General features: G+C 39.7%; 2 protein-coding genes and 1 long non-coding RNA gene across 3 annotated transcripts; 2 read left to right on the top strand and 1 right to left on the bottom strand.

Annotated features, from left to right (window-relative positions):
• Positions 1-8,754: 8,754 nt before the first annotated feature.
• LOC126989543 (uncharacterized) lies at positions 8,755-24,846 on the bottom strand. The gene is made up of 6 exons (XM_050848113.1): positions 24,554-24,846; positions 23,262-23,400; positions 19,603-19,799; positions 14,822-14,983; positions 14,019-14,214; positions 8,755-9,362 (listed from the first exon to the last, which is right to left on the bottom strand). Exon 6 carries the CDS (start codon positions 9,358-9,360, stop codon positions 8,755-8,757), a length of 606 nt encoding a protein of 201 aa, XP_050704070.1. The 5' UTR covers positions 9,361-9,362; positions 14,019-14,214; positions 14,822-14,983; positions 19,603-19,799; positions 23,262-23,400; positions 24,554-24,846.
• A 16,947-nt stretch (positions 24,847-41,793) lies between these two features.
• Positions 41,794-43,940, top strand: LOC126989542 (uncharacterized). The gene is made up of 3 exons (XR_007743421.1): positions 41,794-42,565; positions 43,169-43,271; positions 43,557-43,940. It is a non-coding gene; the product is annotated as an uncharacterized LOC126989542 (long non-coding RNA).
• Positions 43,941-47,366: 3,426 nt separating this feature from the next.
• Positions 47,367-50,614, top strand: LOC126989544 (transcription initiation factor TFIID subunit 1-like). The gene is made up of 5 exons (XM_050848114.1): positions 47,367-47,854; positions 47,906-48,007; positions 48,059-48,484; positions 49,894-50,304; positions 50,520-50,614. The coding sequence occupies exons 1-5, from the start codon at positions 47,401-47,403 to the stop codon at positions 50,612-50,614; spliced, it is 1,488 nt and encodes a 495-aa protein (XP_050704071.1). The 5' UTR covers positions 47,367-47,400.
• Positions 50,615-72,089: the final 21,475 nt, after the last annotated feature.

Here is a 72,089-nt window from a genome sequence, read left to right as displayed (position 1 = left end):
AAATGTCAAAACCTTGCTTTCTCTAACTCTTCCCGTGACTTCTGGCATCTAGCCAAAAACATCTCCTCCAACTTCACTTCTTCATCTTTCCCTCCACTCCTCAGTCCTGACGGCAACACTGCCGTCTCATCTATCTCTAAGGTTGAACTCTTCTCTCAAACTTTTTCTAAAAACTCCACTCTGGACGATTCTGGGCATATTCCTCCTACTCATCCCCCCTCTGACTCCTTTATGCCTGTTATAAAGATTCTTCAAAATGATGTTTTCTATGCCCTCTCTGGCCTCAATCCTCAGAAGGCTTATGGACCTGATGGAGTGCCTCCTATTGTCCTTAAAAACTGTGCCTCCGTGCTGTCACCCTGCCTGGTCAAACTCTTTCGCCTCTGCCTGTCAACATCTACCTTTCCTTCTTGCTGGAAGTATGCCTTCATACAGCCTGTACCTAAGAAGGGTGACCGCTCCATTCCCTCAAACTACCGTCCTATTGCTTTACTTTCTTGTCTATCTAAAGCTTTTGAATCAATCCTTAACCGGAAGATTCAAAAGCACCTTTCTACTTCTGACCTTCTATCTGATCGCCAGTATGGGTTCCGCAAGGGGCGTTCTACTGGTGATCTCCTAGCCTTCTTAACTGACTCTTGGTCATCCTCTCTTAGCCGTTTCGGTGAAACTTTTGCTATTGCGCTGGACATATCAAAAGCTTTTGATAGGGTCTGGCACAAATCTTTGCTTTCTAAACTACCCTCCTACGGTTTCTATCCTTCTCTCTGTACCTTTATCTCCAGTTTCCTTTCTGACCGTTCTATTTCTGCCGTGGTAGACGGTCACTGTTCTTCCCCTAAATCTATTAACAGTGGTGTCCCACAGGGTTCTGTCCTATCTCCCACTCTTTTTCTGTTGTTCATTGATGATCTTCTTTCCAAAACGAACTGTCCTATCCATTCCTACGCCGATGATTCCACTCTGCATTATTCAACTTCTTTTAATAGAAGACCCACCCTTCAGGAACTTAACGACTCAAGGCTGGAGGCTGCAGAACGCTTAGCCTCAGACCTTACTATTATTTCCGATTGGGGCAAGAAGAACCTGGTGTCCTTCAACGCCTCAAAACACAGTTTCTCCACCTATCCACTCGATACAATCTTCCAAACAACTATCCCTATTCTTTGACAACACCCAGCTATCACCTTCCTCAACACTAAACATCCTCGGTCTATCCTTAACTCAAAATCTCAACTGGAAACTTCATATCTCATCTCTTACTAAATCAGCTTCCTCGAGGCTGGGCGTTCTGTACCGTCTCCGCCAGTTCTTCTCCCCTGCACAGTTGCTGTCCATATACAGGGGCCTTGTCCGCCCTCGTATGGAGTATGCATCTCATGTGTGGGGGGGCTCCACTCACACAGCTCTTCTGGACAGAGTGGAGGCAAAGGCTCTTCGTCTCATCAGCTCTCCTCCTCATACTGATAGTCTTCTACCTCTTAAATTCCGCCGCAATGTTGCCTCTTTCTATCTTCTATCGATATTTCCACGCTGACTGCTCTTCTGAACTTGCTAACTGCATGCCTCCCCCCCTCCCGCGGCCCCGCTGCACTCGACTTTCTACTCATGCTCATCCCTATACTGTCCAAACCCCTTATGCAAGAGTTAACCAGCATCTTCACTCTTTCATCCCTCACGCTGGTAAACTCTGGAACAATCTTCCTTCATCTGTATTTCCTCCTGCCTACGACTTGAACTCTTTCAAGAGGAGGGTATCAGGACACCTCTCCTCCCGAAACTGACCTATCTTTCGGCCACCTCTTTGGATTCTTTTTAGGAGCAGCGAGTAGCAGGCTTTTTTTTATTAATGTTTACTTTTTTGTGCCCTTGAGCTGTCTCCTTTGCTGTAAAAAAAAAAAAAAAAAAAAAATCCTTAATTAAGATTCAAAATCATTTTTCCACAACTGACCTTCTATCTGATTGCCAGTATAGGTTCCGCAAGGGGCGTTCTACTGGCGATCTTCTTGTTCTCTTAACTGACTTAGCCGTTTCGGTGAAACTTTCTCAGTTGTGCGGAACATATCGAAAGCTTTCGATAAAGTTTGGCACAAGCGATTGCTTTCTAAACTGCCCTCTTTCTGATTCTATTCTTCTCTCTGTTCCTTTCTCTCCGGTTTCCTTTCCGGCCGTTCTATCTCTGCTGTGGTAGACGGTCACTGTTCTTCCCCTAAACCTATCAACAGTGGTGTTCCACAGGGCTCTGTCCTATCACCCACTCTCTTTCTGTTATTCATCAATCATATTCTTTCCATATCAAACTGTCCTATCCACTCCTACGCCGACGACTCCACTCTGCATTATTCAACTTTTCAATAAAAGACCATCACAACAGGTAGTACATGACTCCAGACTGGAGGCTGCAGAAAGTTTAACCTCAAACCTTACTATCATTTCCGATTGGGGTAGAAGGAACCTTGTATCCTTCAATACCTCAAAAACTCACTTTCTCCACCAATCAACTCGACACAATCTTCCAAACACCTATCTACAATTCTTCGACAACACTCAGCTATCACCTTCTTCTACACTAAATATCTATCATTAATTAACTCAAAATCTGAGCTGGAAACTTCACATCTCCTCTCTCACTAAAACAGCTTCCTTGAGGTTGGGCGTTCTGTATCGTCCCCGTCAGTTCTTTTCCCCCGCACAGTTGCTATCCATATACAGGGGCCTTGTCCACTCTCGTATGGAGTATGCATCTCACGTGTGGGTGGGATCCACTCACACAGCTCTTCTGGACAGAGTGGAGTCTAAGGGTCGCTTTCACAGTCACGTTTGTTTGTGTTGATCGTTACCAATGAGCGGCGATCGGCGCTACCAACAAGAAATCCGCTTTCACAGTCGTCTTTCGCGGCGCTGTTTGTTTGCATCAGTAGCAGAGATTGGAACCTCTGGTAACGGAGCTCTGGTAGCCGCGGGGGCTCCCCAATGGAGCTTACCAATGACATTAATTAGTAAATAATACAAACTCTTGCTCTCAAATGGTTATATTATTTCCTTAAATAGATGTGAAAAAAATATTAAACAATACAGCAACACGTTGCACGGCTTCAATGGTAATATAAGAAAAAAAAATAGAAGAATTTGAATGACATGAGCTCACTTCACGTGTTGACCAGTAAACGTCCTGCTGATAATTTCAATTTCATTGATTGATGGTTTATTGTTGCAAAATACACAATAAAAGAGAAGGGAGGATAATACTTGTCACCATTATTCACCTGTTATGCCTTCTTTGTCAAACTCGTATTATTCTAGTTACCTAATATGTATGCATAGGGCATATATATATATATATATATATATATATATATATATATATATATATATATATATATATATATATATATATATATATATATATATATATATAACGAAATCAGCCCTATAAAGTAAAGAATAAGTGCGGTCTGATAAATAAGTGTGAATAATGAATAAATGTAACTGATATAGGTGAAGAGTGTCTTGCTGACATCTGCTAAAATAAGAATACTTTAATTAATACTTCTCACCGTAATTTCATCTTTTCCGCCTAGGAAATATAAGGCTATCAGCAGATTTGACCACTCTTTCATCATTCTTTCATCATATCTATTCTTCACAATTACTATTTATATATATTATTCACGTTTACTTTTTGTACGTTTATTTTTTCATATTACTCCTTCATAATCCTCCGCTCAGCTGATGTAATGTTGACATTTCCCGCCGCCCCGGCATACCAACACTGCCGAATCAAGCGCCTTCGTCTTGTCATGATTGTCACCACGCTGGTGGTCGCCGATACCACGAAAACAGCGACTGTGAAAGCGGATCGAGGCGATGGTAATGGTTGTTACCAGGATGGTAGGGCCTTTGGTTAGGGTGCGTACCAGACGACTGTGAAAACGGCCCTTAGGCTCTTCGTCCCATCAGCTTTCCTCTTCTTACGGATAGTCTTCTACCTCTTAAATTCCGTTGCGATGTTGCCTCTCTTTCTATCTTTTATCGATATTCTCACGCTGACTGCTCTTCTGAATTTGCTAATTGCATGCCTTCCCCCCTCCTGCGGCCTCGCCTCACACGACTTTCTGATAAAGCTTATCCCTATACTGTCCAAAACCCTTATGCAAGAATTAACCAGCATCTTCACTCTTTCATCCCTCACGCTGGTAAACTCTGGAACGATCTTCCCTCATCTGTATTTCCTCCTGCCTACGACTTCAAGTCTTCCAAGAGGAGGGTTTCAGGACACCGAAACTGATTTATCTTTTTGGCCACTCTATTCAGGAGCAGTGAGTAGCGGACCTTTTTATTTCATTATTGTTCTCTTTTTTTTTACGCTCATGCACTGTCTCCTCTGCTGTAAAAAAGAAGAAAAAAAACTCCAGACGGCACGAGGACGGCAGAAGCAACGCACACGGGACGGGAGCGAGACACGTCCTCCTTCACCCACGGCCGCCAGCAGACTCGATGATGCTTTCGAGGATCCTTCAGAACAGCAGGGTTTACCGGAGTGCTGAGTTATTTGCAACTTACCATGGGCTTGTTGTTGCAACACTCAAGCTTCATGTCAGGACAAGAAGAATCTCGAAATGCAACTCTACTGTGTTCCATCTCGAGAGATTGGAGGACCTGGCATGTGCACAGTAGTATGCAGTGACAGTCTCAAATCGGTTTGAAGTGCTCGGCACCCTGGAGGACCCTGTAGAACGGTGGGATACCTTCAAACGCGAGACTCTGCAAGCTGCCGAGGAGTGCACTGGAGAGCGCCCGAGATATAGGAGTGGCTTTGCCTCGGTGGAGACGCTAGACTCTAGAGTATATCGAGGGGAATCGCGCTGCCATACTTGCTGGGAACCGGGACCAATACAGGGCTCTGTCACGTAGGACTAGAGCACTCCTGAGGAGTGACAAGGAGAGGTATGCCAGGGGTCTCGCCGAGGAGGTCGAGGGTCATTTAAATGCGAATGACCTCCGACCTGCTTACCGAGCCCTGAAGAAGCTCCGCTCCAAGTCTTCCTCTCAGGTGAGCGCTATCCGAACAGCTGACGGCTGCCTCGTGTCGGACATGGATGGGGAGAGGGCTCGTTGGGCTGAGTACCTTGAGTAGCTGTATATGGCAGACCCTCCACGTGGGCAGTGTCCAGTTGCTGGGTTGCAGGTGGCGGATGTTTACCTACCCATTGACGAAAGCCCGCCCTCTTTGGTTGCGGTCAGAGAGGCTGTGGCTAAGTTGAGGGGTGGGAAGGCACCTGGCGCCTGTAACATCAGCGCAGAGCTGCCCAAAGCTGGAGGTGAGGCCATGATCCACAGGTTGCATGCGGTCTTGACTGCCTTATGGCAGTCCGGTACCATTCCTCCTGACTGGAAGAGGGGGTTGGTAGTCCCTATCTGGAAAGGGAAAGGGGGCCGCCAGGACTGCAGCATCCACCCTGGTATTACACTGCTCAGTGTGCCAGGCAAGGTGCCATTATGTGGTGCTACAGATGAGCCTGTACTTGTATGGAGCTGGGAGGAGATTGATGCCCATATGATTGAATCATCAGAGTCTGATGATGATAACACTCAATATTTAGCCACCAAGCAATTAAAAGAAGAACTGAGTAAATGGGCATCTTTCCATAATGTCACACACAATGCTGTAGATGACCTCCTTAAACTACTGATTAAAACTGGTCATAAGGATTTGCCCAAAACTGCTAGGTCATTGAAAAATACACCTCGAGATATTATCACACATATTAAATCAGGAATGGATTATGTGTACCTTGGGTTGAAGGAAGAATTACTGAACCATCTAAACAGTTACACAGCAGAAAGCAAAATGCATTTAACTGAACTTAGACTTGCTTTCAACATTGATGGACTTCCGATCTTCAAAAGCACGCACAGTTCTTTGTGGCCAATTTTATGTGCTGTTATAAATCTAAAACCACTTTCAGTATTTCCAGTGGCTCTTGCATATGGTACAACAAAGCCAAAAAATTTAGATTTTCTGCAGGATACCATAAGTGACCTGCATGATCTGATTCAGAATGGTTTGGATGTTAATGAGAAACATTACAATGTGCTGTTCAGGTGTTGCATATGTGATGCTCCTGCTAAAGCTATGGTAAAGAATATTAAGCTTTATTCAGGCTATTATGGTTGCGACAAATGCAGTCAGAAAGGTGTTTACCTTGGCCGCATGACATACCCAGAGACTGAAAATTTAAATCTCAGATCATGACCCCCCGAGCACAGCTTGCGTAATTCACGAGTAAAACACGTGAATCCAACACGTGGATACGAAGAGTAAATCTGGTTCATTTTGCAAGATGATTTCACGTGAATGTGACACGTGATTTTCACGTGTTGTAATTCTCGCCTAAAACACGTGTAAGATTCACGAGTATTTAACGTGAATATTGTGTGTCTATTACCCGTGTTAATCTAGATGGGATTTCGTCTTAATTATCCGGGCGGGGATGCAGGAAACAAATTGCACATTAAGGTTGGCAAGATACTGCCACCCGACCTTGCATATTCTATGTTTTAAACACCAAAGAAAGTCTAAAACTCCTCGAAATTTCACCAATAAGTGGACATCCACTTATTGGCGAAATTTCAACGAGTTTTCGACTTGCTTTGGTGTTTAAAACATAGAATATATATGCAAGGTGGGGCGGCCGTATCTTACCAACCTCAATGTGCAATTTGTTTTCTGCATCCCCGCCCAGTATATTAATATTTTGTAGTATGTACTGATACACATAAGTTACAATGCAGTATAAGCAACATATATATGTGCATATATACTGTATTGTACATTATGCATACATAGCTGGACTACTACAGCAAAATATTAACATGTTCTGTAAAGAATGACAATATCAAGAAAATAACAATTTCTGTAAACATCATAATTCTAATGGTCTTTAGGGTAACAACAAACCCACAAAATTACGGAAGGAATTAAAAAAACTATGATAGTGAACTTTATGGCAACTGCCATATACTTGTATAAAACATTACATTCATTAAAACTTATAACACATTTCTGAGGTATGATGAACTAGAGTCAATTATCCTCCTCTTTGTGACAAATAATACATAACTTGGTATCAAGCACATAGTATACAAAAGGCTTTGGATACTGGGAAAAAATTAAATCTTATTTTAATCATAACATACATATATCAAATTACATGGAATGTAAGGAAAGGTATGAAACAATATCAATGGCCTTGCAATTGTTTTAAAATACCTAAAATACATAAGTAGAGTGATTTATGAAAGTAGGAAAAACATTGTCATCTCTTAATAATCTTCTCTGGAGATGCATGATATTGAATAACATGCAATTACTAATCTTCTTTGCAACATATAATGCATAAGCATGGTTAATGAATAAGCTGACTTAAAAAGCATTATTACTGGCTACTCTGTTTGGGTCTGGGGCTGAACTGTGAAGCTGATGTGCTGTCGAAGCAAACAAAAGTATCTACTCAACAGTTTCCTTCATTTTGGGGGCGTTGCGCAGTTTTGTTGCAATTATATGAATTACTTCAGCTGCACTAGAATCCGTGAATTTCTGAAGCACACTGTCTCGAATGAGAGTACACAGCTTTGTGTTTTTAAATGCAATTTTGGCCCTTTGACCCTGCATATTATATTTGCAAAGAAGGCTTTTGCTCATGAAACTACACAGCAACTTTGATACCATATCCTTCTTATTCATACCACCTATGCGAATACACTTACTATACATTTCTTGAAAATAAGTGGCATTTTCCAAATCCCTTTCTACAGTTTGAAGTTCTTCTAAGGTGTTACTCCGCTTGATAGTCAGGTCTATACCACTGTCACTAAATGAGCTAACACGGTCGACAGATTTCACATCTCTCACCTCGTGCTTCACATCTCTCATCTCATCCCTCATATCTAACAGCAGTTGGAGAACACGTTTCTGGAACCCTGTGGAGGAAATAATAACCAAATGAGAAGCAAGGGAGGGGATAAGTTCATTGATTTGAAGGCACATATCATTGTTTCTATTTATCTCTCTCTCTGATGCCTCTAAAAAATCAGAAAATTGTCCAGCACAAAAGTATGAAAAATTTACCTTCTTTGAAGTCTTTTGTACAGTGGTAGGACATATGTGTTGTCACAGTTTCCAAAATGTTTGGGCGCCAGATGTTCGTTCTCAGTGGGAGTGATGCGTGTACGTGTCAATGTATGTTAGTGTGGGTGTGGGCGTGGGGGTGTATCTATATTCTTGAAAATATTTCATCACATTTCGTAAGTAATTGTACGCTTGAACAATGAACAGGTCATGAGTATATTGTTTTACTAAAAATATTCTCAAGTCGGAGCCGGTGAACGAAGCATAGCGGACAGTGTGACAACACTTGGGTACTGCTATTGTATAATATATTCTTATAAGGGGAGGCTGGCATGACTACAGCTGTTTTCTCAAAGAAATGTTATTATCTCCCCCAAAAGTTTTAATTATTTTAAGTGACAAACGTTCATCTATACTACGATTCTCAAGGAGTCGCATTATAGTATCATAATGAGACTTTAACCAATAAAAAGTATTACATGAAAGATATCAAAAGTCTGACAATTACTACTGTTACAGTATCTGAATCATCATGCTTACAATATAAGTTATTTTACATACAGTATACACAATATGTGACTACTTACTAGCTGTATCCATGGGGAAACTAGGATCCTTTGGTTCTAGCTGCATTTGGAGGCGTTCATCTCTGCCAGTGTGATAGGGTGGGCTGCAGGGGTTATGTTGATCACGTCTGGTACGTTGATCCCTGATGTCACGTCGTTCTTGTTGGTCCCAACTGTAATGTGGTTCTTGTCGGTCCCTGATGTGATGTTGTTTTTCTTGGTCCCTACTGTAATGTCGTTCTTGTTGGTCCCTGATTTCATGTAGTTCTTGTTGGTCCCTGGTGTAATGTTCTTGGTCACTACTGTAATGTGGTTCTTGTTGATACCTGATGTCATGTAGTTCATGTCGGTCCCTGATGAGATGTTCTTGGTCCCTACTGTAATGTTCTTGTTGATCCCTGATGTGATGTTGTTCTTGTCGGTCCCTGATGTGATGCTGTTCTTGGTCCCTACTGAAACGGCGTTCTTGTTGGCTCCTGCTGTCATGTAGTTCTTGTTGGTCCCTGATGTCATGTTGTTCTTTTTGGTTCTTACTGTAATGTTGCTGAGGTCGGTCCAGGCTGTTATGGCTGTCATTCTTAAGTTTCTTGGTATGGCCAGGGTTGCAAGACTTGTAATAATCTTGGCTAGATCCAGACATTGGAGAACGTTGTTCATCCACATCCCTGAGAATATAAGGCCAGAGATTACTATATCTAATAATACATTTTTTTTTTATTAAAAAGCATATTTCTTGACATATTAAATTGCACTAAACTAATTCAAAGAATTCAGATGATTTTTCTTCTTTAATAATTCTCATACCAAACATTGTTAAAACAGCAATTACACAGTTTGTCTATATTAATTTCTTCATCTGTCCAGAATGTTCCTTCCTCAATAACCTGAAATTTTGCCCAGTACTAATTACAGATTCACCATTATTCAGATTTTTAAGTGTGATAATTCATTAATTTAAATAGACATACTCATGTTTATATACAGTCCTCATCATAAGCATTGTCGCTGCAACTTCCCTGAGCATCTTAACCCCTTCACTACGGTGACGCTTATATTGGCGTTATGACTTTATAATTTAACGTTGGAATTTGTATATTACAACATAAGAATATAAGGCTTTGTTTTCTCTGTATGTTAGTGTGCATCTCTGAAATCCTGTAAAGAAGGGGTTAAGTGCTTAAGAGTTTACGCTCCTGCTGATCCGTTGCAGTTACATTAAACCATAATTATCAAACATCTGGCAACTCAGAGAGTGTGTGAGGTGACATTTTAGCAGTAAATTGTCACTTACCCGCTCACAACTGACATAAAAGGAGCAATCTTCATGTGTACCTTCTCTCACTACCTACCCCAGACTGGCCTGCAGTCACTCACTGTTTCCACGCATACCTTGACATTGGCTCACTGCATGACCTTGTCAAGGGAGGACATCACAGCCATTACATTCCTTACAAGGCCAGATGAACCATTCGGGCCACCTCTAAGTAAATGGGTGTCAGTGTTCACCAAATTCAGTTGTACGCCATGACACTGGAGACAACAAAACATAAGAAAAACATTCCTGGCAAGCCCCACAAGATATCTAGTAGAACTCTGTGACTGGTGCACCATGAAATGGGGTCCAAGCCAAAAAATAAAAGAAAATAACTTAAGAGTGGTTTGTTCAGTCTTGTAAAGGGAGGTAGTGGTTGTGGTGTCCTCCCTTGACAAGGTCATGCAGTTAGCCATTGTCAAGCTATACACGGAAACAGTAAGTGACTGAAAGCCTGTCTGGGGTAGGTTGTGAGAGGAGGTTTGCATGAAAATTTCTCCCTTGTGTCAGCTGTGAGCGGGTAAATGACAATTTGCCACTAAAATTTCGTCACGCACACTCATTTTTTTTTTTTTTTTTTTACAGCAAAGGAGACAGCTCAAGGGCACAAAAAAGTAAACATTAATAAAAAAAAAAGCCCGCTACTCGCTGCTCCTAAAAAGAATCCAAAGAGGTGGCCGAAAGATAAGTCAGTTTCGGGAGGAGAGGTGTCCTGATACCCTCCTCTTGAAAGAGTTCAAGTCGTAGGCAGGAGGAAATAAAGATGAAGGAAGATTGTTCCAGAGTTTACCAGCGTGAGGGATGAAAGAGTGAAGATGCTGGTTAACTCTTGCATAAGGGGTTTGGACAGTATAGGGATGAGCATGAGTAGAAAGTCGAGTGCAGCGGGGCCGCGGGAGGGGGGGAGGCATGCAGTTAGCAAGTTCAGAAGAGCAGTCAGCGTGGAAATATCGATAGAAGATAGAGAGAGGCAACATTGCGGCGGAATTTAAGAGGTAGAAGACTATCAGTATGAGGAGGAGAGCTGATGAGACGAAGAGCCTTTGCCTCCACTCTGTCCAGAAGAGCTGTGTGAGTGGAGCCCCCCCACACATGAGATGCATACTCCATACGAGGGCGGACAAGGCCCCTGTATATGGACAGCAACTGTGCAGGGGAGAAGAACTGGCGGAGACGGTACAGAACGCCCAGCCTCGAGGAAGCTGATTTAGTAAGAGATGAGATATGAAGTTTCCAGTTGAGATTTTGAGTTAAGGATAGACCGAGGATGTTTAGTGTTGAGGAAGGTGATAGCTGGGTGTTGTCAAAGAATAGGGGATAGTTGTTTGGAAGATTGTGTCGAGTGGATAGGTGGAGAAACTGTGTTTTTGAGGCGTTGAAGGACACCAGGTTCTTCTTGCCCCAATCGTAAATAATAGTAAGGTCTGAGGCTAAGCGTTCTGCAGCCTCCAGCCTTGAGTCGTTAAGTTCCTGAAGGGTGGGTCTTCTATTAAAAGAAGTTGAATAATGCAGAGTGGAATCATCGGCGTAGGAATGGATAGGACAGTTCGTTTTGGGAAGAAGATCATCAATGAACAACAGAAAAAGAGTGGGAGATAGGACAGAACCCTGTGGGACACCACTGTTAATAGATTTAGGGAAGAACAGTGACCGTCTAAAACGGCAGAAATAGAACGGTCAGAAAGGAAACTGGAGATAAAGGTACAGAGAGAAGGATAGAAACCGTAGGAGGGTAGTTTAGAAAGCAAAGATTTGTGCCAGACCCTATCAAAAGCTTTTGATATGTCCAGCGCAATAGCAAAAGTTTCACCGAAACGGCTAAGAGGATGACCAAGAGTCAGTTAAGAAGGCTAGGAGATCACCAGTAGAACGCCCCTTGCGGAACCCATACTGGCGATCAGATAGAAGGTCAGAAGTGGAAAGGTGCTTTTGAATCTTACGGTTAAGGATTGATTCAAAAGCTTTAGATAGACAAGAAAGTAAAGCAATAGGACGGTAGTTTGAGGGATTGGAGCGGTCACCCTTCTTAGGTACAGGCTGTGTGAAGGCATACTTCCAGCAAGAAGGAAAGGTAGATGTTGACAGGCAGAGGCGAAAGAGTTTGACCAGGCAGGGTGACAGCACGGAGGCACAGTTTTTAAGGACAATAGGAGGCACTCCATCAGGTCCATAAGCCTTCTGAGGATTGAGGCCAGAGAGGGCATAGAAAACATCATTTTGAAGAATCTTTATAACAGGCATAAAGGAGTCAGAGGGGGGATGAGTAGGAGGAATATGCCCAGAATCGTCCAGAGTGGAGTTTTTAGAAAAAGTTTGAGAGAAGAGTTCAGCCTTAGAGATAGATGAGACGGCGAAAGAATTTTTGGTTAGTCGGAGAATAGATTTGGCACGATTTCGGGCAGAAATGTAAAGTTCATAATTAGCATTAGTTTGAAGGCTCTGGTATCTTTTGTGAGCTACCTCTCTATCATTGACAGCACGAGAACAAGCGTGATTAAACCAAGGCTTTTTAGCGTGAGGAGTAGAGAAAGAACGAGGAATGTATGCCTCCATTCCAGAGACAATCACCTTTGTGATGCGCTGAGCACACACAGAGGGGTCTCTATCCTGGAAGCAATAATCATTCCACGGGAAATCGGAAAAGTACATCCTCAGGTCGTCCCACCGAGCTGAAGCAAAATGCCAGAAGCATCGCCTCTTCGGTGGGTCCAGAGGATGTACAGGAGCGATAGGACAGGATGCAGAAATAAGATTGTGATCGGAGGAGCCCAACGGAGAGAACAGTTTGACAGAATAAGCAGAAGGGTTTGAGGTAAGGAAGAGGTCTAGAATGTTGGGCCGATCTCCAAGACGGTCAGGAATACGTGTAGGGTGCTGGACCAACTGCTCTAGGTCGTTGAGGATAGCAAAGTTGTAGGCTTGTTCACCAGGATGGTCAGTGAAAGAGGATGAAAGCCAAAGCTGGTGGTGAACATTGAAATCTCCTAGGATGGAGATTTCAGCGAAGGTAGAGTGGGTCAAGATGTGCTCCACTTTAGAATTCAAATAGTCAAAGAATTTTACATAGTTGGTAGAGTTAGGTGAGAGATAAACAGCACAGATGTATTTAGTAATAGAATGACAGTGAAGTCTTAACCAGATGGTGGAAAATTCAGAAGAGTCAAGGTCGTGGGCACGAGAGCAAGTGATGTCGTTGCGCACGTAGGCGCAACATCCAGCTTTGGATTTAAATTTAGGATAGAGATAGTAGGAGGGAACAGAGTAGAGATTGCTGTCAGTAGCCTCAGAAACCTGTGTTTCGGTAAGGAAGAGAAGGTGAGGTTTAGAGGAGGAGAGATGATGTTCCACAGAATGAAAATTAGAGCGAAGACCGCGAATGTTGCAGAAATTGAGAAGAAAGAGGTTCGAGGAGTTATCAAGACACCTCTCGGGTCGGCAGCCAGAAGGGGAGTCCTCCCTGGGGGAATTTGTGGTCCCCCCCCCAGGCGGGGACTCCGAGGCATTGCTTAATTGAGCCATTTTGAATTTTGAATTTTGGAAAAAGGTGTATATGTTATGTGAATGTAGTGTGGTGTGGATAAAGAGAGGATCTGTCTTTAGAGAGCATGCTGAACTACTCTCCGGTGTTGGTGAGACAATAGGGAAACGGTTAGTGAGCACATGGGAAGGGTCTTTGGAGGGCTTCAGCTCCCTTCTCACCTCCCATATATACCTCACCGGGAGTGGCTTGCGCCCGTTCGGTAGGTGTCTTCCTACCTACTCCACAGTTGCCGTATGTGTGATAATTTGGTTTAACGTGACTGCAACAGACCAGTGGGAGCATGAACTCTTTTAAACACTCAAGACGCTCAGGAAAGTCACAGCAACGATGTTTATAACGAGGATTGTATTACTACCTGATATACAGATTGTGTGGTAGGAATTACTTCTAACCAAATTTTTCACATGCATCTCAATTAGTATGAAAACCCTGAAAGGGTTTATTAGGAGAAAATAGAGAATTACTTACCAATCACAATCAGAAGAACTTGACCTTCTTAGAAATGAAGTAGAAGTTACACTTCTGCTTCTGGTAGATGACGTTTGAGACTGAGGTGATGGTGTGGCCCCATTTGGTAGTGAAGGCAGCTTTTGAGGAGGATCTGGAACCTTGTTCAGAGGTGAAATCCCTTTCTTTGTCTTGGCTGGAGTAACTTCCTGCAACACTGAAGGAAAAAAATATCTATTTAGTAAACCAGATTTCACATAATTATAACAATAAGAAAAGCAGCACTTGCTTTGTAACCTGTCTGCTACCGCTGACGCGTCTCACGCGTTCAAAGCTAAACCACTCCTATATACCGCTGACGCGTCAGAAAATTATCGTAATAAATCGCAATAGAAAGAATGCTTTCATGCGCATTTCGGCGTTCACTTGAGTGCAGCACTTCTAGGGGACGGTGAGTGGAATGAACAACTTTTCGTATTGGTTTTGGCTATATTAAGTAATTTTAGCCCCCCAAAAAGAAAAAAAAATTGGCCAATGGGCGGTATAGAGCGCATCTTTTATTTCCCACAGGGCGGTAGCAGATGGGTTAAATTAGTATACTGTTGACCCATGCTAACTCCAGACTAATAGGGGAAAGGTTGGTCTGACAAATGCAAATGTCCGACAGATGAATTTACCCCCCCCCACCCCCCCTCCAAAGGAGAAGAAAAAAAAAAAAGCAGGTACTTACACTTGGACTTTAGTCCCTGGGTCGGTCAGAGTCCAAGTTAGTGAGGAGTCTGAGTTAGCGAGGGTCAACAGTATTTGCATCTTTGCCTACGTACCACGCATATCCTGGCTACTGACAAAGCCATCTGGAAGGATCTTCTTAGGACGTTTTCTCTTGATCCTTGATACACCATTACTATCACCATCAGAGTCAGCACTGCTCAGATTATCCTCAACTGTAGATGTGTGCAGGTAATCTTCACAGTCTTGGTAACTATCTGAAATATGAACAGAAAACAATAAATTATTTTACCATACATGCAGAACTCTACCATACATGTGGGGTGGCACTTGAAAAGCAGAAATGCATGACACGAACTCCAAATGGGGGGCATATAATCGATTTATTTTTTTTATTTTTTTCACATTTTCTGCCAGCTATGGTCAAGATCTTGAAAAAATAGCGATTGTTTATGCCAGGAAAAATCCCTTTAACGGTTAAATCGCTCTTTAAAGGGCCCGCAGTTTGACAGCCAGCTGACGGGACCTTTAAATTTTACGTTTTGGCTCAGAAACTCCCTTTTTTCCCCATATTTTTGGCGATTTTTTTGAGTTTTAAGACTTGGTTTAGTCTCCCATTACAAGCCAACGTTTTCTCTAGTGAAGGGAGGAGTAGGAGAGGAGGAGGCCACCCGTAGCTAACCAAAACACAGCTCGGAGTATAAGCGACCGGCCGACCGTCCTTATCGCTTTTGTTCAGCCGTGCTTTTGTGTTCAGCAGTGTTTTCCACCATGCCTAAGCGGTCTAAGTTATACTCCAAGCGTTCTGCTTCTCTGCAAGCTGCTAGAGAAGCTAAGAAAGCAAGAACGGGTGAAGAAACTGATGACAACACAGCGAGTTCTTCATCTGGTAAGTACCGCTTGTAAGGGAGACTTATGCTCGTGTCTGTGTGTGTGTGTGTGTGTGTGTGTGTGTGTCAGTCATCATATACATACCTACCTACCTAGTAACAGGTGCTAACCTGCATAATATATATTCAGCTTCCTTTACAATAATATTAGTGTGTGTGTGTGTGTGTGTGTGTGTGTGTGTGTGTGTGTGTCACCAAGTCTGCTGTAGCCTCTGTCAGTCATCATATACCTACCTACCTACCTACCTACCTACCTAATAACAGGTGCTAACTTGCATTATATATATTCAGCTTCCCTTGCAATAACATTAGTGTGTGTGTGTGTGTGTGTGTGTGTGTGTGTGTGTGTGTGTGTGTGTGTTTCACCAAGTCTGCTGCAGCTTCTATCAGACATCATAAAAATACCTACCTACCTAATACCAGGTGCGAACTTGCTTTATAGATGTTCAGCTGCCCTTGCTTTTATATTAGTGTGTGTGTGTGTGTGTGTGTGTGTGTGTGTGTGTGTGTGTGTGTGTGTGTGTTTCACCAAGTCTGCTGCAGCTTCTATCAGTCATCATAAACATACCTACCTACCTACCTAATAACAGGTGCTAACTTGCATTATATATATATTCAGCTTCCCTTGCAATAATATTAGTGTGTGTATGTGTGTGTGTGTGTGTGTGTGTGTGTGTGTGTGTGTGTGTGATGTTAGCAGGTACCTAGGTGCTTACCTGCTTACCTGCAGCTATTACTGTGTGTATAATATTTCCTAGCTATGCCCAGAAAAAGACTGTCAGGTTCAGCAAAACTACCAGAAAAAACTTACGTCAATCAGTGTGAGTGGGGTGATATAGTTTATTTATTTATTTATTCTTTTTTTTTTTGTACCCTCTAGCTGATACCACCCCTGCCGTAGCAGTCCCTGAACCAGTCCTGTCACCCAGGGTGAAGCGCATGAAGGCATTGCAGGAAGCATGTCCTTCAACACCAGCGGTCAGCAGGGAGAACATCAACCTCGACAAGAGTGTGCTCCTGCAGATGTTCGAGGCAAGCTCTGGTATTTGTTCGGTCTGTATGGCCAAATTGGAACTGGACATAGAGACCAAGTCTGGATGCTTGGCTTCGAGTGAAGTGCAAGGCCTGTGGGAGCGAGCTGTACTCTTCTGCACCGAAGACTGCGAACGATGGCAAGTTCACAGAAAATAATGTACGTCTGGTCGCAGGTGCCCTTCTTACTGGTGCAGGATATGAAGGGTACAGAAAAACCGCAGCAAACCTACATACCACACCCCTGTCATGCATTGCATTCTACGATGTACAGAAATATGTCGGGGAAAAGATAATGAGCCTCGAAGAAAGGTACCGCCCCATCATCAAAGAAGAAGTTTTCAAGGCTTATGCCAAAAGAGGTATCCTGCCTGATGACAATGGGATATTGGATGTTTGCGGGTCATTCGATGGCTCTTGGATGACCCGTGGACACAGTTCCCATATTGGCCTTGGGTGTTTCATTGACATAGAGACTGGCTATGTTCTAGATTGTGAAATACTCTCCAATTTTTGTATGCAATGCTCACACTTGAGCACAAAATTGAAGGAAAAAACCATCACCAGAGAAGAGCATGACCAACGTTTGCGAAGCCATCAGCCCAATTGCCAGAAAAACTTTGATGGGAAGGCAGGAGCCATGGAGGCAGAAGCTGCGGTACGGATTTGGGGCAGGTCCGTCCAAAAAAACCAGATGAGGTACCTAAAGTTCGTCGGAGATGGTGACTCTTCAGCTTTCCGAGCCGTCACCAACCTTCAGCCTTACGACGATGCCAACGTCGTGAAGGAGGAGTGCATAAATCACATCAGCAAAAGGCTCGGGACTCGGCTCAGGAAACTGAGAGAGGAGACCAGAGAAGAAACCTCATCTGGAAGGAAGCGCACCACCATTGGAGGAAAGAACAAGCTGACCGACAAGGTCATCAACAAACTTTTTATTATGGACAGGCCATCCGGCGAAACATTGGTGGTAGCATCGACGCACTGCAGAAAGACATTCTTGCAAGCTACTACCATTGCACAAGCACGGACAGTAGCCCGCAACATCAATATTGTCTAGCTGGAAGGGACTCATGGTGCTTCTATCGACGAGCCCAAGCTACAGGGAGAACAGCGTCACATTCAGAGATGAAGGTGAAGTTCATCCTTCCACCCAAGGATAAGGCAAAAGTTGCCCGAATATTCAACGAACTCACTGATGATGACCTGCTCTCCCGATGCTTATTGGGAAAAACCCAAAATCCTAATGAGTCCCTCCACAGCAAGATATGGTATTCCATCCAGAAAATAAAGTTCTTTGGCCTGAAAACAACATATAATGCGCACCATACCATCCTGGTGCACAATATAGGCCATCAGAAGGCAGACTTGTCGGAAGAGCTTGGCTTTGGTCCAGTCTGTGAGATCGTTGAAACTTTCAACAAAAGCCAAGACTACACCACCACCCGACGTTCCATTGCCAAAACATCAAAACGAAGACAGCCAAGGCAAGCACCAGGCGAAGGATATGCTGCAGGAGAGTATTAGAGTATGGCTAGGAATATAAGTGGAGTATGGGGAAGAGGCCCACCTCTGGTAAATAAACACCCCTATGCAAGGAAACTTATATTCCGATGATCCCCAGAGGTGAGGTAATTTGTTTACCGCCAAAGGCCAATATGTATGACTCATTCTACCATTACTATAGTAGCCAGAGCAACCATTTTCACAGAAATAGATGATCATAAGGTAAACATTGTGTGTACCAAACTTCATGCAGATCAAGGAAGTACTTCCGGAGATATGATGCATAATGTATTAGTTTTCTTTATCAGCTCATATCTCAAAAAAAAAAAAAAATAACACTGTAAACGACAAGGATTTTTTATTTATCAACCAATACCTACAATACTTCTAAGTATTCTTTTTCAACCTTTTTTCTAAATTTTCGTGTAACGAAAATTTCCAAAATAATTTTTAAAATATTTTTTTTTAATTTTTCAAAAAAAATATTTCAAAGTTTTTTTTGAAAATAAAAAAAAATATATATAAAAAATTATTTTGGAAATTTTCGTTACACGATTTGATAGAGAATACATTGAACTTCAAAACAGCATGAAGCAGAATTACAATATATTAATTTTGAAAAAGTCTAATCACTTTACATTAACATGGGGTCCAATTGGACCATATGCCCCCCTAACTACTTTCACACATACATGCTCCATACAAAAGTTGGTAATATGATTCCTTCAAACATTTGAATTTTTGCCTACACAGCCTTGAATGTTTAAAGGTTGCCAATGAGTGGCAGAGCAAAGGGACAGTGCACAAACAGTGTGAATGCACACTGTAACAACCACTACATATATGGTGGATTGCCCAGGGCCCCTCTTCACCCACTGAGACCCAAGCCAGCCTTGGCTATGGCTGCTGACACTGGGAGGCCATATCGGATGACTCAAAACCCCCCACACCTTGCTCACAGGGGGGTAATCTCTAGTTGTCAGCGATATTTTTTATCGGTCTGAGCAGGACTCGATCATACTACACGCTCGTACCAAAATGGCAGGCACATGCTACCACTGAGCTAGCCAGCGGCTAGGAGCCCTGGACATGGGTCACAACCCCCTATTAATACATGGTACTCACTCACTGCTTGTGGACAGGGGCGTGGGGTATCAGAAAAAATGCACAAATTTTTCCTCTACGCCCGGGGAATCGAAACCGGGCTCTCTCGGTTGTAAGCCAAGTGTGCTATGATTACACCAAATGCCCCTCAGTGCTCCCAAAACAATAGCTCCCAGCCTATGACTTATCTCTACCTCCATACGGTTCCCCCAGGTTCAATGTCCACATCCAAGTACCTAAACTTCTCCACCTGCATTCAGATTAATATATAATAACAGAGTCTATGCACTCTCAGCTGTAGCTATACATGAAAAGCAGAAAAATATAAGAAGATTAACACCTACCTGATGATATTTTCACTTTAACCAAACGGAATTTCCTCCAAGATTTTAAGTCCGGGTGTTGTTGAGACCTCAATGCCTTCTCTGCATTTACACCTTGAGGCCAATATAAGACTTGCTCTTCCTCATCGATCCAGCTACATGGTACAGTATGCTCCTCTTCTCGTTTTCCCTCAAGCCAGACTGCTCGTTTCCACATCCTGACAATTTATACCAGAGTTAGTAATTCAGAACCTATTGTAATAAGATGTTTTTTATTTCATTTGAAGACATAACCTGTATCATTATATATATATATATATATATATATATATATATATATATATATATATATATATATATATATATATATATATATATATATATATATATATATATATATATATATATACCATCACAGAGGTAAAACAACCCTGCAGCATCAAATGGTGGGAGATTAGGTTCAAACAATCTTATGTCAAAAATAGATGTGTAAATAGAAATATGACAATGCTGGCAAACATATTTACCTCAATTCTAAATAAGCTATTATATCTTTAACAAAATCAGTAATTTATAAATGCTACAAAATGAAACTTGTCACACCCTGTCAAAAGTAAATAGTCTCACCATTGATGATTATCTTCTCGTATAAAGACTTCCACTAGGTGTTACAGCCATCTTTAGATGTGAAATGAGAACAGGAGGGAATAAAGATGTGAAATGAGAACAGGAGGGAGTAGATGTAGCACACATGAAAAAAAAATTGAGGCCAGAATATCCAGAATATAAGACTCAAAAGTTCAGTATGAAAAAGGAGACATTAGAGATACTGTATTCATATTATCAAAATAATTTTTTTAAGCAGATGACAAGACAGCAAAGGCAAAAATAATTTAAATATCTTACATACTTTATTCAGTTTTGTCATGCAAAAATGGTATCAATACTACTCCGTCTTTGTAGGGTAATTTCACAACTTTTCTGAACAATTGCTTGGAATGAATAACTTTAATTTTTGTCCTCGAAGTATTTTTCATGAACACAATATTGATGAGTTTTGAATCACAAGGTTCAGTGAAAAAATTTTCAGTAAGGCTTTGGCTTAAAACATCACATGTATAGTATCCATTGTCCTTTACCTCTTTCAGGAAAACAAAGTCCTCACTTTCCAACAGGAAACAATTATCCTTGTACTTTGTGGAAATGCATGTTTCTAGAGAAGTGTCTTTGGTTGCACTGTATCTTTCCTTTTCAGCAAGCCTTTTGAATACTTGTGAGATGGGGTTATTTGTTGACCGCACTAACTTTTTTATTTTATATAAATGATTCTCAAAGGGGAATGCACTTAAAGAATTCAGTGAGCACTGATAGCTTTCCACATCATCAGCTAAATGGATGACATTATGTACATTATATACAACAAAATGAGGACCAAATACATCATGACATTGTTGCACAAAATACTCCAGTAGTTCTCGGGCATATGACAAGTAGCCATTCCTTATATAGTTATTTGAATTCAATAAGATACTAAGAGCTACAGTTAGTGACAGGCTTGTTTTGTAGATTTCAGCTGAAACAATATCTTTCATTGCAATGATACTTGTATACAAGATGAATTGCCTGAATTCAGTAGCCTTCCAGCGATCAATTAAGGCAAGAGATCTTGGCTGCCTTGCAAACTCACTTGGGAGTCTATTTGACATGCCCTTTAAAGTAGCAGACACCAAGCTTAACTGATGCTGGGAGAGTTTACACACTCTCGGACCTCTCATAAGAAAAAGTAACATTCTTCTTGTGACACCAAGGCAAATTAGATGCATGTAATCAAGAGGGAATCCTTTAACACAGGATATTCCATACTGAATGAGAGGACTTATTCCCCGTTGATGAGTTCCTTCATAATGACCTAGATTAAATTTTTCATCAGTTCTTTCTCTACATTTATCTTTGGAGTCTAGTATGACAACACTAGAGTCCCAGGTTCCTTTAATCTCACACCTTTCACAAGCATAATACCCGGTGTGGCCTTTAATGCATTTCAGAAAGGCTCGTGCAGGAGCGTCACATATGAACGAAATAATCTCCACTCCTAATCTTTTCCCATCCACAAATAAACCATCTTTTGAAAGTTTCATGTATTCTCCTAAAAAATCTTCTAGAAAACTTTCTACCGGTTCTGGCTTTGTCTTCCCACAATACAGAGCTACTAATGCTGGCCTGAAATTGCTAAACTTTATCAGTATTGGCCAGAACTGTTCATTACTTGACTTATACAATGGAATTCCATCTACATTTACACTTAATTTAATGAAATCATTGTTTTCTGTGAAATCTTTGTTGCGATTCAATATAATTTGTAAACATGAGGCCATTCCAAAATAAGAATAGCGTCCGCCACATTTTCAACTGTTGTTACGTGCCTTGGCGTTTGCAGTAATGTCCGTGCATCTTTAGGAAGATTAAGCCCTCTTTTGTTAAGTATTTATAAAAGCTGACCAATTGCTTGATGTTTTATATTATTCTCAGAGGCCCACTTAGCTAATTCCTCCAGAACAGAATCATCATTGATGCTATCTTTAAGTTCAGGTTGACTATCACTGTCGGTGCCAGATTCTTCTTCTGAAGAGCATATTATATTGTCATCAATCAATTGTTGATAAGGTAAAGTGTAAGGCATATCAGTATTCTCCTTAGCATCATGAAGTTTACTGACTTTAGAAGAAGTATAGTTTTCTTCATCTTCACTACTAGAAAAGAGCTCTTGCAGTTGACGCTGTAATTTCCGGTACCTTTTATAGTAAGCCATGACTTTACTACAGAGCTTTTATATTGAATTATGAGGGATAGTTAACTAAGAATGAATACAGTATCATATATAAAGACTTTTAAAGTGAAAGAAACTGAAATGGCAGGACAGAATGCTAGAGAGAGAGAGAGAGAGAGAGGATTAGAGAATGCAAGGAGAGAATGAGAGAATTAGAGCATGCAAGGATAGGAATAAGCGGAGACTGCTGATGTGGCCATCCCCTAAGGAGGGGAGGTCTTAGTGACAGGCATCACATATAGGTAGAAAAGGAACTGAAGCAATGTTATCTGAAATTAAGACAAAACAATATTATTAGGTACCAACATTGAGAACACATAACAAGTATGCACACATACAAACATGTAAGCCATCAGCAGATATACAAGGATAGATAGTGGTGAATGATTGGAACAGACATCACAGCCATGTTGTGAGTGCCAATACCATAGAGACATTCAGGAAGAGGTTGGATAAATTCATGGAAAGCGAGGTTAGGTGGGGTCAGGCTTACAGGAGCTGCTTTGTATAGGCCAACTGGCCACTTGTAGACTCCTTACTTTCATATGCAAACAGACCAAGAAAAATATGCATGAGTAAAGTTAAGAAATACCTAGATAGATTATTTTCAAGTTAGGCTAGGTAGGTTTAGCTTGTTCACTTGCACGGGCTATAAATTCATATATAGGCTATTTACTTCACCTAACACAACAAGAAGCTTGTGGTAGGTACAGACTAGATGATTTTATCGTAAATCTAAAAAACGGGACCACACACGTTTAAATGTACTAGTCCAAAACTATACTGTTAAACGAAATTAGGTACCTACTTCTGCAATGATTGTGAAAAAATACTAGATAATTAATTTACTAACCTTGTAATAAGTTGGGCAGGAAGAAGACAAAACAAAGCCTGTGTTGACACTGTATATAGGCTTCAAGAGTTGCAGCCTTTCAGCCCAGTTATCACAAGCTAGTGACGCTCAACTTCATGAGACTTCAAGTTTTCTTCAACTGAAAATAATAAGAATACTGTAATTACCACAACAAAATACACGACAGTATTCATAGCTTTGCAGAGTTTGGGTCAAATATTTCATATTACTTGAATACTATTACATCCATAGCCCTAAGCATTAAAGCAAGCTGGCGTTTTCTAAATGTTTACCCCTAAAGAACCGAAATTAGGTTAAGATTCGTATTATGCACCCTTGCCTAGTAACTGACGTGTCTCTATACATGCAAACTTTAAAATAAATAAGTAAATATGAATCTAACTTTAATCTAACCTTATATCGAATCTATAATAACCAACCTAACGTAACCTAACCTACCTTAATCTAGTCTAACCAACCTGTCTATCTATCCAAACTAACTTAACCAACCCCTTTTCATTTTATATGTAACTTTATGTCTGTGATTATAATGAAAATAGCAGGTTTGCAGGAGCTTGTGAAGTGAGTTAAAGATATAGGCTACACATTAAAGAATTAGTATTTGATGAGACTGGAGACAAGATGTGGAGGGGTGCATAATACGAATCTTAACCCTAAATTAACTTAACCTAATCTAAATCACAAGGGGGTAGGCAAAAAACAATTTTCGAGGCAAAAATGTCCCCACATCCCCTAACCTAACTAAAACTAACCAAACCTAAACAAACCTAGCCTAACGCATCTAACCTAACCTAAAGTATGAGGTGGTGGGGAAAAAATAAAAAATAAATTAATTAATAAATATTTTGATGAAAAAAACTGCCAGGTTTACAATCAGCACACCGAAATCTATCGGGGAAAAAAGTAGTTTCAACCCCAAAATCCATTCTGACCTCTGCAATAATAATACCGAGTTGGACCTGTTTCTGCCGGAGATCACTGACGAGCCCTGTCCTACACTCCCCATGCAACTCTTATAAGGGGAGCAAAAATCGAGGAACTAACTCCATCACGTACATACCAGCTGAGTCACATCAGGGCTCACAGCAGGGAGGCGCTGGACTCCCCGGCGCCCTGGCTGGCACGCTTCTTACCTCTCATTGTACAGATCTTATCATCGTCAACGATTCCTCAAGTGTCCAGCACATCCACAAGCCCTTCTAACACATACAGCACATGCCCTCATCATGAAGAAAACAATATATCAACTCTAAAAGGCCTGGTCTACATACCTTGTTTACGCTGTACTGGAGTTTTGGCGCGCTCTCTGGGGCCCACCCTCAGCTGCAGCGTCTGACAGCACAGCAACACGTAGAAATCCACACTCGAGCCGATATGTATATATAATGAAGACTAAAATTTCTCATCTAGACCTTCTCACCGCAAATATTCATTCTGATAAAAATAACACTTTCCAACCTGCAAGTTCAGCTAACATATACGTGCTGCAGCCGTAATTTTTACAACGATCGACCGGCCATTTCAGATTCAAATTTTCGTCACCATTAATAACCATATTTCGCCAGGCGGTATTTATTTTTAATATTCAGTATCACTGTTGACTAGATAATTAATGCCAGAGAAGAAACATATAGGGCATGTGTACGTACGTTATATGTACCTGATAAAAAATTAAAAATAATGACGTAGATCTGGCAAAAATTGAAAATTACAAAATTTACCAAATTTCACCTTGTCATTTCTTTTCATCAACATATATGTCTGCGGAGGAAGGAGAATTTTTTTTCTGAAAAAAAAAAATATATATATATATATATATATATATATATATATATATATATATATATATATATAGATATAGATATAGATATAGATATAGATATAGATAGATAGATAGATAGATAGATAGATCTTGCACGACTTTTTTTTTTGCAATATCTATTCTTATACATCAAACTACATTAGAATAGGTACCTTTTTATGAAGGGACGCGTCGTAGTTCTCAAGTTAATTGAATTGAAATATAATGTGTGGTGTACGTATAGCTTGTCATAATTAACTCGTGAATTCCACGAGAATTTCTTACCCCAGTTTTATGCACGGCTGTAGACACGTCTATTTCTTAAGAATTACACGTGCATTCATTCACGTGAATTTGTCGGCTAAATACTCACGTGGTAAAGACGTGGATTTCTGGTGAATTCACGTGTTCACGAGTTTTCACCAGATATCCACATCTAAAAGATGTGAAATTCTGCACGTGTGCTGCCTGGGAGACACCTCATTCCGCAACCAGCAAAATCCTGAACATCATCATGGGATAACACCATTTTGTGACACACCTCTCGACATGGTCACAGGATTTCCAGCTGATTACATGCACCAGGTGTGCTTAGGGGTACAGAAGCGTATGTTGCTGGCTTGGATGAGGGGAAGAAAAGAAACTAGGTTATCAGCGCGCCACATGAAAGAAATTAGTGATCGACTTAGAAGCCTGCAGCGATTTATCCCCAAGATATTTGCTCGAAAGCCACGAGGACTAGATGAAATTGATCGGTGGAAGGCTACAGAATACCGCCAGTTCCTCCTGTATACAGGAAAAATTGTTTTGCAGGGCATCATTCCAGAAAATTTGTACAATCATTTTCTTGTTCTAAGCGTAGCCATGTGCATTCTTGTGTCTGAAGACTTGACCAGCCAACACAGTGACTATGCCAGGGCACTGCTTAAATACTTTGTACAAAAGAGCCAGGATCTATATGGCAGAGAATTTCAGGTGTACAATGTGCACAGTCTTATCCACCTGACTGATGATGCAGTTGAATATGGATGCCTTGACACATGTTCAGCATTTCCCTTTGAAAACTATATGCAGAAAATTTTAAAAATGGTGCGATCCCCAAAGAATCCGCTGGTCCAGATTTTTAAGAGGTATAGAGAGTCCCATCCAGTCATCAATGACCTTACCAGCAAAGTGATTTCTTGCAAGGCCAAATAATTATTTTGTCATTAATGACCAGTCATGTTGCGAAGTCAAGTGTCACCCACCAGACAAACAACACTGGGGAACAGATATATATGCCGTGTCTATGGTCATGCACAATCCTTGTTCCAACATCCTTGTGACTCTATGCTGATAGGAGCTATGACTGTCCGGCAACAAGACTACCAAATACAAGAATTACCAGAGAGCCAATTGAACTCTCAGGCTATAATGATAGAAAGGAGCGATGGGAAACTGGTATTCCTGGCAGTTCTCCATGGTTTCTAAGTTTGGTTTTGAGGGTGGTGGATGGGGTTTTACTTCACTTTACTTCTGACTTATCGGAGACAGGCCTGCTTGTGACAGATTGAGTGCTTTGTTCACTAGAATCAAGCTCAAACAAATGCGAATAGCCCTAAACAATCACTTGATGTAGGGATCAGCCAAGGGGATCCCAACAAAACTGCATAATTGGTTATTAAGGTGAGAGGCAGCTATTTCCATCCATCCATCCATATCGACGCCCACTCCCACATGGAAGCTCCTCATGGCTGAGAATAGCAGACGACCACCCCCGAACTATGAGGGCGACTCCACAATCCTGGACCAAGACACAAGAAGGAGGTGGCCGTGGCATATCATACTTGTGGCACATGCCCAGTGACAATGCTGGACATATATGCCATGGCAAGAATTTCTGCTCTGGTAAATGTATTTTGCTGTGTCATGGATGCTATACATGGGTGATATGTAATTAATAACTTAATGTAGACCCATTTTGTTTAAAACCGTAAATTATAATATACATTATTTCTTTGCCTTTCTTGTGAAGCACATAGCGTCATTCCAATTAATGAAATTTGACTATCTATGCAAATACATATAAGAAACTCAACCTCTATCAGAGTATGACCCTAGGACAAGGGTTCCCAAAGTGGTCAGTATTGACATCTGGGGGTTTATTGTGATAGCCAAGGGGTCGACAAGGATTTATTTATTTATTCATTTCTGTATTATACATCATTTCAGATGAGTGCTTGTGCGTATGCAGTGGTGTTGTTTGAAGGAGAAGGCTGTGTGGGAATTGCCTACAAGACCTGGATTGAAAGCCGGGAGGATGTAAGTATTATCAAGAATGTACTGGCTTCAGTAGTACACTGAACAATTGATTTTTTTGTTTATCAGTACTGTAATTACTTTTTGTGGTTTTACCAGCAACTTTGTTGAACAGTATCCTTTAACAATATCCTAAAAGTGTCATTCATTAATTTTTAACATATTTTATACCATTTGATTAATTATGCATATATATATGTATATGGAATACATTTACTTCTTGTATCATGTATGGATTTTTATGTATGTTTCTAGGCTCTCTTTTGCTACTGGCCAAAAGATAGTGTAAGTGCTCTCAAGAGAGCAAAGAGAAAGGAAATGCCAGATAAGGATATGTGGACAAGACACAAAGTCATGGTTGTTTCATATACTGGTGAGAATGATTTTATCATGTAAAATGTTTACATTTTGAGCTATATGATCCTGACAGCTATTGAATGTTTTGATTTTTGTAGTCATACAGAATATGACAGCAAAAGTAAAAACCACACAAAAAACATCCATATGACCTCTTATGATAATTAATTGATTCTATTCAGTTTATTTTCATGAATAAAAGTTAAATTTCTAATGTATCTTAAATTTCTAGATGTGCTATGTATTTTTTTTCCCACAGATGATTTTGATAAAGCACAGCGTCACGCACGAAAGGCCGAGGACACTGACAATGTGGCCACTGAGGACGAAATGGAGGAGGAGGAAAGTGCCCAAGCGATATGAAGCAACAACAGACACTGGTACGTAAAAATATTGGCTGTTATCCTGTTGGCTGATACAAGAAATATGCACTGCAGCGTTCATGCCCATTAGGCTAGATGCCCTCATTAATTCTTTTTAATGCCTCTTTAAAATATTTTATTTATATGTTACTCTCTGTAGGATGATTTTGCTTGTGTTGTAGAGAATACAATAGAATGTTTAATAAATTTTAATTGCATTTCTTTCAGAAGAAAGTGATGATGGTCTCCAAATATCAGCAAGTTATACAACTAAAGACCCTATGCTCCCTGCCCAACCAACAAAATTTAGAAAAAGCACCAACACGGATGAGTCCCTGAATGTTATGCAGTCTACCAGTCCATCAAGTAATAGCAATCAGAGGACACCAACCCCAACAAACACCCAACCATCTGTTTCACAGCCCTGCAGCCAAAGTGCAAGTTTGCTTGAAGCTGCTAATGAGTCAACATCTATTGCATCTAGTGCATTCACTGATGATGGTATGTCTACATTTTGATAATAGCTTATTGTAGAAGGCAAAATGTGTACATATTGACACTTCACAAATCAGAATAACCTACCGTATTTTATTTTATAGATTATGTGGGATAGTATGATTTACTTTTTTTAATTCAAACATATTTAAAAAGATAAATAATCTATAACTATTTATGTGGAAGTATGTGACTCTGTGCAATTTTTCAGACTTTAAAACAGAGATCAGAGAGAAGTTGGACATTGTGCTGCGAAACCAACAAAAAATTATGGACATGTTAAAACAACGGGAAGAAGAGGAGCCACTGGTAGTTGAAGATGTCGTCCCCACACCGATGGAGACAAACCATCAGCTGCTGGAATTCAATGCTAAACTGGATGAAGATCAGAAGCTTAGAAAGAAACTGGTAATTTTATAGCATTATCACGCCTATATTTTTTTTTATCAGTCATAGAAGAAGCTTGATGTACTCAAATATCATATGTAAATACAGTATATGTTGATTCACTATTATGAAAAAGGCTAGCCTTCTTTAATAAAACCTTTATTTTCAGATTACTGTCTTCATGTCTCTGAGTGGTGGCTCCCTGGCAGAATATTTACGTAGAGTCATGTTCAAGATCGCCACCCCTGCTGTATGGTCGACATACAACATGAAGGGACATGGACAAAAACAGGCTTTTGTGGAACTACGCCTCTACAGAATTCTGCTAAGTATGTTTGCTTTCTAACACTCTTAGTGTATACCTAAAATTGTAATTTTTTCACTCTGACAAACCTTAACCATGTTTCAGTTGAATCCGTTGGTAACGGAAACAAGTGCTTGGAAGCCGTAGTTTATTCCTGACTAGTTTCGGCTACTGCCTTCTTCAGAGGAATGATGAAGACAGTAGCTGAAACTAGTCAAGAATATACTTCTGTGTCCATGCAAGCCCTTGTTTTCGTCACCATTGGATTATACATGTCCTAAATGTGTCTCAAGACATGTTTCAGTTTTCAAATCTTACAATGTTTCCATGACATTTTTTTAACACATGAATGTAATACTGTTATATATGGATTAATAGCTTGAATTGGTACAGACACTTCAGTTCCATTCATTGTATCAACTAAACTGCTTGTTGTTATAATTAATTCTGAACCGGAAAAGAATTACACAAATCCAAAACTATCATGTATAAGTTCTGCATTTTAAACTTCGCATAAATAATTGTTGATGCATATTAATTTCATGGCATGCTTGTTTCTAATTGTTAAAGGAACGAGTCGCAAAATTGACCCAAGAATAAGTCAAATAGAATTTGATGAAGTGGTGGGTAAATTGTTGAAACATGCACCTAGTAAACAAGGTGGATATCGATTCAAGGTAAGGGCTCAATTTAAATTGTTTATGGCTTTCTCTATAATATATATATATATATATATATATATATATATATATATATATATATATATATATATATATATATATATATATATATATATATATATATATAATGTCATTAATTTCATTGTTATCATTGTTTGCATTTCTGATTGTGATGTTTATTAATTTTTTATTCCTTAAAGACATCAGAGTTGACGAAATCTCAAGTAATTATTAAAGACACAGAATTATTGTATTTGAGATATTTTGAATAGTGAATAATCTTTCTTTTGCTCACAGGACCGCAGCAAGCCCCTCCGCACAGACTCCAAGGATAGCAGTGTGACCAGCGTGGATTCAGACTGATGAATTGTATATATAAGGTAGGGATTTGAAACTTATTTTGGTAATTTTCTATGTATAGTCTATGGCAGTAATTTGACCTGCAATATAGAGCACATCGGCATATAACAAATTTCCATATGCTTTGAGTCAGACAAGTCTTTCTCTTGTTCTACATCTCTGCTGTTGAAGGTGGCGCTAGGCTGGGGACCTGCCCATTCTCCTCTAACGTTTATAGTCCCACTTGTGGCACAGGCTCAATGATAATGCTGAGCACTGTGCCATGACTACCCCCCCTTATGGTGTCATGGCCCAGAATGGGAAGTGGTCGCCCACACAGTTCGTGTGGTTGTCTGCTACTCTGGGCCATGGCGTGGGGAGCTCCAATTTGGGAACAGATGTCAGGCTATGGATGGATGGATGGAAGGTTTTGTAAGAATGTGAGATCAGTGACACAAAAGTAAAACTTCTAGGCAGTCTCAACTGCAGCCAGTCATTGTTTGAAGGTTGGTTAGCACGCTGTGCCAGCCATTTTATCCTTTTCATGAGTATTAAGTTATGTGTAACAATATTCACCTCATTAAATAGTAAGGAAATGCCTAATTTTCATGTCTTATATTACTCAGCAAAATAGTGACATAACAATACATAAGACATAAATATAGGCCATTTCTTTACTACTATATGATAGGCATGCCCCCAGTAAGGCCTGGATGCAAATAGGTAGGGCCACCTAAGGTTAATTATGAAATCATTAATGCTGGAATTTTGACGACCCCATATGTGGTTGGGACTAATAATAGGTCCACTGTCCCCACAATTATGCCTAAATGATGCTATAACGAGGACCACTTCTGTGGCTCAGTGACTTAATGCAGTATTATCTAGTATGTAATTGCGTGATATTACCCATGTGTATTTTGTATTCAATTTGTTTGAAATAGTGAATAATTTTTTCCCCTCTTTCTTTCCATAGAAATGTCATAGATCCTAGATATGAAGCTGCTCCCACAGGACTCACAACAGTCATTGTAGTGACAGTGTGTGACAAGTTAGTTGTATGATGGTGCAGGGAAACCCAAGATTGGGTAGGAGTAATTTGTTCTTTATATTTTGACTTACAGTCGTCCTCAGAATGAGCAGGTACAAGTTGTTGTTGTTGTTATATTTTGCCTCTGCGGTGGGGGACAGGACTATGGTAGAGCCTGGCACAGGTACGGCTGGTGTGCGCTGGCAATAGTCAAGTGCCCAGATTCACAGATAGCTAAACAAATTAAATGTGGTAGAACAAAACTAACATCACTGATCAACAATGTGACTGGGAGAGAGAGCAGTAAGCAGTTGATAACACATTTGCAGAGCTCTAAGTTCTCTCTTATTGTGGATGAAAGCACAGATAAGGGGTGTATTAAGCATCTATGCATGGTGGCACGGACTTTAGTAGATGATGAGGTAAAGGACTGTTTTCTCGGCTTGATTCAGTTGGAGGATGCAACAGCTATAGCACTGTACAATAATGTGGTTAATTTTTTCAGAGATAATCAAATTGATTATAAGCAAAATATGATTGGATTTGCTGCTGATGGGGCAAATGCAATGCTAGGGGCACACAATTCTCTTTCTTCACGTTTGAAAAATGATGTAGATGGACTGTTTATCATGAAATGTATTTGCCACACTTTTGCATTATGTGCCTCTTATGCCTGTTTGAAATTGCCAAGAAGTATAGAGGACCTAGCACGTGACATTTTCAGTTTTATTCAGTGCAGTCCTAAGAGAATTGGGTCATTGAAAGAGTTTCAGGCTTTTGTAAATGTCAAACCACATAAACTCTTGCATCCAAGCCAGACTCGTTGGTTGTCACTGCATATGGTTGTTTCCAGACTATTAGAGCAATATGATGCACTAACCCTCTACTTCACTGAAGCTGCTTTCACAGAAAGTCTACATGCTTGTCAGAACATTCTTGAGAAACTAAAACATCCATTAACCAAACTGTATTTCCTCTTTTTAGACTTTGTATTGCCCTAATTTAATTCCCTAAATAAGCTCATGCAGTCAGAGTGTACTCAAATTCATGTCATGCATAAGTCAGTATCTCTCTCCTTCAAAACTCTGGCTGAATGCTATTTAGATGAAAAGTACTTGGAGAAGACACCACTGAGCAAGATTGCACTCAGTGACCCCCATAAATTCAAGCCCCTCGCTTCTATCTATTTAGGTGCTAAAGTTAGAATGGCTCTTTCTCAACAGCAGAACATTCCACCTCAGGCAGTTCAGGAGTTTCAAAAATGCTGCCTAGCATTTTACATTGAAGGAACAACACAAATCAGGAAAAGATTTTCTTTCAGTGATGACACCTTTAAGCAATTAGAGGCTTTAGATCCCAAAGTTGTCCAAGCCAAATCTTTGCCATCAATTGCTCCCCTCATGTCATCATTCCCAACACTTGCTAATGAGGGTAATGTTCAGACCATTGATAGTGAATGGCGGCTCCTGAGAAATAGTGAGTTAGTTTCAGGCGAATGTGAATCTCCAATAAAGTTCTGGTTGTCAGTAAAAAATGCAAAGTCAGGAAATGGTGATCCCATGTTTCCTAATCTCTCCATGTTTATGCTAAATTTGTTGTGTCTTCCACACTCCAGTGCAACTGTGGAGAGAGTCTTTTCAGAAATAAACAGAATGAAAACAAAACTTCGAAACAGGTTGTCAACAAAGACCATAACTGGAATTTTACACACCAAAAGACTAACCAAAGACAAAAACTGCTACAACTTTGCACTTCCATCAGGAATGGTAAATTTGATGAATAGTGATATTTACAAAAAGGATAGTGTAGCCAGGGAGGGTGTTGATAGTGATGAGGAAGATCTGTAAGATCACCATAAAATCAGTATTCATTACTGTAGCTTACATTTAATTAAGGTTTTGTACATAATGTCATAAGAGGAAGGATGATAGCCTTTTTTTATTTTTATTTTGTCCAAGCACTATGCAATATGATATGTAATATTTTATACATGTCCAAAGAACTACAAACTGACCTTAATTTACAATATTTTTCTGCCAAAGGTAATTGTACGGAGAACATATTTTGTTACACATAGGGAATGATATCATTATATTTTGGTATTTGCAGCATGGTGTGTGTTTCTGTGTGTGTGTGTGTGTGTGTGTGTGTGTGTGTGTGTGTGTGTGTCAAAACAGGATGTGCTGTGCCTCATATGTAGTGCAATTATTTATATGCTTTCTATTTATATATTTAGCTGTTGCTACTGTGGCAGTTCATATGCTTTGTATTTCTTGAATTTACCTGTCGCTACAGTGCCAGTTCAGAGGCTGTGTTTTTTGGTTATGATGATATTATATGATCTGTATATGTAGTTATATAGCAGTCAATAAGTCTATACACTACCTCATATGTAGTACATATTATTTATATGCTGTCTGTTTCTTATGTTTACCTGTTACTACAGTGCCAGTTCAAAGGCTGTGTCTTATGGTTATGATGATGTTATATGATATGTATATGTAGTTGTATAACAGTCAATAAGTCTATACACTACCTCATATGTAGTACATATTATTTATATGCTGTCTGTTTCTTATGTTTACCTGTTACTACAGTGCCAGTTCAAAGGCTGTGTCTTATAGTTATGATGATATTATATTATCAGTATATGTAGTTGTATAGCAGGCAGTAAGGCTGTACACTACCTCATTATGGAGTACATATTATTTATATGCTGTCTGTTTCTTATATTTACCTGTTGCTACAGTGCCAGTTCAAAGGCTGTGTCTTTTGGTTATGATGATACTATATTATCTGTAGTGTATGTAGTTCTATAGCAGTCAGTAAGGCTGCACACTATTTCATATGTAGTACATAGTATGTATGTGCTATCTCTTTCTTATATTTACCAGTTACTACAGTGCCAGTTCAAAGGCTTTGTCTTTTGGTTATGATGATATTATATGATCTGTATATGTAGTTGTATAGCAGTCAATAAGGCTGTACACTACCTCATAATGTAGTACATATTATTTATATGCTTTCTATTTCTTATATTTACCTGTAGCTACAGTGCCTGTCCAAAGGCTGTCTTTTAGTCAAGATGATATTGTTACATATCTCAGATACCTGTATGCTAGTCCATTGTATGTGACTCAAAAGGTAAATTATATATATATATATATATATATATATATATATATATATATATATATATATATATATATATATATATATATATATATATATATATATATATATATATATACTCACTAGGTGTATGTCAGTCCAATGGCTGTGTCTTATTTGCAGTATTAGTATTTGTTTAATTTCTTAGTTTTATATCTACTATTCTAGTTCAAATTAAGGCTGTGACACAGGGATTGTGTGTCTTTATACTGATTTACAGGCATTGTGTGTGTGTGTGTGTGTGTGTGTGTGTGTGTGTGTGTGTGTGTGTGTGTGTGTGTGTGTGTGTGTAAGTAAATTTATTGCTAATAATAAATCACATGTGTAGCCTATACATATGAATCTATTTTACATATTACTAGCTATAGCCTGCCGAGCAAAAAGCTCCCTGACAGACAGTCAGTGTGTGTGTGTGTGTGTGTGTGTGTGTGTGTGTGTGTGTGTGTGTGTACTTCTTGTATCTCTTCTGTTGTAAAAGCGTACACAAAAATGTAAATACATCGGCAAACAATATAGGTATACAATTGCTTTTAATATCCCAGTAAAAGAGTTGCATACTTGATAAGTATTACACTGCGTAACTTCTAATTAAAAAGATAATATTTAATTCTTGTAATACATACAATGAAAATCTGAATTGTCGCTCAGCCAGCCATGTAACCGATCAAGAAGGTTGGCCGTATACGCCAAACCTAACGTAATTAAGTATTTGCACAACATTTCTTTGGTATTTTGATACTCGTTTTTATCCCAGGAAACAGTAGAGAGGTACAAATAATAAGATTCAGACCCGGGCATAATCTATATATTTACCAAAACGAGTATGGAAAAAACAAAGAAATGTTGTGAAAACAATTAGGTTAGGTTTGGTTAGGTAAGTTAGGTTTGGTTTGGTTATTTTTTATGTGCCGCAGCACATTGTCAGAATTTTTTTGAAATTTCCAGAAATTTTGGCAACAGATCTCCTGAAATTTTACCGGGACCATCTGGCAACACTGTGGAGCCTTTCGTGGCTGTGCTAGCAAATAGCAGGTATGTAGTGATGTATTCAAGTGTGAGGATTACCTGTGGGCAAAGTGTAGGATGTCAGTGGAGTGTACAAGGAAAGGAAGAGCGTGATTGGAGAGAGTGTTGGACAAGAATTTTTAGGCGGCAGTGAATCTAGTCCTAGATCGAGTGTTTCTTCATCTGCTCTAGGGGCTATGTGAGTTGCAGCGGCTGTGCGAGAAAGACGCCTGTCTGCCCTACGGTAGTGATAGGTGTGCTCGTCACCTCTTATCCAGAGATGACCCTACCGGGGTGGAGTGGAGTGGGGTGGGGCCTGAGTGGAGTGGTTCTTACCTGGTTGGGCTCCCGAGGGAACCCCACAATGGCTAGCACGCCAGCCCGGAATTTTTTTAAAAGAACAGAGGACTATAAACTGAAGAAATGGCTGGAAAGTGTGCTATACACCCAAAGTATGTACAAACATTTGTAGTACCAATAAGAACACTCAAACACTGGTGGTCTGAGTTTGTAAAAAATTCTCAATGATTTGGTAAAAAATCTAAGCCCTTTTTTTAAAAAAAAGTTCCCAGGTGGGTAGGTATCAGAGCCGGCGTGTGCCCCAACTCTATGCCTCAAAATGCCTTAACAATTTATAAAATAAAAATTCCGGAGGGGGCTCACAGCGCCCAATTCTCAATCAGCTGGTAAAAAAATTAAGGAGACTTTTTTCAAGGCAAGGAGGGCCCAGTCAGGGAAGGATCAGGGAGCCGTGCATGGGCTTCCTGCGTTCACTTTTGTCCACGCAGGTTCCCCCCCTCCCACACACACACACACACACACACACACACACACACAATTTCAGGCTTCAGTTTTCTGGATCCGTCTCTGGTTTGTAGGGGAGAGCCGGTATGATTCGGACGGTGGGATGGTCCGTACATCACGTTTTCTGTAAAGCGTATGGATCCCAGATGCACGATATTTTGCGTGAACGTGCGAGACTTTGTTTACTCAGACCACGCGGAACCTCCACCCCGTGACCGCTGTGCTCTTAGACGTAGGTAAGAATTTATGTTTTTCTTACCTTCCTATGTATTATTTTCATTGTTTATCGTAAGCTATCACTCTATGAATATGTCAAAAACCGGTAGGGTATATCACTATGGTGGAACAGTGATGCATTACGAAGATATTGCCGTAAAAGTAGCCGGCGTGGTGTTGATGCTAGGAGATGTGTGTGTTGTTTTTGTTGTTTTAAAAATGGAGGATGATTCGGACAGGAGGGGGATGGTTCAGACATGTCCGAACCATCCCTCTCATCATTTATTCAAGCACGTGTTCAATTTACAAAATTAACATGAGTAAATAATTGTTTGAATTTACAGACGATGTTTTCTTTGTTTCAGAGTCATCATGGGAAGGAAATACAAGAAAAAAACGAACAAGGAGAGAGATGAGACTGCTCTAAAAAATGCTTTCTTTGAAGTACAGGAAAAGGGAGCATCCATTCGGAGAGCTGCGGAAAAATATGGGGTTCCAAAAAGTACACTTAATGACTACTTGTCAAGGGACAAGAAAGAAAACAAAGGATTTCAGCTAGGCAATTATGCAGTTAGACAAGTTCTCACACGAGCAATGGAAGAAGAACTGGCTGCTTACCTAAAACAGTGTTCAAACATGTTTTATGGCTTAACACCTAAGATAACAAGGCAGCTAACCTATGAATATGCACTAATGAACAAGGTTAATGTGCCTAATTCATGGAAAAGGGATGAATCAGCAGGGAAAGACTGGTTCACAGGCTTCATGGAGAGGCATGGCGATCTCTCTCTTAGAACCCCTGAAGCCACGAGTCTGGCTAGAATGACTAGTTTTAACAGAACAAATCTTGGTGTCTTTCAGGGGAAGCTAGAGGAGCTGTTAGCACGCTACAGCCTGACAGAGTCTAGCATATACAATCTGGATGAAACTGGATGCACAACCGTTCAGAGACTCCCCAAAATTATTGCACAGAAGGGAGCTCATCAAATTGGCCAGGTGACATCAAGAGAGCGTGGAGAGTTGATTACTTTAGTAGGGATAATATGTGCCAATGGTAATGCCCTGCCCCCATGCCTCATATTTCCTAGAGTAAGGTTTGATGAAGCTCGTATGATGGCAGGTGTTCCATCAGCATGCAAAGGTCTTGTTCATCCTAGTGGCTGGATGACAGCCAATAATTTCCCTTCTGTGCTGCAGCATTTTGTTGCTAATACTAGGTGCACTAAAGACAAAAAGGTCCTTCTGATTTTGGATAATCATGAATCTCATCTATCTTTGGATGCAATCACCTATGCTAAAGAAAATGGAATTGTGATCCTAACCCTGCCTCCTCACACATCCAACAAACTCCAGCCCTAGACAGATGCGTGTTTGGGCCATTTAAGACATTTTTTAATCAAGGATTGAATGCATGGATGCTGCAACACCCTGGGCGTTGTGTGTCAATCTATGACCTTGGCCCTATAATGTGTAGTGCCTGGGACAGAGCAGCAACTCCAGTTAATGTCAAAGCTGGATTTAGAGTCACAGGCATTCATCCATTTGACACCGGGGTATTCAATGAAGACGATTTTGTAGGAGCTTCTGTCTGTGACAGGCTACTACCAGATCCTACAGAACCACCAACCCCATCAGCAACACAACAAGACACCTTCCAGGCAAGTTCTGAACTGCAACCCTGCCCATCAACCTCACAGCAGTCAACCTCACAGCCATATCTAGCACTACAACTTTCCCCAACAACCACACAGCAAGCTACCTCCCATCCAAACCTTGCAGTGCATCTACCTTTAACAACTTCACAGCAGGTAGTCTCTCAAGCAGATCTCATTCCACAACCCTTGACCACAACTCTGCAGTCAGTATCCTCATCTGATCTTTCACTGGAGTCAGAGACACTAGGAATTTCTCCTCAAGGAATATCTTCTGTACCAGGGAAACCTCAACATCTCTCTCCTCAAGACATCAGACCCTTCCCAAAAGCTGCAACAAGAAAAGAAACTGCAAGAGGAAGAAAAAGAGGAAAGTGTATGATAGTGACTGATACCCCTGAAAAACTGGAAATTGAAAAGAGGCATATCAAGAGAAAGTCTACAAAGGTAAAGGAAGTGAAGAGAAATATAATAAATGTAGAACTAAAAGATGGATCAAAGTCACATAAAACAAAGAGGCCTGCTAAGAAGACTAAAGCATATGATGAAGAGAGCAGTGATAATGGAGACATCATAAATACTCAGCTTTTAGATGCAGAACTTAACCATTCTTCTGACATCTCTGAAGAAGACTTCGAAGATTTGGACATCAACTTTTTAGATAAGTCTCCAGAAGAAGGGGACTTTGTCCTTCTTGGAATAGACCCTATAAAGGGTAGGAAAGTACATTATGTTGCAAAACTTCTCAGTGGTTTAGATAATGAAAATGAATTCCAAGTTTCTTTTCTAAGAAAATCAATGAAAGTAAGGGGAAACTGCTTCTGCTTCCCAGATATTGTAGACGAAGCAACCATCCCTAGAGAGTGCCTTATTGGGGTGCTACCAAAACCTACCCCTGAAAGTATCAAAAGAAGGCAGGGGTATTACAACTTTTGTTTCAGTTTTGATGGCTATAATATGCGCTAGCTATAAAAGTTAACCAGTAAAGTTATGTTTTGTTTTGAAAGAGGAAGTTAAGTTTTTAAAGCTTCTTTTCAAGTCAGAAATAAGGTCAAGGAAAGCTAAGAGTGGAGTTATTGTAGGCCTGCATTATGTTACAAACTTCTCAGTGGTTCAGATGAATTCTATGTTTTCTTTTCAAGTCAGAAATAAGGGCAAGGAAAGCTAAGAGTGAAGTTATTGTAGGCCTGCATTATGTTACGTTTATAAGAGCATATCGTAGAAGATATTTTTGTATTTGAAAATAAAAATTACTTAAAAGTGATAGTTACATGTTTATTAGCCAATCCAAACTACGTAATGACAATAAGTGTTGAGTAATGAAAGTAACCGAACCATCCCACCTCTATGACCGAACCATCACCACGGGTAGGGATGGTTCGGACGATTTAGAAACCTGTGTTTCAGCCGCTACTGCTAAATACGGAAAGCAGTTACAGGTGTGCTATATTTATGGTAAAGAAACAAAGGATGAAGGATTATTTTGGCATCAACAGAATTATTTTGCTGCTTACAGTTTTTTTTTCTAAAAATGTTAAAAGAAAAAGTGTCCGAATCATACCGGCTCTCCATTGTGTCAATCATCGAGTGGCTTAAAATTACCTAAATGTCACCATGATACCTAACTAGTTGCACATGAAACAAAAATTCAAAAGATGCCACTATAAAAAAAAAATGGGGCTATGAAAACCCTGCCCGCACCACAAACGGGCAGCTATTTTCATCAGATATTGATGTGCATTTTTTCATAAATTTGGCCATTTTTTCCATCGCAATTATTTTCATTTTCCTCCCTCCTAACCTAACTAAAACGGTAATTTTTTACTTTAGCTACACCAGCAGAATAAACTATTTACGGCTTCATATTATAGTTGAGGGAGGTCTATAAATGTCCCTCAACTATAATATGAACCCGCAGATAGGAAAACGTAGGTATTTTATTTATTTATTTATTTATTTTTTTGTAAAGGTCCAGTATAACTCCGGCGCCTTAATTTTGGTCTATTTTCTTCCAAAACCTCACATAAGCCATGTATTCAAATATAAATAAGCGTTGTTCATTACCCCAAAACCGTGGTAAGACGCCCAGGTAGGCGAGTGATATGTGGCGTTAGGTTATGTGCACCCGACTACCCCTTGAAGTTAGTTTAGCGTTCCTAATGCTCCCCCGACATGCTCTTTTTTAATACTTTAGCTGGCGGCCTTGTGCCTCGCATGTTGGGGGTCAAAGGAACGCTAAACTAACATCAAGGGATAGTCGGGTGCACATAACCTAACGCCACATATCACTCGCCTACCTGGCCGTCTTGCCACGGTTTTGGGGTAATGAACAACGCTTATTTATATTTGAATACATGGCCGAAGCTCTTTGTCATTAAGACACCCATTTATTAAACAGGTCTAACACCTCTACACTCGAGAACCCCGTAAAGTAAGATAAATATTAATTCAATTAATGCAATATCTTACCTTGTAATGGGGATAGAGACCCGGCGGGGACACTTATAGAAACCTTAACCATAATGTAAGACTCCAGTAAGGCAAACAAGGCCGTAGGTAAGGTAATCTTTTGGTGTAGCTAAAGTAAAATATTACCACTAAAACTAATGAATCCTAATCTAAAACAATCTAAAATAACCTATCCTACCTAACTTAACCTAAATTACAGGGCGAAGGCAATTTTTTTTTCATTTCCCCACCTAACCTAACCTAAAATAACCTAACAAAACCAAACCAAACCTAACCCACTAACCTAACCTGATTCGAAGTATTGGGGTGGTGGTGAGGGGCAAGTATTTTTTTTACGAACCAAAAAATTGCCAATTTATAAATAGCACATCGAAATCTATAAAAAGAAAGTAGTTTCAACCCGAAAATCCTAATCTGACCTCTGCTATAATAATTCTGCAAAATATTTTAGGCCAAGTATATACAAAGTTTAGATGATTGCCTTAATTATTGTTCACTAACCAAACCCAAGATTTCCTAAGCTAACCTAACCTAACCTTTCCAGAAATTACCTGCCAAAATGGAAGGAAGGGTTTGCCACCCCCTTCCTTGTTCAAGTAGTCATTATGGGTAAAAGTGTAGAGTCCTTTCTCGGCGTTATTACTGGTTTGTTTTTTTCCTCGTTTTCCCAGCACCAACAAACTTTAAGACGTGGCGGGAAGGCGGAGTTTTAGGGTGGAGGAAGCCACATAGGGCAAATTTGGCAAGACCCAAAAAGTCTACTGTGAAAACTATAACATTTTTAGGGAAATTCCCCAAACAAGGAAAATCCCTATCTAGGGAAAATCCTCGATCATACAATGGTGGCAACGCTATGAGCCTAGAGTACCCCATGAGGGGACTGCGCTCCCAGCGACCCACCCTACCTAACGGAGGGGCTGTGCCCCCCTCGATCCACCCTACCTATTGGGGGGCTGCGCTCCCATCGACCCACCCTACTTTTGTTTTGTAAAGTAAACATGGAATTCAAAACATATCCGGAGCTACGCCCCCTTCCCCCCGAACCCCCTTGCCTATCTGGGGTACTGCGCCCCCTCGACCCCTACCATTTGGTGGCTTCACGCCCTCGTCCCCCTCTACCTAACCGATAGTCGTTTGGCCATGCAACTTAAGGACTTGGGTTTAACTTGACCTAACTGAGTCATTTTGGTGCGTAACCTAGGGACTCTCAAGTTAAACTTAACGTAACATTAACTGATACCTTGCCTTAACCTACCATCACCAAGTACATGTAATGCATGGTAATGTTGTGATATATATAGCTAAAGTAGAATATAACCGTAATTATGAAATAGAGTACTCCAAGATGTTAGAATAGGCAACGTTAAGTAAAAAAAAAGGTAAAGTGGGTGCATTCGCAGTGGCTGCGCGTGGCTGCGGCACTCATCTCCATCCCATTAGCCCTTGGAGCCTGTGGTGGGTAAGAACCCGTTATCTCGGGACACATGGCTGCAGGGAATGACATCCGGGTTTCCACAGTTTACCTTCCCCAGGTTTCCCCAGGTACCCGTTTATCGACCAACCCGAAAGGGATGGATGAACAGCTGGGTGGGCTGTACGCCGACTGCCCAGGCCGGGATCGAACCCGAAAACTGGGCCCGCAGATTTGTAGCCAGGCATGCTGACCACTGCACCACGGAGGCACTACATTATTGGGAAACTTCCATAGATGATGGTTTTCCTTTTGGGGAGCCTTTAAAAAAAAGTTTTTTTTTTATTTACCATAGACTTTTTGAGTCTTGCCAAATTTGCCCTTTTTGGCTTCCCACACCCTAAAACCTCACTTTCCTGCCAGGTCCCCAAGTTTGCTGGTGCTGGCAAAAACAGAATCAATGAAGCATGGCAGACGCAGAAGCGGCACAATAAGGCGAAAGGTATTTCACTTTATGTTAGAGGGTACCTAGGTGGCACTTCTCCCCACTTTCTGTTTCTGTTTTACGGGTGTGTGAAGGCTTGTGCCCGATCGGTTAGAAAAACAAACCAGTAAATACGTCGGGAGAGAACTCGGCACAATTACCATGAGGGTTTTGATCCCTTCACTTCTCACTTGTGTGGTTATTAGTGATCTATGATGCGTTATTAATAATAAAATACAGAAATACACCTTATAGTACTACTAACATGCAATACTGTTATGAATTTAGTGACAACGAAAATGTATATAGCTATGTATTTTTCTTTAACTGGGATGCATTATGCTAAAAATGCAGTGTTTGCAATTTCTTTATGGCATTTCTGCCAGAAACATCACTGGTATTATTTCTACTTCCCCATATGCATACTAAGCCTGTTAATATAGCTGCAGTAGTTTTCATGTGTGTAGTGGTAAAACCACTTTTGTCTGTAAATTATCAGTTACTGAATAGTAACTAGTTTTGAAGAGGTCAGATAGAATGTTTTCAAACTTAGGAAATTAATTTTACTAGGATGTGATGTGAAATTTGCACAGACAGACCATTAGTAACAATTAATTTCAGGAAGAGCGTATCCTGCTACTGTATGGGCTGGATCAACCTCAACTTGTAACTGGTGGTAGCTACTCCATCCATTAATTCTTTCCCTCTGTTGAGACAACTTAAAGTGAGTATGTATATATAATGTCTTATTGAATGTTCTATCTATGCATGATGTACTGCTTCAAATTTACTTTACAGACCTTTAAAGTCTGACTGATCACCTATATCACTGTCATACTGAAACTCTCTTCAGAAGGCAATTTTTTACTTTGTGTTGTGTGTAATCATTGAGCTCGTTTGTGTTGTAGTATGTAATCTTTAAGCTACTCTGTGTTTTGTATAAACTGCAGAACTACTTTAATTTGTTTTGTGTACTCTAAACTAATATATTTCATTTGTTATCTTTCAGAGTACTAAACCACTACTCTAACTCTCCTATTTTTCCCTGACTTTTGATCACAGTCTCTTCTCAATTAATTATGTCTTACCATAAAAGATACAGGCAGATACAACGTGAGCTCAAGGAACTGTTGGTTAGTAGTAGTGAAGAGGAAGCTGACTGGGTTCATCAAAACACCAAAATTCCCAAACTTTACCATAATAACTCTGACCCATCTTTAAGCTTTTCTGACCAGGACAGTTGTGAAAGTACATCCTTATCCCCCTTGATAGTAACTGCACCAGAAGAATTAAGCACAGATGATGAGAGTCACCACCATATATCTGATTTGGCACTTGAAGAAGGATTAGCTTTATGGGCATCAAAAAATAACATTACACGCCAGGCAGCAAATGAATTATTTGAGCTGTTGAGGAATAATGGGCATAATCTACCTAAAGATTCACGCACTTTGGTGGAAACTACAAGGTATGTAGAGGTATTAGAAAAATGTGGAGGACACTATTATTATTTTGGGATTGGTTCATGTTTGCAAAATATATTGAAGACTCATCCAGCATTTGTAAAAGAAAATGATTCGGTTAAACTCAGTGTAAACATAGATGGTATTCCTTTACATAAATCAAGCAATGAACAGTTCTGGCCTATACTGATAAAGTTCAGCTGCTTTAAGCCAGCATTAGTTGCTCTGTATTGTGGAAAGACTAAACCAGATTCTATTGACAGTTTTTTGGAAGATTTTCTTCAAGAATATAAGCAACTTTCTGAAAATGGTTTAGTTTTTGAAGGGAAAAGACTGGCAGTAAGAATAGTTGCATTTATTTGTGATGCACCTGCACGCTCATTTATCAAATGCATAAAAGGGCACAATGGGTATTACTCATGTGAGAGATGTGAAATTAAAGGAACCTGGCAATCACATGTTCTTGTATTAGACTCTGCACAACCCTGTAATGAAAGATCTGATGAGAAATTCAATCAGGAACAGTACAGGGATTCTCATCAGTTAGGAAAAATTCCTTTGATTCAGTATGGAATATCTTGCGTGAAAGGGTTTCCACTGGATTACATGCATATGATTTGCCTTGGTGTTACCAGAAGAATGCTACTTTTCCTCATAAGAGGTTCTAAGAAATGCAAACTCTCTCAGCTTCAAATAAGTTTAATTTCTTCTTCTTTAGAGAGTCTTTCCAACAAACTACCAAGTGAATTTGCTAGACAGCCACGATCACTAGCTGTAATTGATCGCTGGAAGGCCACCGAATTTAGACAGTATATATTATACACAAGTATTGTTGTCCTGAAAGATGTTGTTCCTGATATTATATACAAAAACAGTCTTTTGCTTACTGTGTCCTTATCAGTTTTATTGAATTCCAATGATGAAATACGAAATTCTTACTTACCATATGCAAGAGAATTACTTAAGTGTTTTGTACAACAGTGTCGAGATATATATGGTCAAAGTTTTATTGTATATAATGTTCATAATCTTCTTCACTTGGTAGATGATGTAGAGAATTACCAGTGTTCCCTTAATGACATTTGTGCTTTCCCATACGAGAATGAACTTCACAAAATAAAGCAGTTAGTGAGGTCATCAAACAATCCAGTTTCTCAAGTTTTCAAAAGACTTGCAGAAAAGAAAATGTTTAATGAATCAAAAGTGACAGAAGCTAATCACAGAATATATATATCTACAAAATACAAAAATAATTGTTTCATGTTAAAAAATGAAGATTTTGTGTTCCTTAGGAAACTAAAAAATGATGTCTACTATGAATGTGATGTTCTTCGTCAAAGCCAAACTGAATTTTTTTTTACTGAACCATGCAATTCTAAACTCATTAACATTGTGTTTATGAAAAATAAGATTAATTTAAAAAAGAAAGTAATTCACTTAGAGCAGCTGCATAGAAAGGTGATAAAATTGCCATACAAAGATGGTGTTGTTTTAGTACCAGTTGTACATGACATTTTCAGTTAGGTGGGCAGTTGTACATGGTGTATTCTCATGACTGATATGTGTTTACTAAAGAGAAGTTAAGCAAAACGTTTCAGATCTGCAGGATTTTAGTCTTCATACACAAGTTGTATTTGTTATGTATCTCTCTTATGGCCATTGTTCTTTATCTCAAAACTGTTCATCTGCATCTTCACTCTCCTATTCGTATCCCTTATGCCTTTTGTGCCAGTACAGCCCGGAGTGCTGCTCTTCGGCTTATGAAGAGGATTTTGTCAGGTTGAGACATGGGTAATTGTTTCTATACTACATTTAAAATATAGAAATTAGGTTGTTATTCTTGTCATATACCTATCTGAAGAGGTAAAACTGCCAACATGCCTAGCTTTTAAATATTGTATTATTCGTACTTGAATATCTTACTGCTGATGTTATTAATGAAACAAAATATGCAAAGCATGAACATAGCCCATTGATTAATTATATTTTATATTTAGAATGTGGAAACGAGCAGTTTGGTTGGAGGGTAAGAAAGAAGAAGAGGGTGTGGTGCCATCCAGCTGGGTATTAGAAGAGAACCAAACCTTGTTTTGGCCACAAGGAGTTAATGCTGAGAATGCCCTTCATAATCAGCAAGAACCAGACCCTGCATCATGGAGAAAGTTTATGTTGAAAAAAGTGAAGATCACTTCTGGTTGGTGTTTTACTATTATCTTGCTGTTATTGGATGACGTTCACTTTCATGTTTATTCACCTCAGAAATGCTCATTTTTGTTGCCTTTTAGCTGTACCTGATTGAGATAAATGTCACAAAAATTTAGGGCTGGTAATGAAATGTTTGGCGCCTGAGATGGGCAGTGGTCGAGGTATGCAAAAAAAAAAAATATATATATATATATATATATATATATATATATATATATATATATATATATAGATATATATATATATATATATATCTATATATATATATATATATATATATATGGGTTATGAACAAGATGTACTCAGTACCGTAACTTTATTTTGCTACGTTTCGCCACTCAGACTTGATGGCATCTTCAGGCTAATAGAAGAGGTATTGGTGTGGAATCTTATATTATAATATTTTAAGTATTTTGGTGTAATTGTAAATTTAATATGTATTTTATTCTATTAGACTGAAGATGCCAGCAGTCTGAGTGGCGAAACTTAGTGCAAAATAAAGTTATGGTACTGAGTACGTCTTGTTCATAACCCAAGTATTTCAAGAAACTTCATCAACGCTATATATATATATATATATATATATATATATATATATATATATATATATATATATATATATATATATATATTTATTTATTTATTTATTTATTTATTTTATTATTATTATTTTTTTCCCCTCATAGTTTTCAAGAATGCGATACCTACCATCTGACATCTACGGTGGAGAGTTCTGAGAGCAACAGTGATCCTGATGAAGGTCTACTCATGAGAAAAAGGAGAAAACGTTGTAAGAAAAATCTGCCTGATGACTTTGTCAGCAGTGAAAACTTACATGATAGGCATGCCTGGTCATATTTGAAAACAATTTATGAAAGAAGAAAATCATAACAGTGAATACAACAGCAATACTATTGTTCATTAATAATTAGATTGACAAACTGAGAGAACTGAGAGGTGGGGGATAGCTGGGAAAACACAAAGTGGTTTGGTTAGCAAATTTCTTCAATCTCATTTTTGTCTACAAAGTGTCTGACTGTAAACATTTACAGGTGAAGGGTTTCCCTGGACTATTCACTGTCTCCTTTTATTTGTCTTTGACAGCCCCCAACACCAAGCCCTTTCACATTTTTTTTTTTTCGTGTCTTTGTAATATGTAATGATTTTTCCACAGAAGCTGTCCACATGAAGCCAGCCTCACAGAAGCCACAGGTCACAACCTCTCAAGATAAGGTAGCTTCTGCTCCTTCACAGGTTGTACTTCCAACACCTCCTCCTAAGGTGTCTTTGGATATGCGGTCCACCAGAACCCATGGGATCATGGAGTGCAGTGCAACAAAAGATTCGGTATCCAGCAAGACAGCCAAGTCATCTGACAACAGTGATGGCAGTGGCCAGCATGACAGGAGACATCATGACACGCCTTACCAAAAAAGAAACCATGATCGAGGTGACAATCTTGACCACCATGACAGGAGACACCATGACACACCTCACCGAAGAAGAAGCCATGACCAAGGTGACAGTCCCGACCACCATGACAGGAGACACCATGACACACCTCACCGAAGAGGAAGCCATGACCAAGGTGACAGGAGACACCATGACACACCTCACCGAAGAGGAAGCCATGACCAAGGTGACAGGAGACACCATGACACATCTCACCGAAGAAGAAGCCATGACCAAGGTGACAGGAGACACCATGACACACCTCACCGAAGAGGAAGCCATGACCAAGGTGACAGGAGACACCATGACACACCTCACCGAAGAAGAAGCCATGACCAAGGTGACAGGAGACATCATGACACACCTTACTGAAGAAGAAGCCATGACCAAGGTGACAGTCCCAACCACCTATCTTACTATAGTGACAGTCCCGACCAGCATGACAAGAGGCACCATGACACATCTTACCGAAGAAGAAGCCATGACCAAGGTGACAGTCCCGACCACCTATCTTACTATAGTGACAGTCCCGACCAGCATGACAAGAGGCACCATGACACACTTTACCGAAGAAGAAGCCATGACCAAGGTGACAGGAGACAGCTTGACACACCTGACCGAAGTGATAGCCCTGGCCAGCAGGAGAGGAGATATGAAAAACACTATCAAAATAGAAGTCATGACCACTATGACTGGGACAATAGACGTGATAGACACAACCAGAGAGACAACAAGAGCAGGTGTGACCCTTGTAATGACAATCAAAAGAATCACAAAGGTAGCCAGGAAGATGCTGAATCCAGCTTCCCTCTAACTAGTAAGTTCTAATCCTTATCACTATGAGGAATTGTATGTAGTGATTAGTACCCAAAATGACAAAGTTGAACATAACAATATTAAGTACGTAGACCTAGTTGATATACCCTGGAACATTATTGCACTGTTATATTCATTACGTATTAGGCTCCGTCCACACTAGCGTAAATCCCTCCGGGCACACAGAAGCTTACGTCCACGTGGCAATGCCTGCCTGCCTAGGCCCCTTGAGCCCCAGTCAAGAGACGAGCACCCGTGCAGTCAGGCAGAGGATCTCTTTAATCTGATGAAGACTGCGGTACGACAACATGAGACCACTGATTCTAGCCGGATGGAGGGGTAGACATGACCATCTGGTGTAGCCGTATGTACTTCCCTGGCAAACTGACAGCCATGGATCCAAAGCTCCCATTGTACCTTGTATGTCTGGCAGTGGTGTACTGCCAGGTGCAACGGGCTATGCCCGATGAAATTCCTCATCTTCTGTCACAGGCAGTTTACTCGTCTTTTGCAAATGTGGAGAAAATGTCAGCGGGCAAACAACTCGCTTCTGCCCGCTAGAGTGGATGGAGCCTTATATTGCATGGCATAGTAGGTAGTTTCCCACAACCATTTTCAGTTTCTCAATTTTCTAAATATTTAACCCAACTGTCCTTTATATATATGTTTTTTTTTTTTCACATCTTGGCCACTACGCTTGTTAATGACACTGGCCTATAGTTTAACGGATCCTCTTTACTGCCACCTTTAAAATTGGTTTGATGGTTGCCCTCTTCCAATCCACTGGTATTTTCCCGGCCCTGTGCCAGTGAGACATATCAAGTTACTCAATTTACCCGCTAATTGTTGTATGCACTCTTTTAGCACCCAATTTGATACCCCATTTGGCCCTCCTCACTTTCTTGCATCCAGTTCCTCCAATAGTTTTATAATTTCCTCTGTTAATGTTTGTACCCTTTCCAGTGCCCTTCCAGCCACTGACACTGTATCTATCTCAGCAAACTCCCTCTCCCTTGTGAACACACTTTGGAAACATTTATTTAATACTTCTACTACCTCATTAATATTACCAAACATTTCACCATTCACTTAACTTTCAGAATCTCATCTTTATTTTTCAGTTTCTTATTTAAAAACTCATAATCACTTATCTACAATATTTTTCTCAAACTTCTTTTTTTCCTGCCTTCTTATTTTGACATATTAATCTCTCTTCCTTTTGTACTCATTCCATAAATCTCCACTACTGTTCCTTGTCCATTTATGCTATGCCCACTCCTTAACTTGCATGGCTTCTGCACACTTTGTTATACCACTCTTCTCTTGATGTGTGTGTGTGTGTGTATTTTATTTTTCTTGTAATTGGGAAGTTATTTAGCATCCTCAGTTATGTATTATTTTTTCTTATAGGATTTCAGAAGCGAGTGTTACAACTTCTGCTGGACATCAGGAAAACTGTTTCGGATACGAGCACATGTGGTGGTAAACCAGCTGACACAGCTTGTACTCTTACAATCAAACGGAATAATTCCCTGGAAGAAGTGCAGAATCTAGAGGATGAATTGGTTAATCCCAGTTATTTCATGGAAGTGTGCAACCAGTGCGTCCGCATAGGTGGCTATAATAAGAGAGATATGGTCTCTAATTTGATGTGCAGGTTTATGACCAAAAACCTCATGTGTCAGTATAACATGCTTGGGCAGAGAGGCAAGCTGTCTTTTAGAAAAACAAAGTTATACAATGTGATTCAGGAGAGCGTGCTTAAAAAGTTCTCAGATTCAAATGTGACAGAAATACAAATGATAGTTGCAGCAAAATTGCGTAATGCTCCAAAATAGAAAAATGAAAATTAGCTGATGTAAAATGGTACTTACAATCAGTTAAGATCTGCAAGAATGTTAAAACAAACCAATATTTGTCTCATGCATGACCTTGGTGTAGTAAAGTATTTTCATACCAAGACGAACTGCAATAGCGCAGTGAAAAATCTAGTCATACTCACTGCCACCAGTCTAACGGGTCTCTTGGTGAGCCAGACAGCAAGACCACTACACCACTGTGGTGTAGGGGTCTTGCTGCCTGGCTCTCACTCAAGAGACCCGGGTTCGACTTCTGGTGGCAGTGGGTATGACTAGATAAAGTATTTTCATTTTGTATGTTACTAAAAAAATGCTGGTAAATTTATCTCATGACTGATTGAACACAGATGACCTCATATATTGTAACTATGTGTACATTTCCCTTCCTCCCCCCTCTCTCTCTCTCTTAAAGAAGCTCTTTTTCTATCAGAATGACAAAATTTATTGATGTGTAAACAGTATAAGGGGGGATGTTAGAGAAGCTTAAGAATGAAAGAACCAGGACCGCCGAGAACCGAACCTCAGACAAGCTGTTCCCGCCACCACGCTAACCTGGTCCTGGTTCTTTCAACTTGTCGTTATGGGATTCAAGCTTAAGAATGGTTTTAAGATGTGGAGAGAGACTTACTGCTGTAAAATTTGAACCGATTGGGATATTACCTCATGATATTTATGTGAGATGATATTAATGATCTCAGATTATAAAAGCAAACTAGTATTATTAACAGTGATTTATTTTGTAATTTAGTAATAGATATAACATTTTAATTTATAATTTTGCTTTTGCCTACCACTTAGGTTCCCATGTATTTTTACGTAAATGAAAAGTATGGAGCTACAAGTATCAATTCACAAAATGCTTAATTTCATTGACAACTGTGGTCTGTATTGTTTTAAGCATATTGTGTACTTGTGGCAGGCCTGGTATTCTTTGCATATATTCCCCCTGGGGCTACATAGATGCTAGAATGTAGCCCTCTCCATGTCGGCTGTGTGCCGTAAGAGGCGACTGATTCTGGCCCTGGGTGGGGATCTCTTTTACTAGCCCATAGCAGGTCTTTTTACCGCTTGACATATTTTCCCTTCTCATTTCCCTTTGCTTTCTGTCCATTTTCTTTTACGTTCTCTTACTTTTCCGAGTGGTGGGCTGACTCTTTGTCAGAGTGAGGGTTGGTGTCCTTTACTTCCCATAGCCATTTCTGTCTTTCTCTTGTTCTATATACCTCTACTGTTTAGGGTGACACTAGGCTGGGGATCTGCCCATTCTTCTCTACCTTTTATAGTCCCACTTGTGGCACATGCCCTGGGATAATGCTAGGCACAAGTGCCATGGGAACCCATTTATTGAGTCGTGGCCCGGGATGGCGGATGGTCACCCTCACAGTTCAAGGGTGGTTTCTGCTGTTCTGGACCATGGCATGGGGAGGTAATGCATAGGAGCAGGTGTCAGGCTATGGATGGATTGTGGCTAAACAAAGTTTTAATTTTTTGTATTACTGGGATCATCCATTTATATATTGCAGTTATTCTTCATTCAAGTCAGATATCTTGAAAGCCTTTATATATAAAAATGCAAGCACTAACTTTTTTTTTTCATAAAATATGGAAATTATTTTGGTTTTGATATTTTTACAAGGATGAAGATTATTAAATTTATGAAAAAGTGTAAGACTGAAGAATATATATACACACTTTCTGTATTACTTGTATTTTTTACATGCCTACCTTGTATTCTGAAATTGCACAGTACTATGGTTGCATTCAACAAGTGTGAAGGCTGCATTATCGTGCTCTACCAGCCTGCCTGTCAACAATGTGCGGTCTCGTAAAGGATATGTTTCTGTTTATAATAGCCTATTCGACTATAGCTTACGTAAATGATACAGAAACATATACTGAGAGACTGGATGCACTGATGACATGCAGATTACCAGAGCACGATAATGCAGCCTTCAAACTTGTTGGAATCAACTACAAAAGCTCAGATAATTCACGGATAAATAAACACATGGATTATTCCACCAGATATTACCGTGTATTACACGTGAATTTGTACACGTGTATTCCACGTGTTCATTTTCACGTGAATTCGATTTTGCATTTTCCATCAAATATCCATGAGTAATCCACGTGCAGGATCCACGTGTATTCCACGTGAATTACGTGACATTTGCCCACTGGGAAGGAGCATCCCCTACACAGAATTTTGTACACGGTGCTGTTCTCACTCTTTGCACTGCCCTGATCACTTCTTGCTATACAGTATATGATCTTTAGCCCTGCCAAGTTTAATATTCTCACGCCATTCATGGCAAGGAATTTGGTGATGGGCTCAGTAACCTTGGCACAGGGCACTATTATTTAGCCCTCTGCTTTTCTTTCCTCATTGTGCAATGTGTCTGTACTCCTAGCCCATACCAGTGTCGTCATTAGCCTTGGGCTTCCGGGGCTTGAGCACCGAATGCTTTTACACTAGCCCCGAACCTTTCTTCACCCCCGTGGCATAAAGATTACATTTTGAATCCATATACCAGTAGTCTGAGCAGTTTCTAGTTTACTGTGCAAACTTCAACCCCTGATGTTTTTCTCTTAGCCCCGAATATTTTTGATCCGTAGAATCGCCCCTGGCCCATACAGAATTCCGTGTTGGGGATGCCCCCTTTCGTACTATGGTGAAACTGCATGAGGGATAAGGAGGAGGATTAGCGAGCGCAGAAACGACGTGCAGAACCACAGGACAACCAACTCGGTGGTGGTGCATGCTGAAGAACACAGCCACCTGCCAGAGTGGAACACAGTGGAGATCCTGCGCTTGGGGCTAGAAAAAAGGACAAGGAAGAGGGTGAAAGCTGCATACATTTCCACAGAAAGAAACACTGATCACTGGGAGGGACTGCTGAAGACTAGTCATTGTCACTACGTGTAGGACTCGGGACAGCTGATCAGTGACGGAAGGGACGTGGAGAGGCCAAACATTGTCGTAGACAGTTCATGGGTCGATGGTAATGATGGACTAATGGCAGACCTCAGTTCCCAGGTCACCCGCAAGATGACCCAATGTAGATATAAATAAGCAGCTGCACACTTCTACCTGCTCTGTCTGAGGAAGACTAAGTCAAAACGTAAGAGAAAGTACTTCTGCTCCATCCTGGGTTTCCCTGCACAATCATACCACTAACCAGTCATTGCAGTGCAGCAAGACCACTACACCACATACATGGGAAACAGGCAATTCATGTGCTAGACACAACTGTTGGATGGATATACACATTTGATAATGCGGGATGTGGGGTGGCTGCTATTATTATACCCATGGTACAGGATATAATGGTGAGGTGCAATGGTTCAGTTATCTTTTACCACATTGCATGCAGCACCAAGATTATGCCTAGATTGTGCCTGGAGTCCCTTGTAGTCACAGTTATGTAGTCAGTGTTCAGTTCTTTGGTGGTATGTTGGCCAAATATATGGAAGGCATGGGCTACCCTCACCTCTAGCCATGGCTGCCTAGATGTTTATTAGTCTTTATTTGCTTCTGTATTTTTCAGTTGTTTTTGCCTTATATATTTCTGAAACCTGAATGTTTGTTGCCCAATAGTGAGGATGGATAAAGTAGAGTTTGTGAGGCCTAGTTTTAAGGATGGATAAAGTATATAGAGTTTGTGTGGCCCATTTGTGAGGATGGATTAAGTAGATTTCGTGTGGCCCGATTGTGATAACGGTTTAAGTAGAGTTTGTGTATCCCTGTTGTGGAAATGGATTAAGTAGAGTTTGTGAGGATGGGTTCAGCGGTTTGTTTCTGGCCCAGTCGTGGGAATGGATTAAGTACAGTTTGTCTCTGACCTAGTTTTGAGAATGGATCAAGTAGAGTTTATCTTGTCTAAGCTGTGAGAATGGATGAAGTACTACTGCAATGGTTCCCAACCTGTATACCTTGCGGGTGCCATGGCGCCCTTGGAACTATATTATGCCGCCCCCAAAGGTCAGCCAGAAAACTGTGAAACAGTCTTCATTGTAGCACTTTATATATATATATATATATATATATATATATATATATATATATATATATATATATATATATATATATATATATATATATATATATATATATATATTATATTTATTTATATATATTTTTTTATTCAGACAATAACAATTAAGGAAATATGTAATATTACAATTTTATTTTTATTCAGACACTAACAATCAAGAAAATAAAAATTAATCAATAATAATTCATTACAATAATTAATAATATAAATTTAGGAATCTTACTTGTAAACAAGGAGGCTTGGGTAACAGTAGCCATGTGGTTTGACAGTTAGCTGTGTGATATAAAAACTTACAATGGGTGATATGTATAAAGGCTTAAAGTATTGTTATTAGCTTTACTAGTTCTAATATTCAGTGTGATATTTATCATAAATTTCTTTTGATAGCGCATCATGGTTTAGTGGATTTATCATTATTTTTTTTGTGATAGTTCATGGTTTGGTTGAGTCTGTGAGGCTTAGTTTTGTGGGTTGCCGGTCAACTGAACCAGTGCCACTTGCACCAGTACCACATGCACCAGTGCCAACTGAACCAGTGGTCAACTGAACCAGTGGTCAACTGAACCAGTGGTCAACTGAACCAGTTGTCAAGTGAACCAGTGGTCATTTGAACCAGTGGTCATTTGAACCAGTAACCATCTGAACCAGTGTAAACTGAACCAGTACTACTTGAACCAGTACTATTTCAACCAGTGACCATCTGAACCAGTGGTCATCTGAACCAGTGCTACTTGAACCAGTGCAAACTGAAACAGTACTACTACTTGAACCAGTACTAATTCAACCAGTGACCATCTGAACCAGTGGTCATCTGAACCAGTGCTACTTGAACCAGTGCAAACTGAACCAGTACTACTATTTGAACCAGTACTAATTCAACCAGTGACCATCTGAACCAGTGGTCATCTGAACCAGTGCAACTTGAACCAGTGCAAACTGAACCAGTAGTACTTGAACCAGTACTATTTCAGCCAGTGACCGTGTAATACAATTTAACCCTTTTTCGAAGGCCGATGGTACTGTACTCCGTTGTGTAACCCTTTCATTACAGGTGTAACTCGTTTATGTTAGCATCCTCCCTGCACCAGCTTAAACCACGCATACTGAATTAAAACAACAAATTATCCTAGGCTTTGCATTGAATTAAAACAAGAAATAACCCTAGGCTTTGTACTGAATTAAAGCAAAAAATAATCCTAGGCTTTGTATTGAATTAAAACAAGAAATAAGCCTAGGCTTTGTACTGAATTAAAACAAGAAATAACCCTAGGTTTGTACTTAATTAAAGCAGGAAATAATCCTAGGATTTGTACTGAATTTGTACTATTTCAGCCAGTGACCGTGTAATACAATTTAACCCTTTTTCGAAGGCCGATGGTACTGTGCTCCGTTGTGTAACCCTTTCATTACAGGTGTAACTCGTTTATGTTAGCATCCTCCCTGCACCAGCTTAAACCACGCGCTTATGCAAAGCCATTTTTATTTTGAGCTGGTCCCAGTCCTGCGACACGTGGAGTCGGGATGCTGTCGCGGACCTTTTTTTTTTTTTTAGTTTTATATTATATTTTTATTTATTTATTTATTTATTTTTTTTACTTTTTTCTTTTAGTTTTTTTTTCTTTTCCTAGCTTATAACAGTTTTTATATTTCCTTTTCTTGTTTTATTTATTTTTATTTATTACTTTTTGTGAAATATTTTTCACTTTGTGTTTGTAAATGAAGTGTGACCATTTTAATGTAGGTTTCCGAAAGAAATAAAAATACAGTTGAGTCACAACAAATTCTGCTGAACTCGCACATATTTTATGGAATAAAAAATACTCTGAATTGTAAGTAAGCTAATTATATTCAGATCTTGAAGAAAAATAAAGTTGAAGAAAAATAAAGTTTAAGAAATATAAATAAAATGCAGTACCAGCTTAAACCACGCATACTGAATTAAAACAACAAATTATCCTAGGCTTTGCATTGAATTAAAACAAGAAATAACCCTAGGCTTTGTACTGAATTAAAGCAAAAAATAACCCTAGGCTTTGTACTGAATTAAAGCAAAAAATAATCCTAGGCTTTGTATTGAATTAAAACAAGAAATAAGCCTAGGCTTTGTACTGAATTCAAACAAGAAATAACCCTAGGTTAGTACTTATTTAAAGTAACTTGTCGGCTTCTTCACCATAAGATCTAACTTTAACTGCTAGTCTGTTTGCTAAAAGTACATATGTATTTATTGGCCTCTCAAGATTGACAGCTTGGGCATTTTGCATTGTTAGCCTATGAACTGCAATGTCTTTTCTGATACCATTCATGAAAGACCACATTGTTGGATGAGAGCACATAAAAAGTGACTTGAGCGAATTATGAAACCCTTCCGTGCAATCATACATGACAATGTCTGCATAATCATTAGGTATCTCAAAGTTTCGAGACTGAGGAGGTGGTTGGATGTTCTCCTCTTTTTGGCGTGTTCGTCTAATACGTCGTTCAATGGCAGATTTAACTGGCATTCTTGCCAAGACATCATCGTTTAAGGGACCATCTGAACCTTTTTTTCGGGAAGAGTGTGCCAATTTTTTTAACACACGCGTCTGGCAATCCTGCCTGCGGCCCCAGGGCGCCGCCAGTGGCCCGCCGCGGCGCCGCCCACCAGGCCCAGTAGGGGGTTAGACTTCACTGAGAGTGGGTGCTTTCTCACGTTGCACCTACTCAGTTAACCGTACTTTTTTTTGTAGTTATAATACTGTATATCTTCAAATAATTTTATGTGAAATGGCTCTAGATATTTCACAGTCCTTGAGAGGTGGAGAATTGCTAGTGCATCATGGTTTTGAGTATATTCTTCGGACAAAAGAGCCTTGGATGGATGCTGAAAAAAAGTATTGGAGGTGCAGGAAATATAAGACTTTCAAATGTAAATCATCAATAATAACGAAGGGCTCAAATATTATAAAAGAACCCTCTGACCACACCCATTCTGGAGACTCTATTCAAACTGACGTTCATGTTGCCCTTGCAAAAATGAAACAAGATGCAAAAAACACTCGTGCCACCACAAGGACAATTCTCGCCGACCATCTCGTTCCCTTAAACGATGATGTCTTGGCAAGAATGCCAGTTAAATCTGCCATTGAACGACGTATTAGACGAACACGCCAAAAAGAGAACATCCAACCACCTCCTCAGTCTCGAAACTTTGAGATACCTAATGATTATGCAGACATTGTCATGTATGATTCTGGAGTCGATGATCCTCAAAGAATGTTAGCTTTTGGGAGACATGATTTGGTAAATTGCCTTCAGAGTGAGTTATGGATTGGGGATGGAACATTTGAGACTACCCCATTGATTTTCTTTCAGTTGTATACTATTCACGCCAAGATAGGAAACTCCTATCCCCCTTGTATATATTTTCTCGCCAAACAAAACAGCTGAAACATACACACGTATGATTGAAATTTTAAAAATGTTGCATCCAGGTCTCAACCCTTCTACTATCTTACTTGCTTTTGAGTTGGCGGCAATAAATGCTTTCAAAAATGAGTTTCCTCTAGCAAGAGTATCTGGATGTTTCTTTCATTTAAATCAGTCTGTGATAAGAAAGGTAAATGAATTGGGATTGAAGGTCAGGTATGAAACAGACCGTGATTTTGCAATGACTGTCAAGTCCCTTCCAGCACTTGCTTTTGTACCAATTGATGAAGTACCTGAGGTCTTTGAAGAGTTGGGAGCTGCTTTTCCAGATGAGGCTGAATGCAATGACCTAATTGCATATTTTGAATCTACATACGTACGTGGACCTCGAGTAGGAGGAAGGGCAAGAAACCCAAGATTTGAACCACAGCTATGGAATCATTACGAGGATGCCCAAATATGTGCACCAAAAACCACTAATTGCACGGAAGGGTTTCATAATTCGCTCAAGTCACTTTTTATGTGCTCTCATCCAACAATGTGGTCTTTCATGAATGGTATCAGAAAAGACATTGCAGTTCATAGGCTAACAATGCAAAATGCCCAAGCTGTCAATCTTGAGAGGCCAAGAAATAGATATGTACTTTTAGCAAACAGACTAGCAGTTAAAGTTAGATCTTATGGTGAAGAAGCCGACAAGTTACGATATTTGAGAGCAATTGCCCACATGCAAGTTGTTGGGTAGAAAATAAGATTTAGTGCTGTGCAACTATATACAGTACTTACCTTGTTACCATAGAGTAACCAAACGTTATACTGCATTTTATTTATATTTCTTCAACTTTATTTTTCTTCAAGATCTGAATATAATTAGTTTACTCACAATTCAGAGTATTTTTTATTCCATAAAATATGTGCGAGTTCAGCAGAATTTGTTGTGACTCAACTGTATTTTTATTTCCTTCGGAAACCTACATTAAAATGGTCACACTTCATTTACAAACACAAAGTGAAAAATATTTCACAAAAAGTAATAAATAAAAATAAATAAAACAAGAAAAGGAAATATAAAAACTGTTATAAGCTAGAAAAAGAAAAAAAAAACTAAAATAAAAAAGTAAAAAAAAAAAATAAATAAATAAAAATATAATGTATGATTGCACGGAAGGGTTTCATAATTCGCTCAAGTCACTTTTTATGTGCTCTCATCCAACAATGTGGTCTTTCATGAATGGTATCAGAAAAGACATTGCAGTTCATAGGCTAACAATGCAAAATGCCCAAGCTGTCAATCTTGAGAGGCCAAGAAATACATATGTACTTTTAGCAAACAGACTAGCAGTTAAAGTTAGATCTTATGGTGAAGAAGCCGACAAGTTACTTTAAATAAGTACTAACCTAGGGTTATTTCTTGTTTTAATTCAGTACAAAGCCTAGGCTTATTTCTTGTTTTAATTCAATACAAAGCCTAGGATTATTTTTTGCTTTAATTCAGTACAAAGCCTAGGGTTATTTCTTGTTTTAATTCAATGCAAAGCCTAGGATAATTTGTTGTTTTAATTCAGTATGCGTGGTTTAAGCTGGTACTGCATTTTATTTATATTTCTTCAACTTTATTTTTCTTCAAGATCTGAATATAATTAGTTTACTTACAATTCAGAGTATTTTTTATTCCATAAAATATGTGCGAGTTCAGCAGAATTTGTTGTGACTCAACTGTATTTTTATTTCCTTCGGAAACCTACATTAAAATGGTCACACTTCATTTACAAACACAAAGTGAAAAATATTTCACAAAAAGTAATAAATAAAAATAAATAAAACAAGAAAAGGAAATATAAAAACTGTTATAAGCTAGGAAAAGAAAAAAAAAACTAAAAGAAAAAAGTAAAAAAAAATAAAAAATAAATAAATAAAAATATAATATAAAACTAAAAAAAAAAAAAAGGTCCGCGACAGCATCCCGACTCCACGTGTCGCAGGACTGGGACCAGCTCAAAATAAAAATGGCTTTGCATAAGCGCGTGGTTTAAGCTGGTGCAGGGAGGATGCTAACATAAACGAGTTACACCTGTAATGAAAGGGTTACACAACGGAGCACAGTACCATCGGCCTTCGAAAAAGGGTTAAATTGTATTACACGGTCACTGGCTGAAATAGTACAAATTCAGTACAAATCCTAGGATTATTTCCTGCTTTAATTAAGTACAAACCTAGGGTTATTTCTTGTTTTAATTCAGTACAAAGCCAAGGATTATTTCTTGTTTTAATTCAATACAAAGCCTAGGATTATTTTTTGCTTTAATTCAGTACAAAGCCTAGGGTTATTTTTTGCTTTAATTCAGTACAAAGCCTAGGGTTATTTCTTGTTTTAATTCAATGCAAAGCCTAGGATAATTTGTTGTTTTAATTCAGTATGCGTGGTTTAAGCTGGTGCAGGGAGGATGCTAACATAAACGAGTTACACCTGTAATGAAAGGGTTACACAACGGAGTACAGTACCATCGGCCTTCGAAAAAGGGTTAAATTGTATTACACGGTCACTGGCTGAAATAGTACTGGTTCAAGTACTACTGGTTCAGTTTGCACTGGTTCAAGTTGCACTGGTTCAGATGACCACTGGTTCAGATGGTCACTGGTTGAATTAGTACTGGTTCAAGTAGTAGTACTGGTTCAAGTAGCACTGGTTCAGATGACCACTGGTTCAGATGACCACTGGTTCAAATGGTCACTGGTTGAAATAGTACTGGTTCAAGTAGTACTGGTTCAGTTTACACTGGTTCAGATGGTTACTGGTTCAAATGACCACTGGTTCAAATGACCACTGGTTCACTTGACTACTGGTTCAGTTGACCACTGGTTCAGTTGACCACTGGTTCAGATGACCACTGGTTCAGATGGTCACTGGTTGAAATAGTACTGGTTCAAGTAGTACTGGTTCAGTTTGCACTGGTTCAAGTTGCACTGGTTCGGATGGTCGCTGGTTCAAATGGTTACTGGTTCAGTTGACCACTGGTTCAGTAGACCACTGGTTCAGTTGTCTACTGGTTCAGTTGTCTACTGGTTCAGTTGGCACTGGTGCATGTGGTACTGGTGCAAGTGGCACTGGTTCAGTTGACATGGAACCAGTTTTGTGCTATGCTTTATGTACGAATATGTTACTGCCTCCCTTTTGTACATATGTGAATATTAATAAATACGTCAAGATGTATGTAAACTTTTGTTTCCAATTATTGTAAATACACACAAATAGGAATCATATACATTGCCCCTTGGAAATGAAACAAATATGTTATTACAAACCCACTAATGTTGAAAACTCTTAAGCCTATTTTTTTACATAATTTTTGTGCTGAAATCACCCTTAGTTCACTTTATGATCACTGTTAAAAATCCTTTTTACTTACAGCATTGGTGTGATCTTCACTGACAATTTTTGGCTGCAGATCCTTTATTGTAAAACATATCTATTTTATTCTATAGTGAAATGCAAAAAACAGATGCTCTGAGAACATTCTGGTAGCCTGAGTCCATACACTTTGCAGATAGTTTAACACATGTGCCCTGTCCCAATCCAACCCCGTCATGGCACATGTGTGCAGCAGGCTGCAATTTGTATGGACTCAGACTACCAGATTGTTCTCAAAGCATCATTTTTATTGCATTACACTGTAGAAGAAAAAGATTTGTCTTATGATGGAGGCTCTATTCCCAAAGTTTGTTGGTGAAATTCATGCCCATGCTGTATAATGCTTGCATTATGGTCACCCTAAGGTCACATTATGGTCACCCCTAGGTCGCCCTAAGGTCACATTATGGTCACCTATAGGTTGCCCTGAAGTCATATTATGGTCACATTATGGTCACCCCAAGGTCATATTTAGGTTGCGTTTTGGTCATTCCTAAGTCATATTTTGGTCATTCAAAGGTCATCTGGCGACGTCGCCACACGACGTCAGAATGACGTCACTGGGAGTCTACAGGTCGACGTCACTTTGACGTCATCCTCTGACGTCATACAGACCAAATGGCGACGTCACCGTGACGTCAGGGTGACGTCGCCTTGTTTGCTGGGACATTAGTTCTAGGAGAAACTGGCAGGTGGGAGAGGGGCGGCCAGGGGGTTCAGCCAAGGTCAGTACCGCCCCGCATCTTGCCACACACACTCCAAAACGTCTCGCTTCCTCTCATAGGTCAGCTATTTACTAACTTAAAATTAATTTATTTAGATAATTTGATAATTCAATAAGGTCATAATGTCATGATTGTTTAGTTTGTAAAATAATAACAAAGCTTTTGCATACATATCACAACACTTGACAAATTTGGAATACGACATTGTCAAGTGTCATCATGATGATCTTACTGGAGAAGTAATAGTGCAAGACGTGCCAGGATCTCTTGAGCTCCACATTGAAAGTAAAACCAGTACAGCAGAAGACTCTACGTCCAAAAATCTTCCAGATCCAGGAAAAGGAAGCTATGTGAATCGCAGCCAAACTGGAGATACTGTATAAACAACTACAATACTACAAGGTGAAGCAACGAGGAAGAACTTACGAGGACAATTTGAAGAAAATGAAGGAAGAAATGGAGCATCTCACCCCTCTGGAACTGTTCGAGTCAATAATGTCTCCAAATATTTATGATCATATTATAAAAGAGACAGTGCACTATGCAACTGCATGCAAAAACAAAGGTGACTTTGTGTTTACTGTAGAAGAGCTAAAGTGTTTCATTGCAATCTTGCTTTTTTTATCATATCACAAACTACCAGCAGAGAGAGACTATTGGTCAAAAGAAGAGGATCTGGGAGTGTCTTTGGTGAAAAAAACAATGTCTCGCAATAGATTTCAGATTATAAAAGGCGTTGTCCACTTTTGTGACAATGCAGAGGCTGAAAGCAATAAATCAGATAAGGGGTTCACAGTAAGGAATCTTATTACATTACTTCAAGAAGCATTCATATAATTTGTAGTTTTTGAGCCTTGTATCTCTGTTGATTAAATGATGGTAAAGTACTATGGGCACAATAGTTTAAAACAATTTATTTAGGTAAAACCTGTTAGATTTGGCTACAAACTATGGGCACTTTGTGGAACCTCAGGGTATTGCTACAACTTTGACCTTTATTGTGGTAAGAACTTGATGGGAATGAGGACTTACTATTAGGTTCAAAGGTAGTACTGCGAATGTTACAGGCCGTAGCTGATCCAGAATCTCATTCATTATTTATTGATAACTATTTTACTACCTATGACTTATTAGTACAGCTAAAAAATCTTGGATATCAGGTGACAGGAACATTGAGGGAATCGTTTGAAACAGTGTCCCTGGAGTCCTCATGTGCTATGGAAAAGAAACCAGTACAGCAGAAGACTCTACGTCCAAAAATCTTCCAGATCCAGGAGAAGGAAGCTATGTGAATCGCAGCCAAACTGGAGATATAAACAACTACAATACTAAAAGGTGAAGTAACGAGGAAGAACTTACGAGGTCAATTAGCAGAAAATGAAGGAAGAAATGGAGCATCTCACCCCTCTGGAACTGTTCGAGTCAATAATGTCTCCAAATATTTATGATCATATTATAAAAGAAACAGTGCGCTATGCAACTGCATGCAAAAACAAAGGTGACTTTGTGTTTACTGTAGAAGAGCTAAAGTGTTTCATCGCAATCTTGCTTTTTTTTATCATATCACAAACTACCAGCAGAGAGACACTATTGGTCAAAGGAAGAGCATCTGGGAGTGTCTTTGGTGAAAAAAACAATGTCTCGCATTAGATTTCAGATTATAAAAGGCGTTGTCCACTTTTGTGACAATGCAGAAGCTGAAAGTAATAAATCAGATAAGGGGTTCACAGTAAGAAATCTTATTACATTACTTCAAGAAGCATTCATATAATTTGTAGTATTTGAGCCTTGTATCTCTGTTGATTAAATGATGGTAAAGTACTATGGGCACACTAGTTTAAAACAATTTATTTAGGTAAAACCTGTTAGATTTGGCTACAAACTATGGGCACTTTGTGGAACCTCAGAGTATTGCTACAACTTTGACCTTTATTATGGTAAGAACTCTGAACTTGATGGGAATGAGGACTTATTATTAGGTTCAAAGGTAGTACTGCGAATGTTACAGGCCGTAGCTGATCCAGAATCTCATTCATTATGTATTGATAACTATTTTACTACCTATGACTTCTTAGTACACCTAAGAAATCTTGGATATCAGGTGACAGGAACATTGAGGGAGAATCGTTTGAAACAGTGTCCCCTGGAGTCCTCATGTGCTATGGGAAAGAAACCATGAGGGGTATATGACTACAGGTTCGACACAAATGAGGAAATTCTTATGATAAAGTGGTTTGATAACAAATGTGTGACAGTTGGAACTAATTATGATACAGTAGAGCCTCTTGCAAAAGTTCAGCGTTGGCTGAAACATACAAAGACAAAGGGAAGTGTTCCACAGCCAAATGCAATGTTCAATTATACCAAACACATGGGCGGGGTTTATCACCACGACTGGTTAGTAGGTAAATATTCTGTGTCAATTCGAGAAAAGAAATGCTACTGGCCCTTATTCACGCGATTCATAGATATGGCAGTGTTGAATTCATGGGTCATTTACAGGATGTTACATCAAGGAGACAACAATGCACAGCTGAGTGTTTTAGACTTCAAACGAGCTATCTGTGTACCATATATGAAATTAAGCTGCATGGAAGTGACAATGGGACGACCCTGTAGTGCTTTGACATCTTGCACAAGTGTTACTGATGTTCGGTATGATGGCAAAGACCATATAATTGAGAAGAGGCAAAAGCAGCAACGATGTCAAAACAAACCATGTACAGCTAAGCCAAGAACATATTGTTATAAATGCAATGCTACTCTATGTGTAGAGTGCTTCGGCTCATATCATCAGAGAAGATAAACTCTTCATAGAATAAAAGCAATTTTTAGTTCATGCTTCTGTTTGAAATATCATCACGGCTTGGAAAGATGTTGTGAATTTCAATTATCATACCATACTATTACCAAGATGTTATAATTGTTCTAGTCATATAACTTTGTCTTCAAATCAGGATACTTTTCTGTAAGCTTTGTAATCTCACTTGTAGTCTTATTATCCCAGTGTCCTCATTTGAGGACAGCTTATTGTAAGCTTACTATTATAAATATTTGTGTTTTTTTTTAGCATTTGTTACTATTCTTAACCAATCATTTTACAGTATTCTACAAACAAACTCAGTTTATTTCAAAAATAAAAAAAGTTGGGATGTAATGGGTTAAACACATACATCATTATATAGAGAGCGTTCATTGTACATCCATATTCATCAATCATACACTACATTAATAAAAAATAGACTATTTCTGTTAAATTGATACAGTTTAAAACACGTAAAGCATTATTAAGGAAGCATTCATTGTGTACTTTCACATTCATTAATCATATACAGCACTTATAAAAAGTAGGCTATTCCTAATAAATTCATCTCTTCAATGCATACACCATTATTATAAAAAAAAACATTATATCACATTCATAGTCACTTCATATTAAACTCCACATAAGTATACAACCCAACACACAAGCAATTATTATACAATGAACACTCGTATTATACATCTCTCAACTTCTTACGGCCACTCACAGTTTACAATGAACACTTTAAGTTTCTCTTACAACTTTTTCCATTTCTTTCGACCACTAAAAGACTTAAAATGGCTTCTTACATCCTGCTCATTTTATTAAAATTTCTTACGATAAATTCACAACTTACAATAACGCTCTTAAACATCTCGTAACTTCTTGCATCTTTTACGACCACCTCTCGCTTGGCAATGTTATGCAATGACGTCATCGACCATGCCAGCCGGTGCATTTAGGAAACTAGTAGGTTATTATGCTTTGAATTGAATTACAAAGCTATTATTTTGCATTTACGAATACTACTAAGTTATTATTATGCATTTAAGAAAACTAGGCTATTATTTGCAGCAAATTTGCAGAGAAATTAATTCTCTCTCTCTCTCTCTCTCTCTCTCTCTCTCTCTCTCTCTCTCTCTCTCTCTCTCCAGAATGCACACTGACGACCAAAGCCAAGCAAGTAGTTAGCTTATGGAATGCAGAAAATCTTATTACAGAGCGTGGACTAGTGGAAACAAGAGCATTCATAACATTTTTTTTTTTTAACCCGTGGGCTTCGGCTATGGGAAAGCCGAGAAGTGGCCGGGAAAAGACAAAATTACACTGCGTTTTGAAACTAAGAAAAGAACACGGAATGTACATTAAAGTACTCCTCTCATAACCAAAAAGCCGTTAAAAATATTTACTTTTACTCAAATTCCATTATTTTTGGGTGGTGTTTGTCACAAAATAAAGTCTCGTGACGTGTAGCATCTAGCCAATAGTCGCTTGATGTCTACTATAGAGAATTTGACGAGTGATTACTGTATGGATAGCTAAGTCAGCCTGCCATGACCCTACAGCACCACCTTTGACAAAAAAGCCCACCTCAAGATCACTCACCCACCACAATGACCTCGGACATTCATGGTGGGTTGCGCTATGCCACCACCGACTACAAATAGCTCGAATTAGGTGTTTTATGGAGAGCCCTTTTTAGGGTCCACCGTACCACAGCCCCGACTTGTGAAAGCCCTGAAAAGGGTCTCCCAACGTTCTCGGGTTAAAGAAACATAATCGTCTTGCAGTTGATGCTCACAGTTTCGTAAGAAAAATCCTGTCTGTCCTATGTCTTTGAAATTTTAATATGTTGTTTGTTGTTGTAAATGTATGACATTCTGTGAATTTCGTGAAATTTGGGTGAATGTGTAGGGGAAACTCAAACAGAGCATAAAATCTTCTATTTGTTTCACAGACTTTAGTTTTTAGATAATTACTTAAAAAAAAATACCATAGAACATTTGTGTATATGTCTACATTTCTCATTTTGTAAATTTTAGATTTTTTGTTTCGGCTTCGAAAAAATAATTTCACTAATAATTTTCTCCATTTTTTCTCCCGTTTTCTTTTTACCTTTTCTAAAATGTACAAAATGAGAAAAATTGCCATTTAGTTGTAGTTTATATTGATACCTTAGAAAAGACTATCAGACTGTTGATTTTCTGAATTTTTTTGAAGTGTAAAAAACACATTTTCGAGATTTTGGCTCCTACATTTTTTTTTTTCCATTTCATGTGTTTTGCTATTTTTATTCACTTGACTGGCATGAAATCTTCACATATGATTGTTTATACCTTGTTCACTTACTGGAGAAGGATAAGGCATCTGGTCCCCCTTTATAAAAAAAAAAAGTTATCACTCAAAGGTGGTGGTGGTGGTGGTCGGGATGCGGTTGGTGTGAAGATAAGAGTCGTGACTCTTGCTTTTTTGCGTTGCTTTCTTGCGTGTTTCCTGGGTCTTCATTTTTTTCCAGAAGCCTTCTTTATGTTCATAACTCTGCTCATCGTTGCTTTGCGCTTGTACGTCTTTATAAAGACGTTTTTGGGTTATAGCGCAGCGAAAATGTTCAACGTCCTCCCCAGTCAACGTCTGTGGGAGAACTGAGCAGCAGAGTACGCATTTCACATTCGGCAGCTGTCACGAGTGGATAGAGGGATGATGGATGACAAAATTTACAGGGAAATAGACTTTCTAATGTGAATTTTACGTGCCTATAAGCCTTGAGAAATACCACGTGTGTTGGCGCGCTGTAGCGTAACAGCGCGGGGCATTGAAATATCTTAAAGGGACCCTGTTATTTTTAATATTCTACATGAATATGCTTCATTACCTGGTAGTACATAGCATCCCCGACATGTTGAGCGAGAAAAACTAATTTAGTCAGTTTAAAAAAAATATTCGTAAAAAAATGGCGCCTCTCTTAAGTAATATCTCTCTCACACCCACACACTCCTTGCTCCTTACACACACACACACACACACACACACACGTCACATATAAATCGAATGTAGCTCTGCTGGATAGTTGCCGTCTTTCGCTAGCGGCGTCCGAAACCTTTTGGAAACTGTGTCAACACTTGTGTCCCACGACTGTACGGTAGGCTATTTTTGCTCTTAACAATTTTCAGGTAGTTATATTTCTTAGAGCCAATTCCACAGTCCATCGTAGTGGCTTTGTAATCGCCCGAACGAAACTTTAGTCTTTTACACTCCGTAATGGTTAGGTTTTCGATGCAGCACCACACACACAAGAGATGTCCCGTATGATTTCCTCAGAAGTATTAACTTGTGCATGAACACAAAACACTACGCAATGAATTTTCTAAGTCTTTGGTGTTGATTTGCAGGCTTACTAACACATCATGGCGAACTGTGAAAGAGGCCATTAGTCCTTTTTAGAGTTTCCAAGCTATACAGGAATGATTCATGTTGACCTGAAGGCTTTGACGAAATGTGAAAAAAAATATATATCATGTAGGCTAGGCTATTTTTGCATATAAACTTTTTTTTTTGTTTCAAGATATGATATCGACCTGAAGGGTTCGACGTGAAAGACAGTAACATTATAATGTAGGCTAATCTGTTTTCGAACTGAATTAAAAAATTTTGGTCTTATATTTATGAGTAATATGTTCAAGTTTCTAAGATGTATAGGCATGATTCATATTGACATGAAGGCTTTGATAAGGTATGAAACTAATAATGTAGGCAAGTCTATTTTTGCATTTAAACCTTTACGTTATTGTATATCCAAGTCCTCTTTTTATTTAAGTTCCAATTCATGATATTGACCTGATGGCATATGGCACTTTGCTATATCTCTCAAGTTCTCAACCCTTTCCAGGCTTCCCCGATAAAAATAAAAGCATTACCAATCTATTACTGAAACGAAACACTCACATTCGTCCATCTCTTAACTAAGAAAATGATCCAACATTAAAATCTTACCACAACAGGCTGGGCGGCTTCCACCTTGAGCTCTTCCAAGCTGACGGGTACGTGGCACTGGTAGATGCCTGCGTCAGCCGCAGACACACCTTAAATCTGCAACAGGTGACATTACATGCATGTAATCTTATACTAACCACTAACTAACTACTACATAATGAAGTACTACTCTTCTCTCAATTATTTCTATAATCCATTTCTTTTATGATCTTTATTTTTTTTTATATAGCAAAGGAAACATAAAGGAAAATAAAAAAGCTCGCATAGCGCTGCTCTTGCATAAGCAAATTGAGTTGCCCACAAGAGATCAATTTCGGATGGAGAGGTGCCTTGATACTTATCTAACTGATAGCACATCCATGCTCATTGTTTTATGCTGCCAATTACGCCACCTTTACCTGCACACATTTACCTGGCTGCCTCACTGCCACCCAGCCCACCCTCCCGTTCCCTGCTAACAGGAATGGGAAATATGATGGAGACAGCTGCTATTGATGCTGTTATATGTATAGTGGGCAGTGATAGGCTATACTATTTGTTGCTATTGTTGACATAGTAAATTGCTTGAGGTATCAGTTATTTCTTTCATGAAACAGTGAGAGGCTAGTGTTTGTTGCTATTGTTAACATAGTAAATTGCTTGAGATATCAGTTATTTGTTTCATGAAACAGTGAGAGGCTAGTGTTTGTTGCTATTGTTGACATAGTAAATTGCTTAAGATATCAGTTATTTGTTTCATGAAACAGTGGGAGGCTAGTGTGTGTTGCTATTGTTGATAGTGTTCTTTGCTTAGTATACTTGATATTTGTTAAATGATACATGTTATATGTTGCATAATTAGGCCCTTATTCTTAGATGCTGTCGGCTCTCACATTAAGTATTTCAAAAAGGTTGAAAAAAGTGAATCGGATTTTCATGAATTTTCATTTTCACGTTCATAAAACAGCTGCTGTGTCAAACGTTGAGATGATTCTTTATTCATATTGATTAAAAGACGAGAATAGCGGACATCACTTTATTGAAGAGGAATAGAATAATCTTTGGAATACTTTTCAACAACGAAGTCATTTAATCAATACACACACGGAAAAAAAAACGTATTGCACTTAATGAGCGTTATCAAATGACATATAGATTAGAAAACTGACTTCTGAGAGGTTATATTCTGTTCTCTGAACCACTAGCATATTGTTCTTTTCGTTGTTGACAAGTATTCTAAAGCTAGCGATTCAGGGAACAGAATTTTACTCCTTAGGAGTCAGCTTTTATAATATATGCGTCATTTGATGACGCTAATTTAATGCAATACGTTCTCTTTTGTATAAGAATTCCTAATATACAATACAAAAAAGCACATGGGTAGTTATAACTAACAGATTGTTTGACTTTTTTGGTAACACGTCAATTTCTGAAGCCTATGAAAATATTCCGTTGAAATATCATTGCAAAAACTGATCTCTTTTTATGATTTTCGTATATCATGAGCGGGTGTGGGTTTGGGGGGGGTGGTGATTTCATGGCTTTACATTCCTGGGAACATTGGATTCATAGCATATTTTGGTTTTAACATATAAAGCTTTAATTTAGAAGGGGAAATACTAGGCTGCGTTACGAAACACTTGTCCTCAGTGCCAATTCCATTGTTATAACATTGTATCAATAACATACAGGTGAGAGTTTAGTAGAAGTACGTATTGCCATAGTGCTTAATGGCATTGACATCTGTTCTTTGGTTATTATTTTAAAATTTAATAGAAGTACATATTGTTATAATGGTCAGTGGCAGTGAAAACTGATCTTCCACTATTATTCTCATATTTCATAGCATAACAATAATAACAGCATTTTTGAAATCAAAATCTTTTTTCAGAAAGGGGCAGTATTAGGCTACGCTACGAAACGATACTCCTCCGATTATTTATCAGTGCCAGTTCCATCGTTTTATCATTGCATGACACTTCACACAATACGCATATTGTTTAAATGGTTGAGCCCAATGAAAACTGCTCTTCGGTTATTATTATTTTTTTTAAAGTTATATATTATATACATGTAGCTTGCAAATGTATTTTAAGCTGTTGATGTAAGCTCGTCGCTGATTGGACAGCGGTTTGAGGCAGTCATTTTTGCCTCTTGATGTTCGGGTATATAAAGGCCGCGTACCCGATGCACTGCAGTCGGGCGAGCAGCTGTGGGGTCCTTCTGCGGCGGCGTGGTTGACCCGCCTGGTTATCCTCGCTTAGGGCCCCACCGCGGCAGTCAAGTCGACCGGTCGGCTGCTCGCCCGTGCACCGCTACGGGTGTCTGCTGGGCGCCTGCCCAGAGAGCCCGTGCCTCCGTCGCTGCTCGCCGGCTGTTACCCGTGGCTGTGGCGGCGGCGGAGGCGTCCCGCAACGAGCTTGCATTGCTCGCCCACACGAGCGGGCTGCTCCTGAGCCAGAGCTCGGAGGGCCCGTTCCTCCGTCGCTGCCCGCCGGCTTCTACCCGTGGCTGTGGCGGCGACGGAAGGGTTCCCCCAACCGCCGCACGCCCGCGGCGGGTTCCCCTCTGCGACGGGCCGTCCACGGACAAAGGCCCGTTCCCCCTTTTTAGGGGGTAAATCTGGAGAAGAAGAAGAAGAAGATGCACTGCAGTCGGGCGAGCAGCTGTGGGGTCCTTCTGCGGCGGCGTGGTTGACCCGCCTGGCTATCCTCGCTTTGGGCCCCCCCGCAGCAGTCAAGTCGACCGGTCGGCTGCCTGCCCGTGCACCGCTACTGGTGTCTACTGGGCGCCTGCCCTGAGAGCCCGTGCCTCCGTCGCTGCTTGCCGGCTTTTACCCGTGGCTGTGGCGGCGGCGGGGGCGTCCCTACACCCGCCGGGACTTGAATTGACCGCCCCCCCTTACAGGGCCGTCTTTTGGCCAAAGGCCCTGCCCCCCTATCTTAAGAAGATGCACTGCAGTGGAACGCCAACACTCGTCGAGCGAGCAACTCTCCTGGCCGTTGAGCCAGCTTATAGACTGCTGAGTTGGTCGCTCGGCTCCGGCTACGGGTGCAAAATGCACCCGTGCCCCCGACCAGCTAGGCAGCGCCTCATGGCCTGACGCCTAGCTCCTCTGCAGGGCTCTCTACATAGCCCCTCCTGCCAACGTGCAGGTAAACATAAAACAATAACAACAACAACGATGCACTGCCAGTGGAACGCCAGCACTCGTCGAACGAGCAACTCTCCCGGCCTTTGAGCCAGCTTATAGACTGCTGAGTTGCTCGCTCGGCTCCGGCTACGGGTGCAAGATGCACCCGTGCCCCCCGACCAGCTAGACAGGGCCTCATGGCCTGAAGCCTAGCTCCTCTGCCGGGCTCTAACCATAGCCACTCA

The sequence above is a fragment of the Eriocheir sinensis genome, unplaced genomic scaffold, assembly GCF_024679095.1.
Source record: "Eriocheir sinensis breed Jianghai 21 unplaced genomic scaffold, ASM2467909v1 Scaffold1208, whole genome shotgun sequence".
In the NCBI taxonomy this organism is placed as follows: domain Eukaryota; kingdom Metazoa; phylum Arthropoda; class Malacostraca; order Decapoda; family Varunidae; genus Eriocheir; species Eriocheir sinensis.
This window is presented reverse-complemented; position numbering and strand designations above follow the sequence as displayed.

Bases quoted from the DNA above. Each gene is read 5' to 3' on its own strand.
- LOC126989544 (XM_050848114.1), top strand. From the start codon at position 47,401: ATGAAGCCAGCCTCACAGAAGCCACAGGTCACAACCTCTCAAGATAAG. The intron at 48,008-48,058 runs GTGACAGGAGAC...GCCATGACCAAG, and splicing joins AAGAAGAAGCCATGACCAAG to GTGACAGTCCCAACCACCTA. The intron at 48,485-49,893 runs GTAAGTTCTAAT...TTTTTCTTATAG, and splicing joins ATCCAGCTTCCCTCTAACTA to GATTTCAGAAGCGAGTGTTA.
- LOC126989543 (XM_050848113.1), bottom strand. From the start codon at position 9,360: ATGTGGATGAACAACGTTCTCCAATGTCTGGATCTAGCCAAGATTATT.